At 38.0% G+C, this 72,089-nt stretch overlaps 2 protein-coding genes across 2 annotated transcripts; both read left to right on the top strand.

Moving 5' to 3' along the window:
- Positions 1 to 34,938: 34,938 nt before the first annotated feature.
- On the top strand, positions 34,939 to 49,553 carry LOC141406818 (uncharacterized). Its single transcript, XM_073992871.1, has 5 exons — positions 34,939 to 35,043; positions 35,104 to 35,236; positions 35,295 to 35,533; positions 49,049 to 49,252; positions 49,324 to 49,553. Exons 1-5 carry the CDS (start codon positions 34,997 to 34,999, stop codon positions 49,523 to 49,525), a joined length of 825 nt encoding a protein of 274 aa, XP_073848972.1. The 5' UTR covers positions 34,939 to 34,996; the 3' UTR covers positions 49,526 to 49,553.
- An 8,188-nt stretch (positions 49,554 to 57,741) lies between these two features.
- LOC141406482 (uncharacterized) lies at positions 57,742 to 59,194 on the top strand. Its single transcript, XM_073991992.1, has 4 exons — positions 57,742 to 58,034; positions 58,100 to 58,338; positions 58,656 to 58,859; positions 58,927 to 59,194. The coding sequence occupies exons 1-4, from the start codon at positions 57,795 to 57,797 to the stop codon at positions 59,135 to 59,137; spliced, it is 894 nt and encodes a 297-aa protein (XP_073848093.1). The 5' UTR covers positions 57,742 to 57,794; the 3' UTR covers positions 59,138 to 59,194.
- The last annotated feature ends 12,895 nt before the right edge of the window (positions 59,195 to 72,089 follow it).

Raw genomic sequence — 72,089 nt, 5'->3', positions numbered from 1 at the left:
AAACGATGCGGTTACACATCGTGTCAGGATATCAATTGAAATTGATGACGCGGTCGGTGGTTGCTGTCAGGTTTAAATGTTGTTTCCGTTGTTTTAAAATGCATCTTTATGACATAGATTTGCCAAACTGCAATGAATATTGACAGCTTCCAAATGCATGCATGTATGTGTGTATGTATCTAAATGTGCTAGTAGTGGCTGTGTGTTGAATGACGCTTAGATTGTGGTTCTTTAGATTAGTTTATAACAGAGTAAAACATTAATCAGGAGTCGTTGAAATACCTAACATGGTGAGATAATCGTATTCTATACGAACTGAACCGTTACTAAAGCTATGTAAAGATGTCCACGGAGGCATGGGGTCGATTTCCCGCCTGTCTCCAGTACCGACAATTTTAGAGGCACTATTCCTCCCTATGATGATAAATTGTTTCCCAGTTGCCCAACATCTGGGGTCCGGAATGTGCCCAGTGCAAACCAGATCAGGTTGTGCGACCAAAAAGTTATGGTGTTTCCGAAATAAGAAGTAGAAGACTTGTAGAGTAAAACAGGGAGTTCCCCAAGGCTTAATATACCTATGTTAAATTCCATACCCTCCAGACGGCATAGCGTTCGTAATGTATGCGGACGAGTGATCTTGGCATCGAGCTTAAATTAGGAATATGAAAACAACATCAGAAACAGGAATAAGTCGCTGGCCAGCAGTATTGGGGTGCTGACAAAGAAACCTTGTTGACCTCTACTTACTTAGATGGCCGCACTGATTATCTATTTTACATCTGCAATTTTGGGCTTTCGAAGGCGGTTTTATAGTCGGCAAATATATGGAATGTGTCGATTTATTGTTCATGGGGTTTCTCTAGGGTTTGGCGTAGTGCGAAGATTTGGTATACGCTCTACAGCACTTTGTATGCGATGGGTAGGATACTTATTCATCTGCAATTGGCTCAAAACGTCTTGTCTTTTTTCTTGTGTACGGGACATTGTAAGCCGAGGTTCGCTTTCTGCCAAATTTCGCTAATTAATACTCCTTATAAGCATTTCGCCATCGGTCTTGAACAGCTCGGCGGACAGCCTATCAGCTCCTGCTACTTTATTGTTCTACTTTATGTTGCTGTCATGATCTCGCTTTGGCTAGGTGGTAGACATTCAACGTCGTCGTTTGCGATTTGTTATGATTTTCACCGTCGCCCATATCCGGTACTAAGAACTTCATGAAATGCTCCTTTCTGATCCTCCATAAAATTTTGGACTTCATTATGACTCCAGAACATCGCGAGTTTCTCACGCTCATGTTTTTCTCGTTCTTTCTTCTGAGTATATGCTTCTCCTCTTCTTCCGATATTTTTCTTTAGAGCTTCGTGTTGCTTCTGAATGCAGGGTTGCTGTGAATGCCGTGCTCTTCTCTTCAGTCGGTTTACAACACTCCCGGTCGCACCATATATTTTTAGGCGGTGGTTTCTGATACCAAAGAAAAAATTGTGCGGCAGTTTGAAGAGAGTGGCCCATCCTTTGCCACTGCGCTTCCACATTATTTGGTACAAGGAGTGTCGTCTTCCAGGCGTGGGTCAGTTGTGTTTGAAGCTACTTGTCATCCAGCTCCCGACCTGCCGCAACATTAAGATGAGTGCGTACCTTGGCTTATACAAGGAAAGGTTCCGAATCGAGTTTCGCTTCTCAAATCGATAGGACATTTAACACACTGGAAGAGTGTCCTCCGTCTATCACAATATGATCGACCTGTTTTTTGGTTGTCCCATCTGGGGATGCTCACCACCATGTTTTTTGCCGCGACAAAATCGATCAGCCTCATTTCGTTGTCAGTAAAAGAACTGTCAAAATGACTCTCTCGATTCGCTCTATTTTGCTGGCTTTTTGTGTTAACAGACGACTTCCAGCAACAATTGGTACAAATTGTTACAAGTTTTAGGGTAACCAGACAGATCTAATGTCAGCATTGTACTTACCAAGTACATCCGCCAGTGCGTAACCTGCATCTACTCTGTACAGAGTCCGTATATTCCAGGTGCAGATTTGTAGATGATGGTGCAACTTTAGAGAGTATTGTTTTTATACCCTCCACCATAATATGGAGGATATAATTAAATTTGCCATTCCGTTTGTAACACATCGAAATATTCATCGGAGACCCTATAAAGTATGGTTTCTTGATCAGGGCAACATTCTAAGCCAATATAATCATGTCTGCATGTCAGTCCGTCTGTTGAAATCAAGATACAGCTCGCAATTTTTAAGATAGAGTTTCCTAATTTGGTATGGAATTTTCTATTACTTCTAGGATGTTTGGTATTGCAACTGGGATATATCGGTCCACGTTTTGATATAGCTCCCATAGAACGATACCACCCGATTTTCGGTATTTTGAAGGTTTTAGGTTCATTATCACACCGAAATGGCTGAAATTTGGTACTTAGTCTTCGTCGGTGGTATAAAACTTTCTCTCAGAAATTTGTCGGTATTGGTCCACGCCTTCATATAGCATCCATAGAATGGTACCTCCCCATTTTCAGGATTTTCAAGGTTTTAGCATTAAGATCCCACCGAAATAACTGAAATTTGCTATTTAGAAAAACAAATCCCTCTAAAGTTGACGACCCCCGCAAACGTTTTAAGGACCATGATCTGCGAGTCTGCACCTGGAATGTTCGCACACTTTATAGAGAAGGTGCAGTTTACGCATTGACAGATGTACTTGAAAAGTACAAGGCCGACATTACTGTCATACAGGAAATACGATGGAATGGGAAAGGCGTCACAACAACACCTAAAGGTGACGCACTGTATTATAGCTGCCATGACATAAAGCATGAGTTTGGTTGCGGATTTGTAGTTAGTCGGAGGTTAAAACACCTGGTCTCCAGCTTCACACCCGCGAATGAAAGACTTGCTACAATTCCAATAAAAGCAAAATTCTTCAACATCAGCTTTATTTGCGCTCATGCTCCCACTGAAGACAAGGGCGAACAGACCAAAGATATATTTTATGAGCGCTTAGAAGAAACATATGACCGTTGTCATGCCCATGACATTAAAATTATTCTAGGCGATTTTAATGCCAAAATTGTAAAGGAAAATATCTTTGGCCTAACAGTCGGAAAATTCAGTGCCCACAATGAAACATCTGGCAATGGCATGAGGCTGATAGACTTCGCAGCTGCAAAAAACATGGTAGTTATCAGCACCAGATTTAAACATCTCGACATCCATAAGGGCATCTGGCTGTCTCCAGATCAGAAAACAAGAAATCAAATTGATCACGATTGATCACTAGCGTGTTGAATGTGCGCTCGTTCCGAGGAGCAAACATAGATTCGGACCACTACCTAGTTGCAGCAAAGGTACGCATCCGGTTTAACGTAGCAAACAAAGTACGAACAGACACAACACGAAAGTTAGACATCAGTAAGCTGCAATCACAACAAATAGCCACAGCATATTCCACTCAACTAGCCCAATTGCTTAATCAAAGCACTCCTCATCCCGATAACATATCAGCGCAATTGCAAAGCATTGCCCACTCCATGCAAACAGCCGCAAAATCCATACTTGGATACCTGAGACCTCCACCAAGGAATCCATGGTATAATCAGGAGTGTCGTGCTGCCACCGAAGAGAAAAATGCGGCATATAAGGCTACTTTACAATCCGTAGCAACGTGTAGGAAAAAACGTGAGGGAAAAGGAGAGAGGGGAAACGTCTTTTCCACAGGAAAGAGATGGAAAAGCGGGAGTGTGAAAAAATCGAGATGTACACGAGCCAGAATGAAGTCCGAAATTTCTACTAAAGATTGAAGCATCAAACTGATGGCTTTGGCACAGGCACAGGCACCTCCTCCTGTAGAGACCAGCAACGTAATTTGCTCAGGATATGGAAAGAGCATTTTTCAAACCTGTTGGTATCCAATAGCAGCGAAGACGACGAAGATACCACAGATCCAATCCCAGAAGATGGTATTGAATGTACACCGCCCAGCCAAGATGAGGTAAAGACAGCAATAAACCCGCTGAAGAATAATAAGGCAGCAGGAGCCGATGGCTTACCAGCCGAGCTGTTCAAAACCGGAGGCGACACGCTGATAAGGTGTATTCATCAGCTAGTTAGCACCATCTGGCAGGAAGAAAGAGTACCCGACGATTGGAACCAGAGTATCCGGTGCCCCGTCCATAAGAAAGGACTGTATGCTCTAACTATAGGGGCATAAGGCTACTCCCGATTGCCTACAAGATCGTGTCAGGGATATTGTGCGAACGACTAAAGCCTATGGTCAACGAGATAATTGGACCATACCAATGCGGCTCTAGACCTGGCAAGTCCACCATTGACCAGATATTTACCCTGCGGCAAATCCTGGAGAAGACCCAAAAGATGCAGATCGACACCTACCACCTTTTTGTCGATTATAAAGCAGCTTTCGACAGCCCACTACGTTCAAAGGTATTCCAGGCCATGTCTGAATTTGGTATCGCCCCAAAGCTCATTCGGCTTTGTAAAATGAGTTTAACTGACACGAGGTGCTCAGTTAAAATAGGAAAGAACCTCTCCGAAGAGTTTGGTACCAAAAGAGGTTTCAGACAAAGAGACAGCCTCTCGTGTGATCTCTTCAACATCCTGCTGGAAAAGGTTATTCGAGAGGCAAACGTCAAAAGAAGTGGCACAATCTACACCAATAGCCACATGTTACTTGCTTATGCTGATGATATAGACATCATGGGACGATCAGTAAAAGAAGTAACCGATACCTTTATGAAGGTCGAAGGAGAATCTGCTAAGGTGGGTCTGGCGGTAAACGGCGGGAAGACTAAGTTGATGGTGTCGACGCGCAATGCGTCCATAGAGATCGGGCCAACTGTTGACGTTGGTTGCTATAATTTTGAGGTAGTAAAAGGCTTCGTCTACCTCGGCACCGCCGTAAACACAACTAACGACATCAGTTGTGAAATAAAACGAAGAATTGTATTGGCTTAAGTAAGCAGTTTAAAAACAAAGTCAAACAAAAATTACGCTTTACAAAACACTAATACTACTTTGGCTTAAGTAAGCAGTTTAAAAACAAAGTCAAACAAAAATTACGCTTTACAAAACACTAATACTACCCGTGCTGATGTATGGTTCCGAAGCCTGGGTACTTGCGCAAGCAGATAAGGTAGTGCTTGGCGTGTTTAAGGGAAAAATTCTTCGAAAGATCTACGGACCAATCTGCGTTGACGGTGAATATCGACGCCGCATGAACCATGAGCTGTATCTGCTATACAACGACATCAATATAGTTAAACGTATTGAGATGCAACGATTGCGTTGGCTAGGCCATATCATAAGAATGAGCGATGATGAACCCGCTAAAAAGTTGTATAAATATGAGCCGCTTGGCGGTGCACGCAGAATTGGTAGGCCAAAGAATAGATGGCGCAAACAAGTGGATGAAGAGATGACAAGGCGCGGTATTCTAGAAAGAGAAGCAATAGACAGAGAGAAATTCAGATCTTTTCTTAGTTCGGCCTGTAGAACAAATGTTCTGTAATGGGCCAGCTAAGTAAGTAAGTAAGAAGGTTGTGGTCACAATAATCCAACGAAATGGCTGAACTTTGGAATTTGGTCTTCATTTGGGATATTAAACGTTCCACATGAAATTCGTCGGTATAGGTCCATCCCTTATATATCCCTCATAGAATGGCACCTCCCGATTTTCGGAAATTTCAAGGTTGTGACCTCAATACTCCTCAGAAATGGCTGAAAGTTGGTATTTAGTCTTCGTTGGGGGTATACAACTACAACAGGTCCACGCCTTAGTATAGCCCCCATAAAACGGTACCTCCCTATTTCCGGTATATTGAAGGTTGTGGCCTCAATATTCCACCGAAATGGCTAAAATTTGGTATTTGGTCTTCGTTTGGGGTATTAAACGTTCTATATGAAATTTGTTGGTACAGGTCCACGCCTTAGTATAGCTCCCACAGAACGGTACCTCCCTATTTCCGGTATTTTAAAAGTTGTGGCCTCAATATTGCACCGAAATGGCTGTAATTTGGTATTTGGCCTTCATTTGGGGTATTAAAAGTTCAATAAGAAATTTGTTGGTGCAGGGCCACGCCTTAGTATAGCCCCCATAGAACAGTACCTCTCTATTTCCGGTATTTTTAAAGTTATGGCCTCAATATTGCACCGAAACGGCTGAAATTGGGTATTTGGTCTTCATTTGGGGTATTAAACGTTCTATAAGAAATTTGTTGGTACAGGTCCACGCCTTAGTACAGCACCCATAGAACGGTACCTCCCTATTTCCGGTATTTAGAAGGTTGTGGCCTCAATATTCCACCGAAATGGCTGAAATTTGGTATATGGTCTTCATTTGGGGTATTAAACGTTTTATATGAAATTTGTTGGTATAGGTCCACGCCTTAGTATAGCCCCCTTAGAACGGTACCTCCCTATTTCTGGTATTTTGAAAGTTGTGGCCTCAATAAAGCACCGAAATGGCTGAAATTTGGTATTTGATCTTGATTTGGGGTATTAAACGTTCTATGTGAAATTTGTTGGTGCAGGTCCACGCCTTAGTATAGACCCCATAGAACGGTACCTCCGTATTTCCGGTATTTCGAAGGTTGTGGCCTCAATATTCCACCGAAGTGGCTGAAATTTAGTATATGGTCTTCATTTGGGGTATTAAACGTTTTATATGAAATTTGTTGGTACAGGTCCACGCCTTAGTATAGCCCCCTTAGAACGGTACCTCTCTATTTCCGGTATTTTGATAGTTGTGGCCTCAATGTAGCACCGAAATGGCTGAAATTTTGTATTTGATCTTCATTTGGGGTATTAAACGTTCTATATGAAATTTGTTGGTACAGGTCCACGCCTTAGTATAGCCCCCATAGAGCGTTACCTCCCTATTTCCGGAATTTTGAAAGTTCTGGCCTCAATATTGCACCGAAATGGCTGAAATTTTGTATTTAGTCTTCCATGGGGTTATCAAATATTCCACAAGAGAATTATCAGTATAGGTCCGCGGGTTGCTATATCCCCCATAGAAGCGTATCTTTTGATTTTCTTGGGATCATAAATCTCCCACTTCACCACTTGTTGACCTCTGGTCTATGGTAAACTGTCCGGCGCCAGTGTGGTATGCATGTGTTAGTTGTGAAGAATATACAAACCTGCCAGAACACCTTGAGGAGGACTGCAACAGAGTGCCTCCAAGAAACCAGTAGACCGTTTTAATGAGGATGCGAATATTTTATTGGTTCGGCACAACGAAATGATGTAGTACGTGCTTGGGTGTTAACACCGCGAGCATCATTCGGACAGGCTTATCCCATCCAGGTATGTTAGGAGAGGTTCATAATCTAGAGAGAGATGTCCAAAAGTGCAAACGGGGACCTCTCGATGAACGAGCCTATCAAACTGATGCAGTTGCACTGACTGTTTAAATGTATAGTGCGAATGCAGTACTCGGACGGTAAAACCGCCTCAATTCGTAGTGCCCTTAATTATTTTTGCCACTATTTTTGATGCCTGACCCACAAAACACCTACAGTTTTGTAAGAAAACTATTTATGTAAATGAATTTATAAATATCAAAGGGAAAGTATTTGCGATATAAATGTCTCATGTCTCTATGTCTTATGCCGTAAATTATCTATTTATCACCACCGTGCATGTTGTGTGTGGGCAGTGTGCTTTGTGTCCAATGCATTTTAGGCCTTAGGCGGGGAATTAGGCAATGTGTGTCCGTCATCTTCACTTTAGAATATTTAGTTATAAGAAAATATTTTCTTTTTTAAAAATATTGAGTTCCCATCGAACAACGAAACGCGCAACTTCTACACGTCTCGTTGTAATTTGTCGCGCGAATACAACTGATTTGGTGCTATCTACGACATATCGGATATTCTTTTGGAATGTTCCCAGCAACAATTAAGATCAATGTTGGATATTCTCAAAGAATGCTTACCGCGTCGCATACAACAATATAATTTCATTTATAGTTATCTCTATCATTATGGGCGAATAAATGGAAATAGGGAAAATTTGAAATCTCAGTGTTGGAATTTAAGATTATACACACATCGATATGGGAGACTGGAAAATTGTACGCTGCTTAGTTTAAATGGATGTGGTGTAAGAAATTTTAGATTATCTTTTGTGGATGAATTTTAATTAATTATTTTTTTTTGTAGGATTACATTGTACTCTGTTTTACTCTAGAAGAATCTCAAAAGGAAATGAGGCAATGTCTAACGGAAACTTATTTAATTAATTGGAACACAAAACAAATGAATTTGGTATGTGATGAAAGTATTTTACGTATGGCCAGAGAAATTACTTGCCAAAAATTGGCCGTACCTTGGAAATGTTATTCATTGGAAAATATCATGTATATAACGAAGGGAAAAATTGCCAGCCTCCAAATTGATGAGTAAGTAAAATATTAATAAAGTAATTTTATAATTTTTGCTGATTCTGAAACTACAATGTTCATGGAAAAATCAAAAAAAAAAAAACAAAAAAATCGCCGGAGCGCTTTTTAAATAAATCGCGATTCAAATTGACATTTTTAGGGGTTTTTTAGGTTTTTACTATTTTGCTTGGAACTCTCAAGTCCTATCGGGATAATACTAATGAAAATGTTGTAGCTATGAAAATTCTCTACAAGATTGACCTTCTTGATAGTCTCGTATGTTTTACCGTTTTTGAGATATAGAAGTTCAAATTGGGACAATGCACTCACTGTATCGTCTCCTTATAAAACAGTGTCATGACTACAATTTCCCAACTTAAACTTATCAAAATGGTACAACCTATCTCAAAAATGGTACAACCTAGAAATATAATATGAATCTTGTAGAGAATTTTCACAGCTAAAACATTTTTTATAGTCCCATTCGGATAGGACTTGCGTGTTTCAAGCAAAATCCAGAAGACCTGAGAAAAAAATCTGAATGATTGATCTGAACTTCTATATATCAAAAACGGTAAAAACTACGAAAATATAATGCAGGTCAATCTTGTAGAGAATTTTCACGGTTTCTTAGCAAAATCGTGAAAACTAGGGTGTCCAAAAAACCGGTTTTTCCAAACAAAACGGTTTTCGGTTAACCGAAATTTTCAATTTTTTCAAAAACCGGTTATCGGCTTTCAAAAATTTTCAAAACCGGTTAACCGGTTTAAACCGGTTTTGTTAAATAGGTACAAATTTGCTCATAATTAATATATATTTGATTAAAAATGTGCGGCAAGGGGTAAATTAAGTATAACGATTTCGTTATTATATAATTATCTCATAATATCCTTGTTATTTGACAATAAACCTCGAAGTGGGGACAGCAAAATTAAGACCGAAATTCTGCCCTAAGGATAGTAAAAGCCCTTACAAATATAAAATTGTCTACCAAAGTGTGTAAGTTGGCATTTTATTAAGTTCGGATTCTTCATCTTGCTTTGCCAACCTCAAATTATCGTGAAATGCCTGAAAATTCGGCGGTCATTTGAATAATGACTAAGTTGGACCAGTTCCAAGATGTATAAGTAACTTCATACAAACTGGCGTGTGATATCACGTATACGCAGATTTTTCATACAAATGGTGTGTACCATTGGAACTGCGTAGTGAACTAAATTGGCACAACTCTACATTTTACACAAAATATTTTTCAAATTTAAAGGTATCAGACATTTAAAACTTTGCCGTACCTTGTGTTAGTTAAGTTTAGTTTACCTTCAAGAATACAATTGTAATGAAATATTAAAAATATTACTATTTTTTTAAAACCGGTTAACCGACACAAATAACCGGTTTTTACGGTTAACCGAAAATGACGTTTTTGGCGAAAACCGGTTTCGGTTTTGTAACTCAAAACCGGGTAACCGGTTAACCGGTTTCGGTTTTGGACACCCTAGTGAAAACCTAAAAAAAAATAAAAATGTGAACTTTGACCTTGATTTATTTAAAAATCCCTCCCACGATTTTTTTCTTGTTTGCAAAATCCGCAAAAACTTCCCAGGTGTAAGCGGTTTTCACTTAAAGTTAGTTAAGGCGCACCATGTAAGGTAGCGATACAGTCAATGCATTGTTCCAATTTGAACTTCTATATCTCAATAACGGTAAAACGTACGAAATTATCATTAAGATCAATCTTGTAGAGAATTTTCATAGCTACAACATTCTCATTAGTCCCATTTCGATAGGAATTGCGGTTTCCAAGCAAAATTGTGAAAACCTAAAAAAACCTGTAAAAATGTCAACTTGAATCGCGATTTATTTCAAAATCGCTCCGGCAATTTTTTTTGTTTTTTGATTTTTCTCATCTATGAACATTATACTTTCAGAATCCGCAAAAACTTCCCAGGTGTAAGCACCTTCCATTTAAAGTTGCTTCAAGAGCACCGTGTTATATATCTGCTTACAGTGACTTAAAACAAGTAAGAAAGTATCAGTCAGCTGAGCCGACAGAGATATACCCTCAGCCACGTACCCGAAAAAAAAAGTTAACACAATACGTCTGTAGGTTTTTTAGATGTTGGGAAAATTTTCCAGAATGGAAAGGGCCGCAAAAAACTACATGTTGCAACAAAATTCAGAATGATCCAAGACGAGTGCATTTTTTCCAAACTTTGGGTAGGATGTACCCATAGGAGTGATCCGATGTAGTACATATTCGGACCTAATACAAATCTGTAGGAAATATTTTTTTCTTTATTAGTCTATGGATATTTTCCTTACAGACTATATAATTAAATATGTTGTACTTAATTTTCTGAATTTAAATATATTACAATTTTACTTTTCAATTTACAAAGTTTGAGCTAAATCGATTTCTCTCTTAAAGGGTTATTTTACACATTAGCCAGTTTAGGTGGTGCCGGTAGGATTTTCTGGACCTTTTTGGGTCATTATCTTAGGAAGTATGGACTTTCCCACGAAAAAATTATAACGTCGTAACAGGGGCCGCAAGTGCAACCTGCTGCGTCACAAATTAATAAGATCAGAGAGGAGTTGTTAAACTATACTTTTTCACAAATTTTGTGTGGGAGGAACTCAAATGAGTGGACCGATATAGTCCATATTAGGACTCGATCTATGCCTGAAAGTAATGTTACCAATAGCAAAGTTTGGCCAAATTCGGTTATTCCCTCCTAGAGTTATCATGCCCACAATCTTGGCGAACAATTTTGAACCTTTGTGGGGGAGGTACCGGAAGGAGTGGACCGATATGGTCTATCTTCGAATTTAAACTAAGTTTGGACAAAATATTGAAAGACCCAAAATTTTAACCAATCATGTTGATCCGTTCGAGAGTTATCGTGCACTCCAACTACGACACATGGTATTATATGGGTTGTTTGCAGTTTTCGTGCTGATTTCTGAGGATATATGGACTTGCTCCTGAAAAAAATTATATCGTCGTAATGGGGGTAGTGAATACAAGTGGCTGCAACAAAAACCAAAGCGATTCGAGAGCAGGCCTTAAACTGCACTTAAGCAAAATTTTGTGTGGGAGGTACCCGAAAGAGTGAACCAATAGGGTGCATATTGGAACCACATCTATGTCTGGTAGAAATGCACGATGTGCAAAGTATGGACTAATTCGGTTACTCCCTTCAAGAGTTATCGTGCGGACAATTTTTCCGAAGATTTATGAACTTTTGTGGGGGAGGTACCTGAAGGAGTGGACCGATATGGCCCATCTTCGAACTTAAATCAAATCTGGACAAAATATTTCGATACCCAAAATTTGAACCGAATCGATTGATCCGTTCGAGAGTTACCGTGCGCACCAGCCACCCAGACAGACGGACAGACAGACAGACGGACGGACATTGCTAGATCGACTCAAAATTGTCTGAAACGGATATCGTACAAACATACTTGGGGTCTAAAACCATTATTTCGATGAGGCACATTTTTGGCCGTATCAAAGTGTAAATACCCTCTTTAGCCTAAAGGCTGAGGGTATAAAAATTGCCCATAATTCTGGTAAATTCAAATTTTAAAAACACTTTGTGCGTGAGGTTTTTTCGCCGAATCATCTTATAATTAAGATTTTATGTAATCTTATGTATAAACTCATCACACTAATGCTACAGGGATATGAGGTTGTTAGAAAGTCACAACCCTAGTGAACATATATGTATATACAAACGGTTTTTATACCCTCCAACATAGTATGGAGGGTATATTAAGTTTGTTTTCCGTTTGTAACGCATTGAAACAATTATTTGCGACCCTATAAAGTATATACATATATCTTTGACCAGGGTAAAATTCTGCGTCGATATATGTGTGTCCGTCCGCCCTTCTGTGGTGATCACTCTAATATCCACAAAAATGGAGAAAGGGAAATGCGTTTTGGTATAGACCCCATGTAGCAGTACCGCCTGATTTCAAGTTTTTTTAACTTTTTAATTCATATATAGCCACATTTTCAATTTGACAATTAGGGGTCCTAACAAACTTATTTTCCAAAAATTATGTGCATAGGTCCATGTTTTGGTATAACCCCATATAACTTTACTCTCGATTTTTTGGTATTTTGAGGACTTTAGCTAAAATTTTTAACCGAACTAGATTTTTGGTATTTTGAGGATTGTAGATACAATTTTTAACTGTAATTTGACATTTGAGGTTCTCAGTTGCCATGACACTTATCCACCAATAATCGTCAATATAGGCCCATAATTTGGTTTAGCCAACATTTGTTCCATAGACCGAACTAAGAAAAGATCTCCATTCCTCTCTGTTTTTCGCTTGACTTTTTGGAATACCGCGCCTTTCCATTTCATCATCCACTTGTGTGCTCCATCGAAGCTTAGGCCTGCCGATTCTGCGTGCACCGCCATGTGGCATGTATTCATACGCCTTTTTAGCGGGTTCATCATCGCTCATTCTAATGATATGGCCTAGCCAACGCAATCGATGCATCTCGATACGTTTAACTATATGCATGTCTTTGTATAGCTTATATAGCTCGTGGTTCATACGACGTCGATATTCACCGTCAACGCAGATTGGTCCGTAGATCTTTCGAAGAATTTTCCTCTCAAACACACCAAGCACTGCCTTATCTGCTTGCGCAAGTACCCATGCTTCGGAGCCATACATGTAATGAACCTTCGAAAAGGATGGTTTTGAATTATGATTTTGAAATCTTCATGAGATAATACAGTAAATAGAATGGATAAGGACATGGGGAGTTCTTGCATGCTAGCAAAACAGTCGGCTGGGTCCTTTCGGGTCCTTTCCTTTCTATCCACAGGTTGCTATCACAATAATAAAAAAAACTCCCTTTTATTTGCATATGCTACAAAAAGTATAATTTAGTTTTAATGAATAATTCTGAAATTTCTAGCCGTCAACAAAAAAAAAAAAAAAAAATGTCTAAGCTTAAAATCCCCAGATGTTAACGACCTGATGAACTCTAAAAAACATTGTATTGGTTATAAACTGTGTCAAATTATGGCTGTTCCCTGATGTTGTTGGAAGAGCCTCGCCTCATTACCCTACCCTAACCAATGTCCTTTGGCCACTTATTACTTCAGGACCCCATACGGAACTTATATTACCTCCTTATTCCATTTGTGTCGTCCTTATGGAGAACTCTTAATTAATGTTTTTAGCACATCATATTTATTTCATTCATCAATTCAATATAATCCATTTCTTCTTATATATAACATGTATCTTGTGTAAACTGAATCTCATATCAACTGGGAAATAATATTCTTAGAATAGGAGACCAATTATATTCTGAACTTAATACTTATTTAACCGCAAGTAGGGTAAGGTTTGTAAAAAAAAGGTGAAAACTAAATTTTAATAATCAAAACAAAATTGCAAAAGATGCCATTAGTAGCATAGACATAATATCAGGTTATGAATGGCAAAGTAGAAACAAAGATAAGCAAAATAGAAACATACTGCAAATCAGTGTTTCTATGCCCATTAATTGATCATCATTTGATAATCAAAACAAAGAAACACAAGAGTATTTGCTAATTCGTTTTGGAGTATATTTCTAATTCACTCAAATTTGTTAATGAGAATGTTAACTCTAAAACAGATCAATAGCTCAGACACAGAAACAGATCAAATACGAATTAAGAGTAATTTGATCTCTTTCTTTGCAATATCTATGTAGGTAATTGATATGTATAGTTGTTTGTTTTTTTAAAGACTTACCAACACTGAACGTTGATCATTGAAGAGGCCTTTCCAACATCAGCTCCAGAGGTAAAAATGTAGCTAAAACGCTGTAATACGCTGAGCTTATTGAATATGCTACCTTCTTTTAAGCGTGGTCAATTCACAAAAGTTTAGGGCGATTAAAGTAAATCAATATACACTTATAACATTTTTGCCTGTTCAATAAGAAGCAAAGTTCTGAATATGATGGTGATACAAATGTCTATGAGACTTTTGGGAAATATTGAATTCTTTGGATTTTTTTGTAAATGAAAATAATTAATATTGATATTCCTAATTACACTTGTTAACGACTTTTTCTCATGCCTGCATGTCTAATATTATTATTGCCGGTTTTGCATAGACTTTTTAAGACACTGTTTAAATTCGACTCACTGATCTTATTCACAACTTTCTTTCTTAATTGCCACAGAACACTTAGCAGGAATTAATTTTATACTTAGAATTAATTATAAAAATTCGCACTCCACGTGTCTGATTCAAGTGTCGGATTCAACTGATTTCTATTGTAATATGAAGAGTAATGAAGATCAGTTGTTTGATTCTGTCAGGGTTTTTTGATTGCGTTTTGTCTTTGCAAGAGTACAGTAATGCGTGACAAAGAAATTGCAAAAGATGACCTTATGTGTGTGTGCTTGCCCTTAATAATGTTGAGTAGTTTAGGCAAATAGTTTGATTGTTAGTTTGTTAATCAAGCTCTATGGACATCTGTAGAGGGGAGGGACAAGGCAGAAGAGAATAACTTATGTCTTTTATCGGACTGCATTAATATGATGTAATGAATTTTTGATTTGTTGTTTGTAGCTTCACTAGATGATATTTTGGATATTTCTTTTTACGTCTCTCTGTGGGCTCCAGGGAAAGGGGGTAAACCCCTCAGTGTGTTAATTCTCCTTTATCACGAGTCTCGTAACTGTCCAAAATGGGGAGTAGGTGTTCGGTTCGAGTTAGCAATTGTATTTACCCATGTTGGGTATTTGCGACCAAGTGTGACAATTAAAATTTTGGAACTACGAAGATGTTTGCGCCTGGTGGGACAAAAAATGACTATAATACGAGCTTTCGTCATGTTAGAACAAATTAACTATTACCTTGTAGGATTCTGTATCTTTATGAGGAATTTAATATTATGGCCTCCTTTCAGATAAATAAGATGAATTAAGTTGATGGATAATAACTTCAGTTAATTAAAACTTCTTAAAATTTGACTTCAGAATTTAAATATTTATACAGATTACTGAGATTTTTATGATTAACACACTTGCCACTTTTGCGTCTTATCTGTGAGGCTATTAAAAATCAAAGAGGAAGTTGGTCAAGCTTGTCAAAAGTAGAAAGTCTCCAGTTAAACATACTCATCTCTAAAGCGATATCAAAAAATGTCATGACTGCAATTTCCCAACTTAAACTTACTTACTTAGCTGGCCCATTACAGAACATTTGTTGCATAGGCCGAACTAAGAAAAGATCTCCATTTCTCTCTATTTGTTGCTTTGCACTCTGGAATACCGCGCCTTTTCATCTCATCATCCACTTGTTTGCGCCATCTATTCCTTGGCCTGCCAATTCTGCGTGCGCCTTTTTAGCGGGTTCATCATCGCTCATTCTTATGATATGGCCTAGCCAACGCAATCGCTGCATCTCGATACGTTTAACAATATTGATGTCGTTGTATAGCAGATACAGCTCGTGGTTCATACGACGTCGATATTTACCGTCAACGCAGATTGGTCCGTAGATCTTTCCATACATCAGCACGGGTAGTATCAGCGTTTTGTATAGTGTTATTTTTGTTTGACGAGATGTGGCTTTGTTTTTAAATTGCTTACTTAATCCATAGTAGCATCTGTTGGCCAATACAATTCTTCTTCTTATTTCACAACTGATGTTGTTTGTTGTGTTTATGACAGTGCCGAGGTAGACGAAGTCTTTAACTACCTCAAAATTGTAGGTACCAACTTCTACGGTTGGTCCGAGCTCTATGGACGCTTTGCGCGTCGACACCATCAATTTGGTCTTTTCGCCGTTTACCGCCAGACCCACTTTCGCAGATTCTGCTTCGACCTTCCTAAAGGTATCAGTTACTTCCTTTACTGATCGTCCCATGATGTCTATGTCATCAGCATAGGCAAGTAACATGTGGCTATTTGTGTAAATTGTGCAATTTCTTTTGACATTTGCATCTCGTATTACCTTTTCCAGCAAAATGTTGAATAGGTCACACGAAAGGCTGTCTCCTTGTCTGAAACCTCTTTTGGTACAAAATTCTTCGGAGAGGTTCTTTCCAATTTTAACTGAGGACCTAGTATCAGTTAGAGTCATCTTACAAAGCCGGATGAGCTTTGCGGGAATACCAAATTCAGACATTGCATGGAATACCTTTGATCGGAGGGGACTGTCGAATGCTGCTTTATAATCGACAAAAAGATGAAATGTGTCGATCTGCATCTCTTGGGTCTTCTCTAGGATTTGCCGCAGGGTAAATATCTGGTCAATGGTGGACTTGCCAGGTCTAAAGCCACATTGGTATGGTCCAATTATCTCGTTGACCATAGGCTATATTCGTTCGCACAGTATCCCTGACACTATCTTATAGGCAATAGGGAGTAGACTTATGCCCCTATAGTTGGAGCATACAGTCTTATCTCCTTTTTTGTGGACGGGACATAGGATGCTCAGGTTCCAATCGTCGGGTACGCGTTCTTCCTGCCAGATGGTGCTAACTAGCTGATGCATACACCTTATCAGCGCGTCGCCTCCGGTTTTAAACAGCTCGGCTGGTAAGCCATCGGCTCCTGCTGCTTTATTATTCTTCAGCCGGCTGATTGCTGTTTTTACCTCATCTTGGCCGGGTGGTATACATTCTATACCATCTTCTGGGATTGGATCTGCGGTATCATCGTCTTCGCCACTATTGGATACCAGCAGATTGGAGAAATGTTCCATCCATATCCTGAGCACGCTATCTGTATCTGTTACCAGATTACCTTGCTGGTCTCTACAGGAGGATGTGCCTGTACCAAAGCCATCTGTTTGATGTTTCACTCTTTGGTAGAATTTTCGGACTTCATTCTGGCCCCTGTACATCTCGATTTTTTCACACTCCCGCTTTTCCATTTCTCTCTTTTTCTTGCGGAAAAGACGTTTCTCTTCTCTCCTTTTCTCCCGATATCTCTCTCGTGCGCTACGCGTTGCTACTGATTGTAAAGTAGCTCTATATGCCGCATTTTTATCTTCGGTAGCAGCACGGCACTCCTGGTCATACCATGAATTCCTTTGTGGAGGTCTCTGGAATCCAAGTATGGATTTTGCGGCTGTTTGCATGGAGTGGGCAATATTTTGCCATTGTGTTGTTACGTTATCGGGACAAGGAGTGCTCGCGTTAAGCAATTGGGCTAGTTGAGTGGAATATGCTGTGGCTATCTGCTGTGTTTGCAGCCTATCGATGTCCAACTTCCGCGTTGTGTCTGTTCGCGCTTTATTTGCAACGTTTAGACGGGTACGTACCTTTGCTGCAACAAGGTAGTGGTCCGAATCAATGTTTGCGCATCGGAACGATCGTACATCCAACACGCTGGATGAATGTCTTCCATCTACCACAACATGATCAATTTGATTACTTGTTCTTTGATCTGGGGACAGCCAGGTGCCCTTTTGAATATCGAGATGATTAAATCTGGTACTGCTAACTACCATGTTTTTTGCAGCTGCAAAGTCTATCAGCCTCATACCATTGTCAGATGTTTCACTGTGGAGACTGAATTTCCCGACTGTTGGGCCAAAGATATTCCCCTTTCCAATTTTGGCATTAAAATCGCCTAGAATGATTTTAATGACATGGGCAGGGCAACGGTCATATGTTTCTTCTAAGCGCTCGTAAAATATATCTTTGGCCTGTTCGTCCTTTTCTTCAGTGGGAGCATGAGCGCAAATAAAGCTGATGTTGAAGCATTTAGCTTTTATTCGAATTGCAGCAAGTCTTTCATTCACTGGGGTGAAGCTGGATACCAGATGTTTTAGTCTCCGACTAACTACGAATCCGCAACCAAACTCATGCTTTACGTCATGGCAGCTATAATACAGTGCGTCACCTTTAGGTGTTGTTGTGACGCCTTTCCCAATCCATCGTATTTCCTGTATGGCAGTAATATCGGCCTTGTACTTTTCAAGTACGTCTGCCAATGCGAAGACTGCACCTTCTCTATAAAGAGTGCGAACATTCCAGGTGCAGATTCGCAGATCATGGTCCTTAAAACGTTTGCGGGGTTCGTCAACTTTAGAGGGGTTTGTTTTTCTTTTCTTTCGTTTTTTCATAGTAGGCTGTTTTTTTCTAGGGGAGGGTTACTAACCCGTAATTTAACATTTAAAATTCTCAGTGGCCAAGAAACTTCTCTACCAAAAATCGTCAATATAGGTCCATGTTTTGGTATTTTGAGGACTTTAGCTAAAACTTTTAACCGAACTAGATGTAATTTGACATTTAACGTTCTCAGTGGCAAAGAAACTTCTTCATTAAAAATCGTCAGCATAGGTTCTTGTTTCGGTATAGTCCCCATATAACAGTACCTTCCGATTTTCGGTGTTTTCGAGGATTTTAGATACAATTTATAACCGAACTAGCTGCAGTTTGACATTTGAGGTTCTCAGTGGTTATGAAACTTCTCCACCATAAATCATCAACATTGTTCCAGGTTTTAGTATAGGGTCCATATAGTGGAACCTCCAGATTAGGTAAAATGTTTAAACGAACTAGCTGTAATTTGACATTTGAGGTTCTCAGTGGCCAAGCAACTTCTTCACTTAAAATCGTCAGCATAGGTTCTTGTTTTGGTATAGTCCTTTTGAAACAGTACCTCTCGATTTTCGGTATTTGAGGATTTTAGCTACAATTTTTAACAGAACTAGATGTAATCTGACAGTAAGGGTTCTCTTCTTCTTCACTAAAAGTCGTCAAAATCGGTCCATGTTTTGGAATAGCTTTCATATAATGGTACCTCCCGATTTAAGTTATTTCCAGGCTTTTAAGTAAATTTTCTGACCGAATTAGCTGTCATCTGACATTTGAGTTTCTCGGTGGTCACGAAACTTCTTCACTAAACATAGGTCCATGTTTTGGTATAGCTTCGTTATTTTGAGGGTCTTAGCTGCATTGTTTGACAGAACTACCCGTAATTTGACTTTTGAGTTTCCCTGCAGTTATAAAACTTTTCCACCAAAAATGTTAAAGATAGGTTCACACCTTGATATGAACACATTTTTTAGATTAGATAATTTAGCCATTTGGGGTGTTTGTGGTCGAAAATTTGTTCCACCGAAAAATGTGAAAAGAAACTAATTATTCCATTTTAATTGAGACTATTTTATGGTGGAGGGTATACAAAGTTCGGCCCGGCTAAACTTAACGACTTTTTTTTTTGGCTATAAAGAATTAAAATTGTAATGACATTAACATTTTATTTATTTTTTGTTTAGATTCCTTTTTACAATGCCCTCGGAAAGACGTAAAGGTTATGGTAAATTAATTATGAAATTGGAACTTCAACGTTTATTAAAAATTCACAATTTGGATTTATTTACAATGGTTAATGTTTCAAATGAACAATCGTTAAATTTACATCATAAGCTGGGTTTTGAGATCGCAAGTCGTATAGTTTGGCTTGAAAAACCACAATAAAAATATTGAAATATATTTTGTAAAAAATCGTTTGAATACCTAGGGAGGTAACCTAACCGTTTGTGTTCTATACGGAAGTTATAGTTGCTGTTTTATTCCGATGAAAGTGCATATGGATAACCTCAACCTTAGGTTCTTCAGTAAACGGGCATTTTGAGAGTGTGGCTACCTCTTGTATGTCGCTCGGTGGTTAAATCTCCTGGCTTCTTCTGGCCCTGCATACTTTGTAATAATATGCCCTTAGTCTTTGTCCAAATGGCCGAGGGGAGATCGTCGGGTCCCATCACAAGTAGAGTTGCTGTTGTTGTAGGAGCATATATATCTACGTAGAAGCATATATTTGATGCTGGGGTGGCTGCCGCTGGCCGAAACACTATGGTTTTGAGTCAATCTGGTACGAAAGAACCCGCTGCTGTAGGATTCCCACATGTAGACCGAACTAGACCACCCATCTCAACACGTGCAAAGTCTGGTTTTGGTTGTCAAAGACTTGGCTTAAGTAAGGGATCTCATCCTTCCTCACGAGCTTTAATTTGTCACCTAACTAAGGAGTTGTTATTTTGCTACTTATCTCCCAGAGAACTGCAGAGTTTGCATGCGGGTCCAAGAGGAACAGTAAAAGGTTCCCCTTTAGTTCACTGCTATTGATTGTCATTGGTCCACGACCTTGTACGATAATGGTCTAAATATTGTCTGTCCGACCCCTACTCCTACTTGTTTCAACCACCACCACATAATGCAGTTCGTCCTTGTATCGCCTTTTGACTATTTTTTTTGCCGCAAGTTGATAACGAGGCCTCCCCTGGTCCCTTACAGAATCCCCAGACTTTTCAGAAGATTCAGGAGCCGGGATCATCTTTTTTATGTCATAGCTTCATTTTTTTGTCCCCTGGAAATTCGAAGTTTTCTTAATCAAATAAAAAATAATAAATTCTTCTCTGCCTCGTTTACATGATAATTGTCGGCATAAATCTCTTATAGCTTCCGGTTCGTACTTACTTACTTAGTTGGCCTTTTACAGAACGTTTATCCTATAAGCCGAACTATGAAAAAATTTCCATTCCTCTCTGATTGTTGCTTTGCTTTTTGGAAAACCGCGTCTTTCTATCTCTTCTTCCACTTGCTTCCGTGAACAGTATTTATACGCCTTGTTAGCGGGTTCATCATCGCTCATTCGTATGATATGGATTAGCCAACATTTACCTGTACTGATGTCGTTGTATAGCAGATACAGCTCGCGGTTCATTAGACGTCGATATTCACCGTCAACGCCGATTGGCCCTTAGATCTTTCGAAGAATTTTTCTCTCAAACACACCAAGCATTGCCTTATGTGGGTAATATCAGAAGCCAAAGTAGCATCTGTTGGTCAATACAATTCTTCTTATTTCACAGCTGATGTTGTTTGTTGTGTTTATGGAGGTGCAAAGGTAGACGAAGTCGAAGACTGCTTTATAATCGACAAAAAGGTGTTAGGTGAAGATCTTCATCTCTTGGGTCCTTTTCAGGGTTTGCCGCAGGGTAATAACTGGTCAATGGTCAGGTCTAAAGCCGCATTGGTACGGTCCAATTATTTCGTTGACCATAGACTTTATTCGGTCGAACAATATCCCTGACACTATCTTGTAGTCATTAAGGAGAACACTTATGCCCCTATAATTAGAGCATACAGTCTTATCTCCCTCCTTGTGGACAGGGCACAGGGTGCACAGGATCCAATCATCGGGTACGCGTTCTTCCTGTCAGATGGTGCTAACTAGCTGATGAATACATCTTATCAGCGTGTCGCTTCCGGTTTTGAACAGCTCGGCTGGTAAGCCATCGGCTCCTGCCGCCGCTCTTCAGCTGGTTTATTGCTGTCTTTAAATCATCTTGGCTGGGGGGAATACATTCAATACCTTTTTCAGGAGGATGTGCCTGTACCAAAGCCATCAGTTTGATGTTTCACGCTTTGGTAAAATTTTTGCACATCATTTTTTCTTCCGATACCTTTCTCGTACACCACGCGTTGCTACTGATTGTAGAGTAGCCATATATGCCGCATTTACCTCTTCGGTGGCAGCACGACACTCCTGGTCATACCATGGATTCCTTGGTGGAGGTCTCTGGTAGACAAGTATGGATTTTGCGGCTGTTTGTATGGAGTGAACAATACTTTGTCATTGTGCTGATATGTTATCGGGAGTGCTTTGATTAAGCAATTGGGCCAGTTGAGTGAAATATGCTGTGGCTATTTGTTGTGATTGCAGCTTATCGATGTCTAACTTTCGTGTTGTGTCTGTTCGTAATTTATTTGCTACATTTAACCGGGTACGTACCCCTGCTGCAACAAGGTGGTGGTCCGAGTCTATGTTTGCTCCTCGGAACGAATGTGCATTCAACACGATCGATGAATATCTTCCATCTATCACAACGTGATCAATTTGATTTCTTGTTTTCTGATCTGGAGCCATTCAGGTGCCCTTATGAATTGGAGATGCTTAAATCTGGTGCTGCTAACTACCATGTTTTTTCCGCTTCACGTCTATTAGTTTCATACCATTATCAGATGTTTCACTTTGCAGATTGAGGCTGAATTCCGAAACGTCATTTGCTTTGTATTCGTGCGTAAAACTAGGGGTTCTTAGGTCGAGTTCAACACTAGAGTAATTTTATGAAATTGCATTAGTGGGGAAATCGATCTAAAAACGAATACAAATCATCTGACGTTCCGGAAGTCAGCCTGCATTTCCCGACTGTTGGGCCTAATATAATCTCCTTTATAATTTTGGCATTAAAATCATCGGAAAAGGTCGTAAGTCCCTTTCAATAAATTTTTCAGGAGGAAGAAAAAACATTACAGCGCTTTCTGTATTAAAGATTTTATTATGGTGGTAACGGCAGTATTTTTCGTTTATTTATTCCGCTTCAATACCTGTACTTTGTTTGATAAAATTCCGTCGCGTTTGGGAGATAATTGGATGTCTTTGGACTTACGACCTTTTCCTTGTGCAGTTTTGTATTTTTGTAGGGACTTACGACCTTTTCCCACAATTTACGGACGTTTTTAAAATAAAATAATTATACTTAACAAAACAATGTGGAAAGGGTATTATAAGCTTGTTTTGTCCAATATTCGTGTAACATCGCGAAGAATTCGTCGTAGACCCCCTCCCCTTGCCATTTTTTCATATCTTGACGAGATAAAGCGATCTAGCTATGTGTGTCCGTCCATCCATTAACAATTGTAATAAAACTCCAGGCCTCAATTTTGGACCGATCGTCACGAAATTTTGTGGAGAGGTCGGGTTCCGACCAGAAGTGACCCCATTAGATGTTGGTTATGTTGGAAAGGTGTGAAATGGACCAAACCCACAATTTTTACCCGACTTTGTAGCTGTCCTGTAGATCGCAGTAATATTCCGATCGAAGCGAAATTTTAAGAATGATTTGAGTATAAGGCAAAGAATAAGCTTGCAATTTAACATGTTGATGAGATAATTACACTGTGATACAAATGTGGACAAAATACGCTTTTTTGCAAAAGTTATCAAAGTATCGGTCAGAAAATTAATTTGTGAGGCAACGGTTGTTGAATCTCCGACCCTAAGTACTTATTCCATGTAATTTTTGGATTATGCACAGGGATGTCCCTTGGTGGAAGTAGGCTATATATTTTGTTGAATTTCGTTCGAGCGGGTAACACCTGTGCCGTATTTTTTAAATGCGCTATATATAGCATTTCCAGATTAAATGAGACCTTTTCCAAATTAAATGAAACCTTTTCCAAATTAAACGAAACCTTTTCCAAATTAAATGAAACCTTTTCCAACGGAAATGAAACCTTTTCCAGATGAAATGAAACCTTTTCCAGCTGAAATGAAACCTTTTCCAATTGAAATGAAACCTTTTCCATTTGAAATGAAACTTTTTCCAAATCAAATGAAACCTTTATTTTTTATTATATGGAACTTGAAACTAATATTGATTTTTATTGTTTAAATTAAAATGCTAACATAAATTGATGTAATTAAATCAAATATAGTTGTATATGTATGCTTTTCGTGGATAAACCTTACAGTGGTGGGATTTTGTAACTCATTTTTACCTTTACCGACAAAAATCGGTAAAATTAAATCGCAAAATTATTATTGAAAATTTTCAATAAAAGTTGGCATCACTGTTGCTATCGGTAAAGGTTAGCGACTACTTTTTATTCATTGTTAACTTGCCGAAAAAAATCGTTAATTACCGAAATTATGGGCATTTTAATTTTAACTAGTTTTGTCGGTAAGGTCAACAATGTGTTACAGAATCTCACTACAGGTATCATTGTTTTTTTCGACTCTTTTTGAGCTCTTATTTCATAATTTTAACTTTATTTTTATCAATAAACGAAAAACAAACACTGAAATTCTTTATGGTTTTGTTAATATCGATCTGGAAATGAAAAATATATAAATTGACTATGTTAACATAATACTTTTCTTAGGTAGTCAGTCCCTTCAGTTTTCTGCTCGGGAAACTTTCAATACAATGGCCAATTCGAACAATCTTCCTGATTTTTCTGTTGAATGCTGCGCTCTATAGCCTCAATGACGGATCGCGAAGTTCAGTTGTAGCGCAGCATTTTATTTTTGAAAATGCATTCTAAATCCGTTGAACTTTTGGAATATGGCTGCAGGAATTTAAGTTGATATCTGTTTATATGTAATAAAGTTCTTATGTTATTCTTCTTACGAATTTACTGATTATCCATTATCAGAAACGAATTTTCTATTTCTAAGTCTGGTGTAATCTTCCCCAAAATACCTTCTATAAATTGTTTGAATTTGTCTGCATACACTCTTAAACTTGAAATTATATTACGGTACACAAAACCCCCGATTTTATTTACTGCAATTAGAGTTACATATCGATCTTATAAAGTAGGCAGCACAATCTGAAGATTAAATCAACTATTCTTCTAAAAATATTAAATGTTCCCTTTGTTGAAGTATCAATTTTGGAAAACTCCGAGCCTGTTTTTTTTAACTGCGACGTTTTAGGCTTGTTCTATTTCGACTGAGGCTGTTTTTGAAATAATTTTCAATTTCCGTATTTCATTTTTAAGGTTTGGAAAACACAGTTTTTTTATTATTAAGACTGAAGTAAAAACTATGAAATAATAACTCAAAAAACAAAAAAAAAAAAAAAAAAATAAAATAAAAAACAATGATACTTGTAACGCTTATTCACAAATTCATTCCTATATAACTATATTTGTTATAATAACATCAATTGATGTTATTATTTTATTTTAAAACAATAAAAATCAATATCACTTTATTGTTCATTATAATAAAAAATAAAGGTTTCATTTAATTTGGAAAAAGTTTCATTTCAAATGGAAAAGGTTTCATTTCAATTGGAAAAGGTTTCATTTCAATTGGAAAGGGTTTCATTTCCGTTGGAAATGGTTTCATTTAATTTGGAAAAGGTTTCGTTTAATTTGGAAAAGGTTTCATTTAATTTGGAAAAAGTTTCATTTAAATTGGAAAAGGTTTCATTTAATCTGGAAATGCTATATATAAAACCTACGAACGATTCCGTTTCCCCAATCTTGGGTACATATTTTAGCAATAAGACCCGACCAGAGTAAAATTCTAAGTCGGTAAAACCATAACCGTCCGTCTTTTGAAATTAAGATACAGCTCGCAATTTTTAAGATAGATCTTCGTGATTTGGTATAGAAGTTTCTCTTACTTCTAGGATGTTTGGTATTGACGCCTTCAAATAGCCCCATAGAACGGTACCTCCCGATTTCCGATATTTTGAAGGTTAGCCACATTCCTATACGAAAGGAAACTAATTGAAGTAAAATTCAATACAACTCATGGTGCAGGGTATAACAAGTTCGGCCTGGCCGAATTTAACGACGTTCTTACTTGTTATTGATATTCACTTGCATATCCCAACTAATTTGCGATGTAAAAAAAAAAATTAATTGACATAAGAAAAGGTAACATAAACTGTTTCAAGGGCCAGAAACGTGGCCCGGTTCGGCTAATATTTAATATAAAACATGACACGTTGCACTTACGACCTTGTATTTTTGCCTTACGACCTTTTCCTTCAATTAAATTTCATGATTAATTCCGTTATATACGTGGTTTCTTAGCTACATTGTAATCCCAAATAGTGTCCTTTTTTGTCTTCCCACGTATTTCTGCCCCAACTCACTGCATCTTTTGTTTTTGCCTGCAAACCATGTAGAATCTTCAGCATGTAATGTCTTCCTGCGTTTAGGAAGTTTATCATCAGAGCTTTGAAAACCATAGGGAACTAGACCCATGACACCATCGTCTAATTCCATTCCAAATTCATACTGCTCTTTGTTAGCAAAAATCATGATGCCTTCTTAGATTAATAACATTTCAATCAATTATTATTTTAGAACCATTTAATATTATAAACATTGCACTTACCCGTCCGTTAGAAGGTATTACTTTATTAAATTCAGAATACCGACTAATCTCGTTATGTGAATAAATGTCCCTAGAGAAACCACAAATAACCAATAAAGTTAAGTAAGATATACGACAGTAAAAACAGTAAAATTTTTTTTTTTTTTTACAAAATTTTCAATATATGAGCTATTTGAACACATACAGCATCCCAATTCGTATCAATGAAAAGGTCAGAAGTCCATCTTTCATAATCAGTTCGCTTATAGGGGAAAATAGATTTCAAATGTAAATTTTCGTTGCAAAATAGAAATTATCATATTTTTGTTCAAAAGTTTGGTCCACAGACTCCGCCAAATATCATCCGATTATTATCGAATGGTGTATGCTAGTTCTTTACATTGTACCCCAACCATGGATGACGTTAAACATTATATCTGAACTACATTAGCTGTAGTATTCTTTTAAAGTATACATTTTCCTGTGGACTTACGACCTTTTCGTACTCAAATTTGTACGTTTTGTGGACTTACGACCTTTTCCGACAATGGTAAAACATATAGAAAAACGCGACATACTACCACTTTCTTTGTATCATACGACGTGTTTAGACCTGTACTATCACCCTGTAACAAAAACGCGATTTCCAAAAAAAGTGGACTTACGACCTTTTCCGACGGAGCATACGATATGTTTCTTCTAAGCGCTCGTAAAATATACCTTTGTTCTGTTCGTCCTTGTCTTGGTAGCATGAGGGCAAATATGAGGCGAAATGTGGCAAGTCGTTCATTCACTGGGGACCAAATATTTTAACCTCCGACCAACTACAAATCCCCAACCAAACTCATGCTTTATGTCATGGTGGCTTTAATATAATGCGTCATCTTGGCTGGGCTGTATAAATTCAGTACTATCTTCTGGGATTGGATCTGTGGTATCTTCGTCGTCTTGGCTGCAGTTTCGAAAAAGGCTCTTTCCATATCCTGAGCATAATATCTGTATCAATTACAAAATTACGTTGCCGGTCCCTGTAGGGGGATTTGCCTGTACCAAAGCCATTAGTTTGATGTTTCACTCTTTAAGAAGAAGTTTTGGACTACATTCTGGTTCCTGTACATCTCGATTTTTTCACACTGCCGCTTTTCCATTTTTATCTTTTTCCTGAAAAAAAAAACGTTTCTCTTCTCTCCTTTTCTCCCGATACCTCGCTCGTGCGCTACGCGTTGCTACTGATTGTAGACCAGCCCTGCTTAGAACGTAAAATGTTTCACCATCAATTCTCTTTCGGTTTTTGTTGAAACAGAAATAAGTGAATATTTTTGTCGATTTCTTGTTTAAGTTGTTTATTGTGTAACCACACGCAGAGAAAAAATATTGTTGGAACAATCATATTCTAAGAACAAAATAGTGTATTTTAAAATTCTTAAAATATGTATTGTTGGCGCAACAATATATTTTGTGTCATCATGTTTCCTAATAAAAAATATATGGTTGAAACAACAATATATATTTTCAGATTTTTAAGATACACTATTTTGTTCTTAGAATATGATTGTTCCAACAATATCTCTTCTCTGTGTGCAGGGGAGGATACTGAGCGCAAAAATGGATGAAACGTCGAAAGAAACTCCCAAAAATCGTTCTTTCCTTATTTCTCTTATGTGGTGTTTTATTCTCTTTCGTGTGAAAAAAACACCGTTTTGAGCAGCCATGTTGTAGAGTAACCCATATGCACTTGACCAAAAATCATGAAAATTTGAAATGTTTTGTAGCGTTACGTAAAGCTATTTTAAAGGGTTTGTTAGTTGATTTTTTATGAAATATTGAAACAAAGTATATGAATTCAGAATAATTTAAGGTACAATTTTAATATTTTAAAGAGTATCAAATATAAGTCCTCGTATATTTAGAATTGAAAATAAACTATATGAAAGTTTTTAATCATATAGGTCCATGGTATGGTATATTCCAGATTTTAACAACCGCAGAGAATTGCAATTCTTTTTGCTATCACAAGATGTTCAGTATTTCGAAGATCTTAGATTAGATTTTGGGATTCCTTTTAATCCAATCCCTATATAACTCTATTCGCTAGTAGGACGAATTAAGTTATACACGGGTTTAATGTGCTGGAGGGAATAATAGCTCGAAAAAGAAGAATAACTCGAATCCGCGTGCAGCTTGGACTTCTATCGATAGCCTAAGAATAAAATATTATTTTATGTCATAAAAATGCCATATTTGCTTCGTTACTAAAAGTGATAGAGTCTGTGCAAGACAATTAAAATCTTCAAACAATTAAAAACGGACGATACAGACTACGACTCATATACTCCAAATCCTTCTCGCAGTACTGTATGAGACTACAAAACTCATGTTTGGGCTGTGCCAAAGCACGGCCGAACAAATACCTCAGAAACCAATATAAGAAAACAATCGGCAAACTTGGACAAAAAAAAAATTCTAATAAAATATCGGAGCTTTTGGGATATTTATCTTAACTATTGTGGACGTTCCGAATAAATACAAAGCGCTAATGTGTTAATTTTCTACGGAGAAGGTACCTGTAGAAATGGAGCGACATACATAGTAAATTTTGGAAATGGAGCTTATCCTTTCAATAGTTACACCGCCACAAGCCATTTTAATTGGTCACCGCAGTATTTTGAGCTTTGTCAGGAAGCGTGGACTTGCCACGAAAAAGTAAACAAGACTACAGACAACAAAAGGAAATGCCCAAAGGATCCTCGGACATTCTTTAAACTGCACTTATGTTGAACTTTTGTGAGGGATATAAATGAAGATGTTGTCCAAACATATTTTCTTGGAACTGGGGAAGGAGTGGACCGATATAACCCATATTAGGTTCAATCTCAGTCAAGGAAGAAATGTTGCGATGTGCACAGTTTAGATAGAATCGATTACTCTCTTCGAGAGATATAGCACGCACAATTTTAGCGAACATTTTGTAACTTTTATGGCGGAGGTACCGATATGACTAAACTTAAAATATTACGAGATCCAAAACTTTGACCAAATCAGCGCTCCATCCTGCCAGACAAACAGACAGACGGATTGTGCTAAAGGCCCTAAAGGCTGAGGGTACAATTATACAGTGCAACACTAAAAATGCAAACAACTTCTAATAGAAATTTTTCGTTTCGACTTTTCAAATCCGGTTTGAATTTAATGGCTTCATCTAAACCAGTATGAAACGACCTTTTTCGCATTATTGGTTTTCCAGTCTTTAGCAATATTGTAGCCCGACCTCAGGCAACAGAACTTATATGTCATACAAAAAAATCGATTAAATATAGAAAAGTTTGCACCATTTCTGAAATTCTAGTCAAAAGCTGCGAAACCATTGGGAGCTGAACCATGTTATCTTTACAGGAAATTTTCCAAAATATGTAAAAATATTTTCTTCGTTCCCTTATCTTTAAGTTTGCCCTTTTTAGCAAAACAAAATTCGAATTGGCTTCCGAGATATAGCCCCAATTTTTTTCGAAAAATGTTATATTTAGCAATTTTTAGATAAGGACATAAAACCTTAGATGGACCTGACAAAACAATACCCAACTAGTGTTTTTGTCGTTTGCGTTTGTACTTTCATAAAATGCTTGTTAGAAGTTGTTTGCACACGACTACCTTAACAATGTTGGACAGTGTTATACTACGTTGATGATAGGGAAAAAAAAGTCAAGTAGATTAGCTAAATATAAGACATTTTAACAGTTTTTGACGCAAACAAATTCATTTTACGCCATTATTTTCTTCTACTGTTTAGCAACAAATTTCTCCAAAATAGAATAACAACATTTTGGTGAATCCAGTGTGACAAATTTCTAATTGGCTTTAAGAAATAGTCCACGCAAAACACTTCATACATTTTGTCCAATAGACATTTTTCCATGCACATCCATTGAGTGTAATGCCTCGAGACCTCTATATAGCTCGAATATGATATAACAAACATGGAGTATATCGTCACCATAAATGCCCGAAGACGTAACCCACAAATGCAAAACTTTACAGGAGAAACAAGTGAGAAAAGGCTATAGTCGGTACTGGGCCGACTATGTGATACCCTACACCACTATCTCTGTGCATAATCTTTTCACTCGAAAACATTTCTTTTAGGGAGATACGAAAGTTTTCAACTTTCTGGCGTTTATACCAAATGACTTAAGGCGAACTGAACCAAAATAATATTTAATTGTATATTTGACTGCTATCGACATCACCATCAATAAGCTTCTATCTCTCTGAGAAAATTTCGTGATGATCCGATCAAAATTCCGACCTGAACACACTGGTCGAAACCACTGATCTAGCGGCGCAAAAGTCAAAAAATCTTACTATAAAATTGCGAAATATTTTCCATTGTATCGATTACAGACACTTTGCAGACAAAGATTTTGTTTTTTAATTTTTGTTGTTGTAAATATTCACTCAGTTATTCACTATCAAATACAAGAGTTTTTGTTGCATCAGATTTTAAAAACTTGTTGCAAAAAAATTAACTTCATATTTGTTTAAATGTTAAATAAATTCGTAATGAAAATGGACAAGATATAATTTTAATTAATAGCAGAGGGTGTGATTTAAATTATAAAAATTAGTTTGGGTCTGGAGGTACTTAGTTATATAGCAATAAATTTTCAAAAAATTCAATTTTTTAGAGTTTTATGGGTTGTACGCGCTTGTTCCATAGAGTGCATCTTGTAAACTTGGCCGAACTTAAGTCCGATTATTTTTTGGGGAATGAAATTGGACTCTCTGGATACTGAATAACCACATTCGGGCTGCAAATATTTGCAAATCTTTTAATGACTGCACTTTAAAAAAAGGGATTTTGCATGAAATTCATACAAATTTAGCTGTGCATTTGTATGGGAGCTAAATCAAAATTTGGACCTATCTTGAAAAATGTTTGCAAGGAGGAGTTCTACCCCCGGAGACACTATAATACCATATTATAGCTAAATATGTTACTAAATATGGGATAACAAGTAAATATTCATCGAATCGGGGGTACCATAAAAGGGGCTACATCGAAACATAAATCCGTATTGAAAATGTTTTGCAAGAAGATTTTATACGCAGTTAGAACACGGAATGCAAAATTACTGCCAAGTTGAATTAAAAATGTGGTCATGATATTCAAAATACCTTGAATTGGGAGGTACGGTTACATGGAGGCTATATCAAAACGTGCACCTATGTTAATAATTTTTGGTGGAAATATTTTGTGACCACTAGGAACCCTAAGTACCAAATTACACCTAATTTGCTACGAAAATGTGGCTTAAATCCTCAAAATACCGAACATCGGAATGTACCGTTATATGGGGGCTATACCAAAACATTGGCCGATATTGTTCATATTTGGCCCATTATTACAAGCTGAGTTTGTGCAAAATTTCAGTGGCGTATCTCAATTCGTTTGCAAGCTATGAATTTCGCGCCGCTAGATCAGTGCTTTCGACCACCGTGCTGTAGTGTGATTGCAGAAAAAGTGGAAAAAAGGGATGCATTACCGACTATTGCGATATCTCTATTATTTGACCACCTACGCTAACCTACTTAGCATAATTTTAAAGATGGGATTTTCTAGTTTCTTAGTCAGGCTTTGCTTTTAGAAGGTCCCCAACCATAGGTGTGATATCCGTCATTATTATTAAAATCGCAAAAATGAAAAGTTGGGTTCTATTAGCAACTATTGCGATATCTTCGTTGTGTGACCGCCTACGGCAACCTACGTTACATCGTTTCATAGGTGATATTTTCCACTTTCATTGCCAAGTTTTGCTTTTTATATACCCCTTATAGACGCTGAGATATTTGCTTTGGAATAAAATGTAGACTTTTTCTCCAAATAACTTTTTTGCTCATTCCGACCCCTAATTACTATCCGACCGTCACCAAAATCAATAGGCTTCTTCCTCTCCGGGACCCCCATTAACACTCAAAATTTCGTGACGATCCGATCAAAATTGCGAACTATAGCGTGATTTCCAAAAAATGGAAAAATGGGATGTATTACCGACTATTGCGATATCTCCGTTAGTTGGTCACCTACGCCGACTTGGTTGCATCTTTGTAAAGATGGGATCTTCTACTTTCATAGTCAGGCTTTGCTTTTGGAAAGTCCTCAACGAAAGCTGTGATATTCGTCATTATAATTAAAATAGCAAGAATGAAAATTAGGGTTTTATTTGCGACTATTACTTACTTTACATCGTTAGAAAGGTGATATTTTCTACTTTCATCGTCAGGTATTGCTACTGGTATATCCCATATAGAAGCTGAGATATTCGCTTTGGAAAAAAAACATTGTCTTTTTATCCAAATAAGTTTTCTGAACATTACGACCCCTAAATATTATTCGACCAAAATAAATAGGCATCTTCACGCCGACCTAGTTTGCATCATTGTAAAGATGAGATCTTCTACTTTCATAGTCAGGCTTTGCTTTTGGAAAGTCCTTAACCAAAGCTGTGATATTCGTCATTATAACTAAAATCGCAAGAATGAAAATTAGGGTTTTATTTGCGACTATTGTAATATCTCCGTTGTTTAATCACCTACGAGAACTTACTTTACATCGTTAGAAAGGTGATATTTTCTACTTTTATTGTCAGGTCTTGCTTTTGGTATACCCCATATAGAAGCTGAGATATTAGCTTTGGAAAAAAAACGTTGTCTTTTTATCCACATAAGTTTTTTGCCCATTCCGACCCCTGAAAATTATCCGACCATCACCAAAATCAATAGGCTTCTTCCCCTCTGGGACCCTCATCAAGACCCAAAATTTCGTGACGAGCCGATTAAAATTGCGACCTGTAGCGTGATTACAAGGTTAAGATGGACAGACGGACAGACGGACGGACGGACGCACTGACGGACGGACACACATAGCCAGATCGACTCAGCTCGTCGAGACATTCATTTTGGTATATATAAGTATGGGTCTACGACCATTATTTCGATGCGTTACAAACTTTTTGGCCAAAACCAACTTATAATACCCTCCCCACATAGTGGTGTTGGGTATAACAAAAAACGTTAAAAAATGAAAAATTGTTTTATAGAATATCAATCTTATGAGGGGGAATATTTGGGGTATTATCAATCATCTACGAATGGAAGTAAGTAATGAACCTAAACCCGCGAAAAAAATTGGTTTTGAGATCCTTCATTACTACAAAATGCAATGTTATCCCATTTTCCGAAATGCCATTTCTTGAATAGGATCGTTATTTTTGAACGTAGTATCAGATTCCATCAAAAAACGAATTTCGATCTTCATGTTGGTTACGTCTTTGGGCATTTATGGTGACGATATTAATTACGGAATTCGTATTTAAATAATAAAATAAAAAAATGCAAGTGAAAAAGGAAGCCGACGACGACTTGCATTATTCATTGATCATCAAGCTCGATTCCAATGAGAAATTCATTAAAAATTAATAGCCTAAAAAAAGGCAAAATTTTCAAATAAAAAAAATGCACAGTTTCTGAACAGAAACTTCAGAAAAATATAAGTTTTCATATAACTTTTTTTTTAACTTTCTTGATCAGGTGTAGTAATCAACTGTTCCAATCATATGGCATATCATAGGAACATTGTTTACAAATAAGTATACTGGGACATAAAATCGATGAAATTATAAATAAACTTGACTTTTTATTTTTTGAAATTTTGCCTGTTAGGGCGAAGATCATTTTTAATGATTTTTATTAATTTTCTCGTTTAGAGTTAAGCTTGATGATCGAAGTTTTTTTTTTGCAAGTGAAACATATGAAAAAATATTGCCACGGCGTGTTAGCGTTTAAAGCCAAACTCATAACTTCAAAGGCTGCGCAAAAAAGCGTTTGTCATGAAGAAATACAATTCAACGGCCAAATATCCGTGGTTGTATAAAACACACATTTGAATTTGAAAAACTAAAAGTTCTAGGACAGAGAAGCCATCCCACAGTCGATACGTCTGAAGAGCTGCTCAACTAACAGCGAAACCAGATCACGTAATTTGGTGACTGTGTGGGTTCGAGTTCTTTGGCTTTCCTTTTTCACTTGCAACCAATTTTCGATCATCAAGCTTAACTCTAAACGAGGAAATTAATAAAAAATTTGACTTTTGTTTACATTGTCGACTTTTATAAAAACAAGTCTTTGATTAGCACTCTGGAAACCAAAAAACTATCCAGGCAGCTTTTTAGTGCCGAATACATCGATATATCTAGTGTTAGTGGCGTTCATATGCACCAGCGAAATATATTGATAGTCAGGTTCTTAACCATACACTTAACTATTTACCATCGTACTTTTCCGTTCCACTTTCGGATGGTTTAATCATAATTTTGGCATTTGTCAGTCGATAACAGACTTCTCACCCCGTTTAGTGCAATATATACATATAGCTTTCCATTACATATTATCAAGGGTTTTGTGCAAACAATTAAATTCATATAAAATGTTGCGATAGCTTATCTCACTCAATAGGTACTTTCTAATGTTTAAACTTTCACTGCAGTTTATATTGAACTTGTGGAAGCCATAAACAAAGGCTATTCAACAATAAAATATGTAGTATTTTTTGCTAAATTACTTTGTTAGGCGTTAGTTGAATCGGTGTCGTCGGTGAAGTGAATACAATTGATTTGGTGCAATCAACATGTCGGATATTCTATTGGAATGTTCTCAACAACAACTAAGATCAATGTTGAGTATACTTAAGTCTTGTTTGCCGCGTAGCATACAACAATATAATTTCATTTATAGTTATCTTCATCATTATGGGCGAATAAATGGAAATAGGGAAAATTTGAAATCGCAATGTTGGAATTTAAGATTATACACACATCGATATGGAAGACTGGAAAATTGTACGCTGCTTAGTTTAAATGGATGTGGTGTAAGAAATGTTAGATTATCTATTGTGGATGAATTTTAATTAATTATTTTTTTGGTAGGATTACATTGTACTCTGTTTTACTCTAGAAGAATCTCAAAATGAACTGAGGCAATGTCTAACGGAAACTAATTTAATTAATTGGAACACAAAACAAATGAATTTGGTATGTGATGAAAGTATTTTACGAATGGCGAGAGAAATTACTTGCCAAAAATTGGCCGTACCTTGGAAATGTTATTCATTGGAAAATATCATGTATATAACGAAGGAAAAAATTGCCAGCCTCCAAGTTGATGAGTAAGCAAAACATTAATAAAGTCATTTTATAATTAAGAGATATGATAATTTATTGATAGATCTGATAAACATATATATGATAAAAACCAAAAAGGTTTTACAATCGATGAATTTTAGTTTCACCCTTTCAGAATTCGCGAACTGTTGACATATTCTATATAATAAGATTAGGCTTTTCCTTTACTGGGATTGCCTACTCTTTCATAATAATAATTGTTCTACAAACATACCATAAGGGACAAGGGAGACTTCTCGCATATTAGTGAGTGCACTCCGATTCAGAAATACTCAGGAAATATCGCCAACATTACTGAGGGGTATTTTGCCACCGCAGATTTTTTGAGTGCAAGGCGGGTGTGCATTAAGGTTATGACTTTTCGACATTTTTTCTCAAAAATGATTTCCTATTAATCATTAAAATAACGTTTATACTATTGAAATATAAAAAAGTTCACGCACTAATCGATTTAAAAAAAATATAGGAAATGAAAAAAAAAATCAAAACTTATTTCCTATTGCACGAATGAATAAACTAACTAAAATAACGTGTATTATATTCAAATAAGGTCACGCCCAAACCACTTTGAACAAATTTTAATTTTTTTCTTTGTTAGAAAATTGTATCTATGAAAAAGCGTTTACGAAATTTTTATGATTCTTAGAAGTAAAGAAAATTAGTGAGAAACGAATGTTACGTCAGTTGGGTTATTTCATGTGGTCCTAATGTTTATTTTCAACTACACTATGCAACAAAATGGAGGTGAAAGTCTGGGGAAGAGATAATTCCTTTTGGGGATGGATGTTCTTGGTCAGTATATTAAGAACCTCGAAGGACAGATCCGCCGTGAGTCGAACTTTCGAGTTATGACGTGATGAATATTTTGCTGGAGACCCTATAAGCCCTCAGGAATTAGAGTTATATCTTTGTTAGCTGTTGCTTTAGCTTATTTTTGAGATTACATGTCAAATCGAACGAGGATTATTTTCGTAGAACATTTCGTTCTTCTAACTTGGTTCCTTCAATGTCCTTTTGTCCTTTATTTCAAGAAGTGCATTGAAAGTACCACAAGATTACGTTTTTCAGCTTCGAAATGTTCTGCAAAAATGTCGCTCAGAACATTTTAGGTACGGCTCTCATTGACAACTAACCGATTTTATTGCGTTTTCGTGGTCGTTTTGTGCATTTATCCTGTTTTTGTTCAGAAAAAAAACTATATTTTGTTTTTTGTCACGGTGCACAATTTTAAATGGAAGGTGCTTACACCTTGGAAGTTTTTGCGGATTCTGAAACTACAATGTTTATAGATGAGAATAATCAAAAAACAAAAAAAATCGCCGAAGCACTTTTTAAAAAAATCGCGATTTAAGTTGACATTTTTAAGGGTTGTTTAGGTTTTCACGATTTTGTTTAGAAACCGCATGGGGCTTAAGAAAATGTTGTAGCTATGAAAATTCTCTACAAGATCGAAGTTTATGGTATTTACGTAGTTTTTACCATTTTTGAGTTATAGAAGTTCAAATTGGGACAATGCACTGACTGTATCGCCCCCTTACAAAACAATGTCATGAAGCAGGGTTTCGGAGTCGAGCCATTTTTCCTTCGACTCCGACTCCGACTCCAGGCCAGTTTTTTTTCACGAGTCCGACTCCGACTCCGACTCCGGAGTCGACTCCGAGCGTAATTTCCTATACCACTAAAAATTAATAAAATTTGCTAAATTTTTCAACTTTTCCTATACTAGGACCCTATATGCTTATCTGTTCTTTTCTCTAAGACAATTTGTAATGCAATGCGATGTAAAATTGATGTTCCGTATTGAATCTGCTGTATCTTATATCAAAAAGAACAAAAACAACAGAAAGAATTTAGAAAGTTTCAGTAGATTTTGCCGAAATATATGAAATATACGAAATATAAACAAAAACAAGTAGAACTGACGAGTTTGATTAAAATTTTTTTGTACGGACGGGTCACATATCTTTTTCGTTTTATTTTGTCGAAATATGAAGATGGGTATGCCAACAGTAATTTGTTACTTACAGATTTTACGAAAGCGATAATTTTTTGCTGACTCATTTTAAAGTACATGTAGAATAGAATATGTCGAACGGATAAAAATTAGCTGAGATATGAGCGTTAGAAAGAGAAAATTCATTGTGATTTGTATGTAACATCGAAGTTTGAAACACGGTTTTCTCAAAATAGCATTTTGGGATTATTATACGTATAAAACAAGTAAAAACGGTGTTAAGTTCGGCCGGGCCGAACTTGTTATACCCTCCACCACAAGTTGTATTGAAATAAAATTAGTTTCCTTTCGTGTATGAAGAAGACTTAATACTAAATTTCAGCAATTTCGGTAAAACAATGTGAGGCACCATTCTATATGGGCTATTTCAAAACGTCGATCTATACCGACAAATTTCTGACGGAAAGTTTTTAGGCTCAAAGAAGACTTAATACCAAATTTCCTATATTTCGGAAAGAGAATGTGACTAAAACTTAAAAAATACCGAAAATCAAGAAGTACGCTTCTAATACTCTTCTGGAATATTTTATAACTCTTGGAAGACGAAATAACGAATTTCAGCCATTTCGGTTGGATATTGACGTCACAATCTTCAGTATTACAAAAATCGGGAGGTAACGTTCTATGGGGGCTATATCGAAACGTGGGGCAATATGAATGCGTGGACCTGTACAGACATATTTCTGACGAACATTTTTATATCACATTGAAGACTAAATACCAAATTTCAGCCATTTTGGTGGAATATTGAAGACACAACCTTCAAAATATGAAAAATCGGGAGGTACCTTTCCATGGGGGCTATATGAAGGCGTGGACCTATGCCGACAAATTTAATGGGGAGTTTGAGTACCCCCAACGAAGTCTAAATACCAAATTTCAGCCATTTCGGTGTGATAATGAAGCTAAAACCTTCAAAATACCGAAAATCGGGAGGTACGGTTCTATGGGGACTATATGAAGGTGTAGACCGATACCGACAAAATTCTGGGGGAAAGTTTTATACCCTTAAAGAAGACTACGTACCAAATTTCAGCCATTTTTAGGAAAGCTAAGGGAAAGTTTTATACCCCGAAAGAAGACTACGTACCAAATTTCAGCCATTTTGGTAGGATAATGAAGCTAAAACCTTAAAAATACCGAAAATCGGGAGGTACCGTTCTATGGGGGCTATATCAAAACGTGGACCGATATATCCCATTTTCAATACCAACCATCCTGCAAGTAATAAAAACTTCTGAACAAAATTTGGCTTTCTATTTTTAAAATTGCGAGCTGTATCTTGATTTCAACAGACAGACGGACGGACTGACGGACGGACGGACGGACGGACAGACGGACATGGTCAAATCGACATAGAATTTTATGCTGATCAATAATATATATACTTTATAGGGTCTCCGACGAATATTTCGATGTGTTACAAACGGAATGACAAATTTAATTATACCCTCCATATGGTGGAGGGTATAAAGAATGTACTTAAGCAAGAGACTTTTTAAAAAAAATGTTGACGGATTTATGGCGAAAAAACTCTCAACTTTTTTAGGTAAAATTGAAATGTTGACTTCTACAGTTCACATTTTTTTAAATGCATATTTTTTAATACGTTTCGCTTAAGTACACGATTATTATGTTCTTAATGATCCCACAAAAACATTTGCTGATCGGTTTATTCGTTTTCGAGCTACAGTGGTCACCGCAAACTGCTTTAGTAAAAACAGTGTTTCGTAGGTGGCCATTTGTCAGAAAACTGTGCAATATTTTTCAACAAAAAAAAAAAAAATCTGAAAGTAGCTCAAGGTATTATAAATCAGATGAAAACAATATCTTTTGGAAAAAATTGGTAGATTACTTGTAAAAATTCATGAAAAATTTCATTTTTCGTGCACAATAAGTGACCATAACCCCTTAATTGTGGACAAAATAAACTTATAATACTTTTTCCACATTATATTGTGAAGTATAAATATGTGAGATCTAAAACTAGTATTCCAGAGTGTATATGGCGAATAACAAAATTCCTTTACAAATCCATTTGAAAAAAATTAAAAATTTTTTTGCGAGCACATCTACGATTTTTGGTATAGAGGTAAAGGAAAAAAATCCGGTTTCAAATGTGCTCGCGTTCACGAAATTGGACAATGCGCGCAAAAGTTATAGCGGTTTTTATTCTCATATAAAGAAAAATATTTAAAAATATATTTTTTGTTGTTATGAGAAAATGTATGCATAAATCGTTAACAGCATTCCATATCTATTCGTAGATGTTTAAATAGTTATTAAATTTATTATTATTTTCTCGGAAAATCAACAAATAATAAAACAATTTTGAAGTACATCCAAATTATCCTGTCCCAGAATCCGTACAAACGCTCAAAAAATAAATTAAAGAATATATGCGGAATCTAGACAATGCGTAGAAAAATATTATACCAAATTTATAGAGAGTGGGTACATAAATTGCATATTATAGCAACAACAAAAGAGAAAAACTTATTGTTGTAAAATATTGTTGCAAATATTTTTTTGGTTTGATTCTAAAAATTAGAAAAAAATATTTGGGAGTTCTCCAACTATTTTGCTAAAATCCCATAGAATAATGAATGTATACTGTTATAACTTCATCAACAAATATGGTTTACCTTCGCGAGATTTTAACGATTACTGTGATAACTTATAAGGGTAGGAAATTAAGAGTAATATTGAAATTACAATCATTCAATTAATATTAAAATTAAAAAGCTCGTTATTCGCGAATTAGTTAAAGTCGGTTGATGCGCATCCATCTTTGGATACAGCGAATCAATCTCTTTCAAAATTTATGCATATTTCGATGTTTCACTCAGGGGCCATTGTGTCCCGCCAGTTGCATCATACACTGCAAAAAACCTTAAAGTTGGTAAAAGTCGCGCAATGTGCATACGATTTTGATGCGCATCCGGTTTCATCAGTGCCTATCAAAAATACGTCAAAATATACCAATTTTAATTAGATTCTTCAAGAACCGCGGATGTGCCTCCACATTCAATTTTTTGTGAAAGACCCATATTACTCGCGTATCTCTTTTCTTTTATGACACGCGTTTTTGCAAATATTATAATCGCCAGTAAAGGATTCCATTTATGTAAAAAATTTTAAAGAAAATCGCGGTTTAGTACGCGGATTTGTCAAAATATATTTTTGCTGATTTTCCGATTTTCAAGGTATTCATATCCGCGGGTTTAGTAGATGGATTCGATCGCGGAAGGCTTCATTAGAACCGTCGCGTAAAAAAACTAAATTCACGCGGGTTTCAAAGGAAATGGAATGACAGTTGTAAATTTTACACCCAAAAAATAGGTTTTGTAAGAAAATTCACGCATCAAATTTTGGCATTTCGACTCCAATTACTAGGATGCTGTAAGGAGCACACTCATGAGATATGCATCAAACGAAGTAAAATCACTAGTTCTGTAATAGTGTTAAGAGTTTAGAATATTATCTTCTTGCGCGTCCAGATTATTAAAAAAATAGAAAAAACCCCGAAATTCCGGCTTCAAAATGTCAGCATCAATTTTAGGTGGATGCAGTGGATATATCGAAAAATCATACACTACAATCTTGTTGCCCATGGAGTATTCTGTGATTCTTTCTTTGGGGATAGGTCTATAAAATGTAAGGTTAAGCCAGAAATCGTATGGGAACATAAAAAAACTTGTTGGCTTCAACCCATTTTTACTCATTTTTCTCCATTGATGCCAACACAGCGTCCACGAAAATTAATTTTAATGGTCGACATTATGGGATCCCTCCTAAAACACTTCATTTTAAAGAATTGTAGTCATACTTTATAGAATATGTTAACAGCTTGCGAATTCTGATAGGGTGAAACTCGGATTCATCGATTGCAAAACATTTTTGTTATTTGCCATATACGTTTTGTCATAAATGTGATGTTATATTAAGAAATCGATTCATATTGAAAGATGCAATTATAATTCTATTGTCATGGAACATTACTAAATATAATAAATCCTTTGCTTACAAGTTTACTCATAGATTTCCTATAAAATTAATAAACGATTTATCAAAATTTTAATAAAGTTAATCTCTCTATCATAAAAAAATAAAAACTCTTTTGATAAATGTAGAAAAAAACATTTTTCCCGGAGTCGGAGTCGAGCTTTTTTTCACGACTCCAGACTCCGACTCCGACTCCAGCAAAATTTGCTAGACTCCGACTCCAGACTCCGACTCCGAATCCCTGTCATGAAGGGTGCGCCTTAACTAACTTTTGATGAAAACCGCTTACACAGGGAGAGTTCTTGAGAATTCTGAAACATCAGTGGTCATAGATGAGAAAAATTCAAAAACAAGAAAAAATCGCTGTAGTGATTTTTAAATAAATCGCGGTCAAAATTCACATTTTTAGGTGGTTTTTTGGTTTTCACGATTTTACTTGGAAACCGCAAGTCCAATCGAAATGGAGCTAAAAAAAATGTGGAGCTGTGAAAATTCTCTATATGGTTTCGCGATTTTGCTTGAATACGGTAAGTCTTATCGATATGGGACCTGAGAAAATCTTAAAGCTGTGAAAATTCTCTACAAGACTGGCTTAAGTAACTTATCCTAAGTTGTAACATTTTTATACCCTACACCACTATGTGGGGAGGGTATTATAAGTTGGTTTTGCCCAAAAAGTTTGTAACGCATCGAAATAATGGTCGTAGACCCATACTTATATATACCAAAATGAATGTCTCGACGAGCTGAGTCTATCTGGCTATGTGTGTCCGTCCGTCAGTCCGTCCGTCCGACCGTCCCTCTGTCCATCTAAACATTGTAATCACGCTACAGGTCGCAATTTTGATCGGATCGTTACGAAATTTTTGTGATGGTCGGATAGTATTCAGGGGTCGTAATGGGCAAAAAACTTATGTGGATAAAAAGACAACGTTTTTTTCCAAAGCGAATATCTCAGCTCCTATTTGGGGTATACCAAAAGCAAGACCTGACAATAAAAGTAGAAAATATCACCTTTCCAATGATGTAAAGTAAGTTCTCGTAGGTGATCAAACAACGAAGATATTACAATAGTCGCAAATAAAACCAAAATTTTCATTCTTGCTATTTTAATTATAATGACAAATATCACAGCTTTGGTTGGGGACTTTTCAAAAGCAAAGTAGACTATGAAAGTAGAAGTTCGCATCTTTACAATGATGCAAACTAGGTCGGCTTAGGTGACCAAATAACGGAGATATAGTCGGTAATACATCCCATTTTTTCCATGTTTTGGAAAGCACGCTACAGGTCGCAATTTTGATCGGATCGTCACGAAATTTTGGGTGTTGAGGAGGGTCCCGGGGGGGGGGAAGAAGCCTATTGATTTTGGTGATGGTCGGATAATATTTAGGGGTCGGAATGAGCAAAAAAGTTATATGGAGAAAAAGTCTACATTTTATTCCAAAGCAAATATCTCAGCGTCTATAAGAGGTATATAAAAAGCATCGGATCGTCACGAAATTTTGGTGGTTATTGGGGGTCCTACAGAGGAAGAAGTCTATTGATTTTGGTGATGGTCGGATAATATTCAGGGGTCGGAATGGGCAAAAAAGTTATTTGGAGAAAAAGTCAACGTTTTATTTCAAAGCGAATATCTCCGCTTCTATAAGGGGTATATCAAAAACAAAACCTGCTAACGAAAGTAGAAATATCACATTTGCAACGATGTAGCGTATGTTGTCGTAGGTGGTCAAATAACGAAGATATCACAATAGCCGCTTATAGAACACAACTTTTCATTTTTGCGATTTTAATAATAATGACGAATATCATAGCTTTGGTTGAGGACCTTCCAAAAGCAAAGTCTGACTATGAAAGTAGAAAATCCCACCTTTACAATGATGTAAAGCAGGTTGGTAATACATCCCATTTTTTAATTGTTTTGTAATCACGCTACACGTCGCAATTTTGATTGGATCGTCACGAAGTTTTGGGTGTTAATGGGGGTCCCACAGAGGAAAAAACCTATTGATTTTGGTAATGGTCGGAAATTATTCAGGGTTGGGAATTTGAAAAAAAAAATTATTTAGAGAAAATGCCAACGTTTTATTTCAAAGCGAATATCTCTCTTCTGTAAGAGGTATATCAAAAGCAAAACCTGCCAAGAAAAGTAGAAAATATCACCTTTACAACGATGTGAAGTAGGTTGTCATAGGTGGTCAAACAACAGAGATATCGCAATAGTCGGTAATGCATCCCTTTTTTCATTTTTTGTGCGATCACAATGCTGGACGGATTTTTGATCGGATCCTCGAGAAATTTTTGGGGTTAATGGGGGTCTCACAGAGAAAGAAGCCTATTGATGGTTGGCGTACATCCCACTGTTGCATTTTTTATTTAAGTTGTACTGACGATGTACTTAAATGCGTTTCAACAAAATTGACCTGTATTAATGAAGACATTCAAAGCAAAGGCACTAAGCTATCCCAATTTTAATATTTTGAATTTTACCAGTGAAAAGCTTATGCACGGGAGTAGTAGTGTAGGGTATCACATAGTGGGTCCCGACCCGACTATAGCCTTGGTTCACTTGTTTTAGATATGTAAGTTTAAGTTGGTCATTTGCAGTCATGATATTGTTTTATAAGAGGGCGATACAGAATTGAATTAAATTTGAATTGTCCCAATTTGAACTTCTATATCTCAAAAACGGTAAAACAGCTACAACATTCTCTTTAGTCCCATTTCGATAGGACTTGCAGTTTCCAAGCAAAATCGTGAAAACCTAAAAAACCCGTAAAAATGTCAACTTGCGATTTATTTAAAAAAGCGCTTCGTCGATTTTTTTTTGTTTTTTGATTTTTCTCATCTATGAACATTGTACTTTCAGAATCCGCAAAAACTTCACAGGTGTAAGCACCTTCCATTTAAAGTTGCTTCAAGAGCACCGTGGGGTATATTATGTTTGTTTTTCCATTTGTAACGCATTGAAACAATCATATGCGACCCTATAAAGTACATCCTTGATAAGGGTAAAATTTTGAGTCGATCTTTGCATGACCGTCTCCCCGTCTGTGGTGATCACTCTAATATCCACAAAAATGGAGAAAGCGAAAATGCGTTTGTTTTTTTCGGCCGGGCCGAACTTTTTATACCCTCCACCACGAACTGTTTTGAAGTGAATAGGAACAATTAGTTTTATTTCGTTTATGAGAGTACTAAACTCTTTTTTTATTGCAGGAGTAGTAAATATATCTCAACTAATAATACTCCCTTCAAAACAATTAATATGGGGCGACATTTTTGTTCTTTTTCAAAACATGGACCAACATTTACAATTTTCCGAATTGAGTGAAATACATAAAATTGGGCAAAACCGACTAGACCTAAAAGTGGATATTCTGGATTTGGATAGTTAACAGCATCGGAGCGCCGTTCTATGGAGGCTGTATAAAACGTTAACCTGTACCTATAAATTTCTGGAGGAAAGTTTCGTAACTCCAGCAAAGACTAAATACCAAATTTCAGTTCTTCCATTGCATATTGTCACTAAAACTTTCAAAATACCGAAAATTGGGAGGGATCTTTCTATAGGGGGGTAAATAAAAACATAGAACAATAACGGAAATTTTCAGGTGGGAAGTTTTATACCACCAACGGAGATTAAATATTAAGTTTCATCCGTTTCGATGGGATATTGATGACACAACCTTAAAATACCGAAAATCGGAAAGTACACTTCTACGGGGTTATTTGAAGAAAAAGGCTTATACTGAGAATTCTCTTCTGCAATATTTTATATACACATGGCAACTTAAATACTAAATTTCTGTCATATCGGTGGTATATTGAGGCCACAACCCCCCCCAAAACATGCACGTATACCGAAAAATGTCTAAAGGAAATTTTTGTAGCCCAGAAAAAGACTAAATACCAAATTACAGCTACTTCGGTGAAATAATGAGGCTACAAAATTCAAATTACCGATAATCCGGAGGTACCGTTCTTTCAAAACGTTGACCTGGACCGACAAATTTCTCAGAGAAATTTTTGTAGCCTGGAAAAACACTAAATACCAAATTTCAGCCACTTCGGTGGAATAATTAGGCTATAATTGGTGGCTGAAACCTTCAAAGTACCGAAAATCGGGCGGTGTCGTTCTATGGGAGCTATATGAAGACGTTGACCTATACCGACTAATTTCAGGTGGAAAGTTTTATACCCACAACGAAGACTATGTTCCAAATTTTAGCCATTTCGGTGTTATAATGAGGCTAAACCCTTCAAAACACCGAAAATTGGGATGTACCGTTCAATGGGGTGTACATTAAAGCGTGGACCGATACAGATAAATTTCTGGGAGAAAGGTTTTCATCCCAAAAGAGGACGAAATATCAAATTTGATAGTATAGTATAGCTAAAACCTTCAAAAATACCAAAAATTGGAAGAAATTGTCCTATGGGGACTATATTATACCCCAATTGAAGACTAACCACCAAATTTCAGCAATTTCGGTGGAATAGTAAGACCACAACCTTCAAAATACCGAAAATCGGAGGTACCGTTCTATGGGGGCTATATGAAGGCGTAGACCTATACCGACAAATTTCATATGGAATGTTTTATACCCCAAATGAAGACTAACCACCAAATGTCAGCCATTTCGGTAGAATTTGAGGTCACAACCTTCAAAATACCGAAAATCGGGAGGTACCGTCCTATGGAGGCTATATGAAGGCGTGGACCTATACCTACAAATTTCCGGGGGAAAGTTTTATACCCCCAACAAACACTAAATACCAAATTTCAGCCATTTCGCTGCGATAATGAGGCTAAACTACCGAAAATCAGGAGATATCGTCCTATGGGGTTGATATCAAAACCTGGACCTATATAAACATTTTACGGTAGAAATATTTCTTAGCCTCTGGAAACGCAAAATGCAAAGTTACAACCGATTCAGTGGTCAAATGGGACTAATATATTCAAAATATCTTAAAATGACGCGTACTCTATATGGGGCCTTATATGGGGGCTATACCAAAACGTGGACCTCTATAAACAAACTTTGTTAGAAAGGTTTTTTAGCCTCTGGAGACAAAAAATACCAAATTACAACCAATTCGGTGCTCAAATGGGACTAATACATTCAAAATATCTTAAAATGACGCGTACTATATACATATGAGGCCTTATATGGGGGCTATACCAAAACGTGGACCTATATAACCCTGCGTTTACAAATGACAGGACAGTTGACTTCATGTATTGATTGTCAAAATCCCACAACTTGCCTGTGTGACGTAGGCGTCCAGACAACTGCGAAAACAGTTGTAAAATTATGAATGCAAATCAGCGATTTCTTTTTTTTTCCGCTTACATATTTTGTTTCGTACATATTCTTTTGTTTTCAGCATATTTGAATTATCATCTCACTTCTTTTTCACAAAAATGTCAAAAATTTGTCAACCCGGCTGTCTGTGAAAAACTGATAGACAGCTGAGAGACAAACGACAAATGTATGCATGTGTTAGTAAATCAGAGTTGTATTTGAAGACAAACTGTCTGGTGTAAACGCCTAGTAAACAAAATTTGGTAGAAATATTTGTTAGCCTCTGGAGACACAAAATACCAAATTACAACCACTTCGGTCATGGTAGAACAAGAAAAGGTAACAGCAATACCCAGCTGACTGAACTGGGCTATAATGTTAGTGCCAAATTCCTTACGACATTTGTTATATTTATTTCTATGTTCGATGTATATTAGGGATATATATTTTTTGAAGAAAAAATATATTCATCAGAAAAAAACTATTTCCCATAAAGACCTCTTCATATAAATGACATGTATCCTCCTCCAAGTCCGAACGACGTGCCGCGCACTAAAACACCGCTTATAGTGGCGGTACAACATTTGTTAATATGGTGTGGTATTTTGATACGTTTGAAAAAATAAAGCCCTAATAAACATGTGTTTTTTGATTTCAAAAACAAGACATTGAAACAGCTTCTCCTTTTTCAATGAATTTCCAGCGACCTCAAACCTATTCGCAAGAACTCTACTTTTTGCGAGAAATGATGCATTTAGTGGAATGATATGGAAACATTCAAATTGAAAATCTAACGAGTTTTCATTCATGTTTTCCAAAATATTCCATCAAATGTGAAAAAATATTAGTTTTTTAAATTCCAATAATTTATAGACATTTCCTTATTTTGTTTACATTTATATTTGACACTAACGTTCCAAACAAAAACAAATTCCTATGTGGTTGTTGTTGAGTTGTATTTGTTGTAGTACTTACTTTAGCTGGTTTGTTCTACCGTGCAATTCGGTGGTCAAATGGGACAAATGTCTTAAAATTTCCTTAAAACGACGACGCGTCACGCGTCACTTTGTATGGGGGCTATACAAAAACGTGGGCCTACATAGCCCGCTTTCAATACCAAAAGTCATACGTATAATAGAATTTCCCAAAATTTCATCCACCTACTTCAATCCGTTCGGACGCTAGAGTGATTTCCACAGACGGACAGACGGACGGACATGACTATATCGATGTAGAATTGCACGCTGATCAAGAATAGATATAGTTTGTGGGGTCTACAATGATTATTTCGAGTAGTTACAAACGTAGTGACAAACTTAATATACCCCCATCCTATGGTGGAGGGTATAAAAATGCACGCAGTATACAATAAGATGCGCTCTTTTAATGCAACCTAAGAACGTAATTACGACTCTATCAGATAACACCTACGATTCCTTATTGCTATCGAGATATCTAAAGTTGATGCTGCTAATCGGAATGTTTTTATCGTTATCATGTCTATTGATATCGGATATTTCACTGTGGAGCCTAAATTATGGGTCGGAAAACAAGAAAGAGGAGCTGGTGGGCTGGTGATACACAGGAACAATGATAAGTTTTTCGTTTTGCCCCGGACATCGGAGAAAGTAGAAGTTATAAGAGTACAGCAAAGAGAACCCTGGTCCTTGGAGAGGGAATAATTGGAGCGTACATGGCGAAATTGAGAGGTCAAAAACACACTTCGTTATCTCAAGGGAAATTCTAATCTCATTTTATACAAACGACCTCTTACCACATTTTTATCATTCTCAAGTGGGCTGTATTTAACCATTATCAAGCCTAAGGCTTCATAATGATCATCATAATTTTTTTAACGTTTTTCGTATATTTTACTCCCAAAAATTAAAATTTGGTGCACTGGGCCCCTCCGGAATGGTGTCGAGATATATATTTATGTCTAGCTATATCCTTGATGTCAACAATAAAAACGGAACTTTGATAAAGCTGACTTTTCATGAAAAAAAATTTTAAAAATTGATCAATCTATCTTTTGTTAGAAAATCAGTCTGTTCGCAACCTGAACAGTAACAGATGGCGCCGTTTAATTTTTGTCTGTCTATAATTGATATTCTTTCTGAATTACTCTGAAAGCTGTTTTCTTTATTCCTCTTTTTATTTCTCAGAAAACTTCCAGACGATTTATATGTTGGGCCATTGGATGCGGAAAAACACGCGAACATCATCAACCATCATTGGTTGTACAAATCTGAACATTCCTTGGGTTTAGTGCGGCAATCGATTGAATTCAATGGAGGTCTGGGACTATTTCGTCGCGGTGGTGATCAGCCACTTTGTTGGATATTGGAAAATGAATTTATGGCACCAGGGTAATGAGTTTTTTCGGCTATAAAGAATTAACATTGTAAAGACATTAACATTTTATTTATTTTTTGTTTAGATTCCTTTTTACAATGCCATCGGAGAGACGTAAAGGTTATGGAAAATTAATTATGAAATTGGAACTTCAACGTTTATTAAAAATTCACAATTTGGATTTATTTACAATGGTTAATGTTTCAAATGAACAGTCATTAAATTTACATCACAAGCTGGGGTTTGAGATCGCAAGTCGTATTGTTTGGCTTGAAAAGCCACAATAAAAATAATGAAATACATTTTGTAAAAAAATCATTAATGATCGTTTGAATACATAGGGAGATAACCGAACCGTTCGTGTTCTATACCGAAATTGTAGGTGCTGTTTTACTCCGATGAAGGTGTATGTGGATAACCTCAATCTTAGGTTCTCCAGTAAACGGGCATTTTGAGAGTGTGGCTCCCTCTTGTATGTCGCTCTGTGGTTAAATCTCCTGGCTTCTTCTGGCCCTGCATACTTTGTAATAATATGCCCTTAGTCTTTGTCCAAATGGCCGAGGAGAGATCGTCGGGTCCCATCACAAGTAGAGTTGCTGCTGTTGTAGGAGCGTATATACCTACGTAGAAGCATATGTTTGATGCTGGGGTGGCTGCCGCTGGCCGAAACACTATGGTTTTTGAGTCAATATGGTACGAAAGAACCCGCTGCCGTGGTATTTCCACATGTAGACCGAACTAGACCACCCATTTCAACACGTGCAAAGCCGGGATCATCTTTTTTATGTCATAGCTTCATTTTTTTGTCCCCTGGAAATTCGAAGTTTTCTTAATCAAATAAAAAATAATAGATTTTTCTCTGCCTCGTTTACACGATAATTGTCGGCATCTCTTATAGCTTCCGGTTCGTACTTACTTACTTAGTTGGCCTTTTACAGAACGTTTATCCTATAAGCCGAACTATGAAAAAATTTCCATTCCTCTCTGATTGTTGCTTTGCTTTCGTCTTTCTATATCTTCTTCCACTTGTTTACTCCATCGAAGCCTTGCAGTTCTGCGTGTTCCGTGAACAGTATTTATACGCTCGCGGTTCATATTCTCCGATATTCTCCGTCAACGCAGATTGGCCCGTAGATCTTTCTAAGATTTTTTCTCTCAAACACACCAAGCACTACCTTGTGTGGTTGCGCAAGCACCCAGGCTTCGGAACCATACATCAGCACGGGTAGTATCAGTGTTTCGTAAAGCGTTGTTTTTGTTTGACGAGATGTGGCGTTGTTTTACTGAAGCCAATTGTTGACCAATTCTTCTTCTTATTCAAACGAAGTTTTTTACTACCTTAAAATTATAGGAACCAACTTCCACTGTTGGTCCTAGCTCTATGGACGCATTGCGCGTCGACACCATCAACTTTGTCTTTTCGGCGTTTACCACCAGACCCACTTTTGCTGACTCTCCTTCGACCATCATAAAGGTTTCAGTTACTTCCTTTACTGATCGTCCCATGATGTCAATGTCATCAGCATAATAAAGTAAAATGTGGCTGTTGCTGTATATTGTGCATCTTCTTTTGACATTTGCATCTTGTATAACCTATTCCAGCAGGATGTTGAACAGGTCACACTAAAGACTGTCTCCTTGTCTGAAACCTCTTTTGGTACTGCATTGTTCGGAGAGGTTATTTCCTATTTTATCTGAGATCCTAGCATAAGTTTAAGTCATCTTACAAAGCCGAATGAGCATTGCGGGAATACCAAATTCAGACATGGCTTGGAATACCTTTGGGCGTGGGGGCTGTCGAAGGCTGCCTTATAATCGACAAAAAGGTGGTAGGTGTCGATCTGCATCTCTTGGGTCTTCTCCAGGATTTGCCGCAGGGTAAATATCTGGTCAATGGTGTATTTGTCAGGTCTAAAGCCGTATTGGTATGGTCCAATTATTTTATTGACCATAAGCTTTAGTCGTTCGCATAATATCCCTGACACTATCTTGTAGGCAATAGGGAGAAAACTTATGCCTCCATAGTTAGAGCATACAATCTTGTCTCCTTTCTTGTGGACGGGACACAGGATGCTCAGGTTCCAATCATCAGGTACGCGCTCTTCCTGCCAGATGGTACTAACTAGCTGATGAATACACCTTATTAGCGTGTCGGATCCGTTTTTGAACAGCTCGACTGGTAAGCCATCAGTCCTGCAGCCCTATTATTCTACTGATTGTAAAGTAGCCCTATATGCCGCATTTTCTTTTCGGTGGGAGCACGACACTCCTGGTCATACCATGGGTTCTTTAGCGGATGTCTCTGGTATGGATTTTGCGGCTGCTTGTATGGAGTGGACAATTAGCCACATTCCTAGAACTGGAGATAGACCCAGGGCCAGATTAAACAGAACAAGTAAGAACGGCGTTAAGTTCGGCCAGGCCGTACCTGTTATACCCTCCACCACGAGTTGTATTGAAGTAAAATTGAACAATTAGCGGAAAGTTTTTAGACTCAAATAAGACTAAATACTAAACTTCCGATATTTCGGTAAGATAATGTGGCTTAAACCTAAAAATACCGAGAATCAAGAGGTACCCTTCTATGGGGAAATATAAAGACGTGGACCTATACTTATAATTCCCTTTCGGAATATTTTATAACCCCATGGTAGACTAAATTACACATTTCAGTCATTTCAGTGTTCTATGGGGGCTATATCGAAACGTGGACCTATCCCGAAAAATTTCAGTCGGAAAGGTTGTTCCTCCAACGTAGACTAAATACGAAATCTCAGCCATTTCGATGGGTTGTTGTGGCCACAAACTTCAACATACCAAAAATCGGGAGGTACCGCTCTAAATACCGAGACTAAATACCAAATTTCAGCCATTTCGGTAGAATATTGAAGCCACAATCTTCAAAATAGCGAAAATTGGGAGGTACCATTCTATGGGAGCAACATGATATTAAGTCGTTTACTTATACCGACAAATTTCTGGGGGAAAATTGTATACCCTCAACGAAGACCATATGCCAAATTTCAGCCATTTCGGTGCAATATTGGGGCCACAACCTTCAAAATGCCAAAAAAACGGGAGGTACCGATTTATGGGGGATATATGAAAGCGTGAACCTATACCACAATGGCAAAGTTCATTGTGCTGATATGTTATCGGGAGTGCTTTGATTAAGCAATTGGGCCAGTTGAGTGGAATATGATGTGGCTATCTGTTGTGATTGCAGCTTACGGATGCCTAACTTTCGTCTACTGATGTTTCACTCTTTGGTAGAACATTTGGACTTCATTCTGGTTCCTGTACATTTCGATTTTTTCACACTACCACTCTTCCATTACTCTCTTTTTCCTGCGAAAAAAAACGTTTCTCTTTTCTCCTTTTATCCCGATACCACTCTCGTGCGCTACGCGTTGCTACTTATTGTAGAGCAGCCCTGCTCAGAACGTAAAATGTTTCACCATCAATTCTCTTTTGGTTTTTGTTGAAACAGAAATAATTGAATATTTTTGTCGATTTTTTGTTTTAATTGTTAATTGTGTAATCAGGGGAATCGTGTTTGAGGATACTGAGTGCAAAAATGGATGAAACGTCGAAAGAAACTCCCAAAAATCTGTCTTTCCTAATTTCTCTTAAACCGTATTTTATTGTCTCTCGTGTGAAAAAGCACCGTTTTGAGCAGACATGTTGTTAATTAGCCCATATGACGCATTTTTCTCTTCGGTAGCAGCACGACATACCATGGATTCCTTGGTGCAGGTCTCTGGTATCCAAGTATGGATTTTGCGGCCGGTTCATACGAAGTCGTAATTTTCCGCTTGCTCCACAGATTTCGAAGAATTTGACCCTACATTACTTCAAGTATGTATCTTCTAGTTTATATTTGCTCTGTTCCTTTACGTGCAAGAATCTTAAAATTTTACCACTTTTTACTCGAAAATCGTTCCTTTATTTCAGACACCATACAATTCATGTGGGGGCAGTTTACAACTTTTTCTACTTTTGCCGTTTTTTTTTTTCAAAAGTAAAGGAACTGACATAGGAAAGACCAAATTCCTCAACTAACAAAAACTTCAGTATTCGTCAGAGGATGGGGCAGCAAGTTCGAGACTGAACGCATGCTCGAAGTCTTTGGTCGTCAAAACAAGGACTTGGACGTGAAGAGATGGGAGGTCTTCCACAGGGAGGAGCAGGAGGACGGAACTCTCCTTGTGGTCGGAATTGACCATCTCTCCATGGCTAGTCTGACAAAGACTAAGGGCAGGGCTTTCTACATCTCCAACGCTGTCCGCTTCAAAGCAAGAACGGCGGTAATCGGCGAAAGCGAGGAAGCCAAACAAACTAGCGAAGAGGTTTTACCTCCCAGCAACAATGAAAAGGGAATCGATGCCGTAATCACCGACTTTTAAGAAGCCCGTTTACTGGAGGACCAATGATTGAGGTTATGCAGATAAACCTCCATCGGAGCGAAACGGCAACCATGGCCCTGATGGAGAAAATCAATACAGGTAAAATCCATATTGGCTTGATCCAGAAACCTTGGACTATTCAGAACAAGGTCTCTGGACTAAACCATATAAAATACCAACTGTTTTATGCAAATACGGGGTCTCGACCGAGAACCTGTATAATATGTCACAAAAACTTAAGTTTTCTTTTCTCTCCAGAGTTGTCAACATCGGACGCAACTGTGCTGAAGCTGGGGAATGGCAATATATACCTTGCGTCAGTATATTTACCGTTCGACTCGCCGACACTACCACCTACGGTTGGTGAGGAAAGCAAAACAAACAGGTAACGAAGTACTAGTAGGTAGCGATGCTAACTCACACCACATTGCGTGGGGTAGTACTAATACTAACAAAAGGGGTCAAGCCCTTTTAGATTTCTTGAATACTAACGACCTAATAACCCTTAACATAGGTAATAAAGCCACCTTTGTTAACAAGATTAGGGAAGAGGTATTAGATATAACAATATGTTCCGGAAATCTTATAAAGGAGGTGCAGAATTGGAGGGTCTCGGAAGAGCATTCCTTCTCGGATCATCGTTATATAAGATTTGAACTAACACGGCCACCGCAGAATCCTATAAGTTTCCGAAATAAATCCAAAACCAATTGGATAAAATTTGGGAAACTAATAAAAGATAGGCTAGGGCACGATAGATATGAATGCCTAAGCACGGAAGATATAGACAGAAGTGTCAACATTATAACGGAGGTCTTAGTAAAGTCATTCGAAGAAAGTTGTCCCCTTCGAGAGAGGAAATCTGCCTACGAAAAACCCTGGATGACAGGAGAAATTCGTAACAAAGGCAAAGAGGTCCGAAGGCTTTACAACAGAGCTCGACGAAAGAAATTAGCTGTATTCTGGGACAACTATCACACAAAACTTAAAGAATACAACAAAATGACTAGAACAGCAAACCGCAATTCCTGGAAACTTAGACAGCGTAAATGATGTATCCAAAATAAAAAAGTTTCTATCGAAAACCCATACACAAACCGAGATCATGGTGAATGATATGGGAAATAAGATGGAAACAATCGAGGACACGCTGGGGCTTTTGATGAATACACATTTCCCGCCGAACACTGCGACGCACGCAGGTGTGCCGGTAATGAGGGAATGTGATACAGAGGAAGCACCAACAATTGATGAAGCGATGGTAAAGGATGCCATCAAGAGCTTCAAACCCTTCAAAGCAGCGGGGCCGGATGAGATATTTCCGGCCTTACTCCAGAAAGAGATGGACTACATTGCGCCCAAACTATCTGGAATTTTTAACGCATGCTTAAAACTTGCGTATACTCCTAAAGCCTGGCAGGAGGCGAGGGTAGTATTTATCCCCAAACCTGGGAAGGCTAGTTACGCAATTCTAAGTCTTATCGTCCGATAAGCCTAACATCCAAGGAATAGATGGATAAGCTGCGGGCTACTTGACGTAAAAATAAAGGACAAAGTTGGTCAGGGTACGCCACAGGGGGGGAATTTATCCCCACTCCTATGGGTCACTACCATAAATAGCCTATTAAGGACTTTAACCGATGAGGGATTTGACCCAGTCTGTTATGCAGACGACGTTATAATACTTCTGAGCGGTAAGAATCCAAACTTGCTATGCAGAAGAGCTGAATCAGCCCTAAAACTAGCGTACAACTGGGCTAGACCAAGAGGTCTTAATGTAAACCCGGAAAAAACGGAAATATGTCTGTTTACTAGGAAAACAAAACTGGGACACTTTGAAGAACCAGTTTTCCTAAACAAGACGATCAATATTTCCAATAAAGTCAAATATCTGGGAGTAATTCTGGATAGGAAACTTAAATGGAAGGACCATATTCAAGAAAGAGCCAACAAAGCTCATAGATGTTGGTCAACCTGTAGAAGGGCTATAGGCGCCAAGTGGGGTCTTAATCCTAAGATGACACACTGGCTATACAAAAGCGTAGTTAGACCTATTCTAACATACGCTTCAGTAGTCTGGTGGACAGCTATGGATAAAAAGTGTAATATTAAAATACTACAGAAAGTCCAATGAATGTGCTGTCTAAGTGTAAGCGGCGCAATGAGGACAACATCAACGAGGGCATTAGAAACTATTCTATATATACACCCAATAGAAATCCAGATAAGGTATGAAGCGGCTGTCGCAGCTATTCGACTTAAAGCGATGGACGAGTGGATCAGTAAGGACCACGTAACATACCATCAAAACATTCTACAGGTAACAACGGGAGATAACATTGTATCGGACCGTATACCTGAAACATTTGTAGCTGCCTCATGCGAGGCATTAATTCCAGACAGAGACTCGTGGATCGGCGGAAATCTAGCACAAATGCCGACTGGAAACTGTTGCTATACAGACGGCTCAATGCTAGGTGGGAGAACGGGACTGGGTCTCTTTATTGAAGAACCAGAGACCGAAATATCAAGCGGAGATCCGAGCGATCACAGAATGTCTGAACTGGCTTAATGCCAACACGAGGACAACTACTGTAAACGTCCTTACGGACAGTAAAACTGCAATCAAAGCATTAACATCCAAGACAGTAAAATCACAAACAGTCTTGGATTGTATAAATTCGATCAACAGCTATACTCAGCATGGCACGGTGTGTATAATATAGGTACCGGGACTTGCGGGGAATAGAGGTAATGAGAATTAGCAACCGTAAACTTAGCGAACGCAAAGCCACTAAACGCGTCTCGGCTAGAGTTAAAAAATTGGGCAAAAAATGCCCACTTATCCCTATGGAATAGAGAGGAATTAGGGAAAACCACAAAAATCCTATTGGGAGACCCAAATGAGAAAAAAACTAAAAACCTATTACTGCTAGGTAAAGCAGAGTTGAGTAGACTTACAGGTGTTCTTACAGGTCACCTGGGTTTACAAGCTCATCTGCAAAAAATTAATTGTGCAGACAACAGCATATGCAGGGCATGCGGAGAGGATGATGAAACATTGGAGCATTTTCTCTATCAATGCCCCGCTTTCGCAAATATCAGATCCCAGTTTTTAGGGAACGACACAATACCTGATCTTAATCAGGTAATTGTAGACGACCTAAAACAATTACGGGATTTTGTTAAGGGAACAGAGTTCCTTAATTAATTTATAGTAGAGTCCCCTTCTTCAAAAAACTTAGACTAGAGCGCACAACAGGCCTACTTCATGGCTTATGTGTATGTCCACCAGGACATGTGGCGATTACTCGCCTCTCTTTTCAACCTAACCTAACCTAAAGGAACTGACCAATTATGGTGTGGTGTAATCAACTGTTATCGATTACTCTCATTATTTTTACTATCCTATTTTTAACTTTCTTGATCAGCAGATGTAATCAGCTGTTCCTATCATTTGACATATCCTAAAAACATTTGGTATGTTCCGGTACTGCAAGAATCTTCTATTTTTTCGATAACATAAGGGACAAAACTTTATCGTAGTAAAAATTAGTAGTTTCTTGCAGGTTCTGGAACAGAGCAGTTGTTTACAAATAAGAATAATAGGACATAAAAGCGATGTTTACACTGTTGACTTTTATAAAAACAAGTCTTTTATTTGCACTCTGAGTGCGCTGAAAGCAAAGAAACTATCCAGGCAGCTTTTTAGTGCCGGATACATCGATATACCTATCTAGTGTTAGTGGTGTTCATATGCGCCGGCGAAATATATTGATAGGCAGGTTCTTAACCATACACCTAACTATTTACCATCGTACTTTTCCGTTCCCCTTTTGGATGGTTTAATCTAAATTTTAGCATTTGTCACTCCGTCTAGTGCAATATATATAGCTTCCCATTACATATTATCAAGGGTTTTTGTGCACACAATTAAATTCATATAAAATGTTGCGATAGCTTATCTCACTCAATAGGTACTTTCTAATGTGTAAATTCTCACTGCAGTTGACATTGGATTTGTAAAAGCAATAAACAAAAGCAATTCAACAATAAAATATGTAGTATTTTTTTGCAAAATTACTTTGTTAGGCGTTAGTTGAATCGGTGTCGTCGGTGAAGTGAATACAATTGATTTGGTGCAATCAACATGTCGGATATTCTATTGGAATGTTCTCAACAACAACTGAGATCAATGTTGGGTACACTTAAGCTTTGTTTGCCGCGTCGCATACAACAACATAATTTCATTCATAGTTATTTCTATCATTATGAGAGAATTAATGCCAATAGAGATAAATTAAAATCAGAACGTTGGAATTTAAGGTTATACACACATCGGTATGGGAGGCTGGAAAATTGTACGCTGCTTAGTTTAAATGGATGTGGAGTAAGATGAGGAAATTTTCGATTATCTTATATGGATGAATTTTAAATAATTTATTATTTTTGTAGGATTACATTGTACAATGTTTTACACTACAAGAATCCCAAGAAGAACTGAAGCAATGTCTATTGGAAACTAATTTAATTAATTGGAACCCAAAAAGAATGTATTTGGTGTGTGATGAAAGTATTTTCCGTATGGTGAAAGAGATTGCTTGTCAAAAAATGCCCGTACCTTGGAAATGTGAATCAATTGAAAATATCATGTATATAACGAAGGAAAAAATTGCCGCTCTTCAGGTCAATGAGTAAGTACCATAGCATTAAAGGAATTTTATAATTGATAGATATGATAAAATTACAATTCGAGAGAACAGAAATATTTGTTAAGAAGGTTACTTAGAAAATCGTAAAGATAAAGCCGTCCCATGTAAACAGGGTAATAAATTCTCGACATATAAGGGCTGGTGTTGAATTTAGGACCTTATATGGACTAAATAATTTTTTTTAAATTGACAATTTTTTAGGAGAGTATTTCAAGATAAATATAGCCGACATTTCCTATGTTAGCTACTGCGTGGACGAACTGAACGTGGTTTTACTTCTTCCTCCTTTTATTTCCCAGAAAACTTCCCGATGATTTATATGTTGGTCCATTGGATGCGGAAAAACATGCGAAGACCATTAACGAACATTGGTCACACAAATATGAACATTCCTTGAGTTTAATTCGACAATCGATTGAATTCAATGGTGGTCTGGGACTATTTCGTAGCGGTGATGATCAACCACTTTGTTGGATGTTGGAAAATGAACTTCTTGCACCAGGGTAATTTATGTATTTTTTCCGGTTACAATAAAGAGCGAATGATTTAATTTCAATTATATATTTTTAGATTCCTATTTACGATGCCTTCGGAAAGACGTAAAGGCTATGGCGAATTAATTATGAAATTGGAACTTCAACGTTTACTAAAAATTCACAATTTAGATTTGTTTACATTTGTTATTGTCACCAATGAACCGTCGTTATATTTACATCGTAAACTGGGTTTTGAGATTGCATGCCGTATTGTTTGGATTGAAAAACCAGACGAAGAACAATGAAATGCATTTTGTAAAATAGGATAAATGAAAATTTAAATAAACTTATTTGTAGCAAAACTTTTATAAGCCTTAGAATCTAGAATATGCTTACACATTTGAAAATGAGCAATTAAAGCTTATATCGAAACCCCTATAAAAAGCACAAGTATAATGGAATATCGTAATATTCTGTCTGTGTGTCGATGTAAATATGCATTGTTTATGGTTGGGATGTCATGTCAGCCGAGAATTGATGTTCTTGACTAAATCGCTTGCTTTTACAAGATAAATATTTAGGTAGCATAGGTGAAATAAGATGACTCAGCCAGCCATGTTATTCCCGAAGCCTTGAAAGTAGTCATAGTGGTATTTTTATAAAAAAAATAGGAAATATGCGAGGAAGGAAGAATCTAACATAGGTTGATCGCTTTTAGAGCTCTCGGACAAGAGCTAATACACTTTGCTATTCCCTAGCATTTGTATAAGTTACGCAACTGACGAATAACGTCATGGTTTCTAGAAAAAGTAGATTACACGCTATATAAATAAAATGAATTATAAAACAAGTAAAAAAGTATCAGTCGGCTTTGCCGACAGAGACATACCCTCAGCATGTGTATATTGAAACAATTTTTTCCAAAAATACGTATATATTTAGGGGGTTTTAAAAATTTTGGGCGTTTGAACCGATGAAAATATTGATTAGGATTAAAGATCAAGTTTTGCTGAGGAGATACTAAAAGGAATGGATCGACATTGACCGTTATGGAAGTGGATCTCCAACCGCAACATATGGTGCCACAGGGGGTTTTTACATTCTTCGGGCTGTTTGCTCAAGAAGTATGGACTTGCCCCTAAAAAAACTTTTAACATCGTAAATGAGGCAGCGAATGCAAGTTGCTTCAACAAAAATCAAAGTGATTCGATATCAGGTCTTAAAGTGAACTTATCCGAAATTTTGTATGGGAGGTACTGGATAGAGTGGACAAATATAGTCCATATTTGAACCTTATCTATATCTGGTAGATATATTAGGATGTGTAAAGTATAGACCAATTCTGCCACTCCCTTCAAGAGTTACCGTACGAACAATTTTTCCGAACATTTTTGAACTTTTGTGGGGGAGGTACCTGAAGGAGTGGACCGATATGGCTTATCTTCAAACTTAAACTATATTTGGACAAAATATTACTAAGACCATATTTTGGAAAGAATCGGCAGATCCTTTCGAGAGTTATCGTGCGCTCCAACCACCTTACACGGTGTCATAGGGGTTTTTTGCAACTTTCATGCTATTTTCTCAGGAAGTATGGACTTGCCCCTGATGAAACTTGTACCGTTGTATGGAGGGCAGTGAATACAAGTTGCTAAAACAAAAATCAACGCGATTCGACAGATGGCCCTAAACTGAACTTTTCCGAAATTTTGTGTGGGAGGTACCCGAAGGAGTGGACCTATTGAGACCATATTGGAACCTCATATTACTCTGGTAGAAAGTTTACACTATACAAGGTATGGACCAAATCAGTCACTCCCTTCAAGAGTTATCGTGCGCCCAAACTTTCCGAACATTTTCGAACTTTTGTGGGGGAGGTACCGGAAGGGGTGGACCGATGTAGCTCATCTTCGAACTTAAACTAAGTTTGGGCAAAATATTACGAAAGCCAAAATTTGAACCGAATCGGTTCATCCGTTCGAGAGTTATCGTGCGCTCCAGCCAGCAGGACAGACAGACAGACAGACAGACGGACGGACATGGCTAGATCGACTCCAAATTGTCTGAAACACATTTCGTCCAAACATACTTGGGGTCTAAAACCATTATTTCGATGAGGCACATTTTCATCGTATCAAAGTGTATATACCCTCCTTAGCCTAAAGGCTGAGGGTATAAAAATTGAGGACATTGAGTTGTTTAGCCAAGTTTTAAACTTTTTACCTTAAACTATATGCGCGATTTTGAGTAATTTCTAGTTCAGAAATGTCAAGTCCAAATACCAAACATACCGCCAATCACAAGGCCGCAGTTTCTAATAATCGGTAAAATAACAAGTAAAAAAGTATCAGTTTTGCCGACAGAGATATACCCTCAGTCTATGTGAATTGAAGCTTTCATCTACGGACAGATCGAATGTATTTAGGGTCTTTTCAGAATTTCGTAGCCCTTTTTGGCATTTGATCTTGCCGACAAAAATGTGGATTAGGATTAAAGTTCAAAAGTGTTGCGGAAGGAGTACTTAAAGTAATGGACCGACATAGTCATTATGGAAGTGTATCTTATTTTGGGAGTCATATCTCTTAGATAGGTATCGCGCCCACTAGTCGTTTAAGTGGGTCATCGTTTAAGATTACCGTATGTTGTGTACCAGTAATACCCATCTTCGAACTGAAACTAAGTTTGGACAAAATATGACTAAGCCCAAATTTGGACCAAATCGATTGATCAGTTCGAGAGTTATTGAGCACTCCATCCACTACATATTGTGCCATATTGGATTTTTACGTCTTTCGGGCTGTTTTCTCAAGAAGTATGGACTTGCCTCTGAAAAAACGTTTACCGTCGTAATTAAGGCAGTAAATGCAAGTTGCTTCAACAAAAATCTAAGTGATTCGAGAGCAGGTCCATATTTGAACCTGATCTATATCTGGTGGATATATTTGGATGTGAAAGGAATGACCAAATCGGTGGCCCCCTGCGCACAAATTTTTCGAATATTCCTGAACTTTCGTGGGGGAGGTACTTGAAGGAGTGGACCGATAGTGCTTATCTTCGAACTAAGTTTAGACAAAATATTACGAAAGCCAAATTTTGGACCGAATCGGAAGATCCGTTCGAGAGTTATCGTACGATCCAACCACTACACATGGTGTCATAGGGGTTTTTTAAACCTTTCGGACTATTTTCTCAGGAAGTGTGGACTTGCTCCTGATGAAACTTGTACCGTCGTATGGCGGCAGTGAATACAAGTTGTTACAATAAAAATCAAAGCGATTCGAGAGCAGGTCCTAAACTAAACTCTTCCGAAATTTTCCATATTGTAACCTCATCTAAGTCTGGTAGAAATTTTACGATGTGCAAAGTATGGACTAAATCGGCTACTCCGTGCAGATTTTCCAAATATTTTCGAACTTTGGTGGGAAAGGTACCTGAAGGAGTGGCCCTTTATAACACATCTTCGAACTTGAACTAAGTTTAGACAAAATATTACGGGATCCAAATTTTGGAGTTGATTTAAAAGTTGACAACACTTGCGGTATCGGTATGGGTTAGCGAAAACTTTATTTTGATCGGTAACTTACCGACGAATTTCGTTAATATAGACAAATAACAATATCACTTCAGAATTTGGAAGAATATCATTGTTACGGTAATGCAGGAAACCAAGCACAATAAAAACTGAAGAAAGATCGCACCTGAAGTGGAGGTGAAGGAGTAGCTTTCCTATTGCTGATCTATACAAACCTTTATCGTTTGTGTCAAACTTCATTGACCTGTACATGGAATAAATGGGGATAGTAGTCAACTGCCGAATTGAAGATACTTAACTTATAAATCCCATTCTGATTAATTGCTTTACTCTAGATTATAGACCCAATATTTTCCCGTTTTTGGAAGGTCATAATCGCCTGGTTTCAGGGGTCCTTAATGTACTTCATTATGTCCTAGATTATGACTTTATCTCCTCTGAACGTCACACTTTCATCAATCGTGTGAATGTTAATTGACATAGTTTCAGAGATTTCAACATTCAACACTCCAGAGAACTTCCCGACCCTGATATTCGGTAACCCGGAAGTGAGACCAAATTTCCCAGCAGTGGTAAAGGGACTAGAAAATGAGCATGATGAGCTTCGTCGAGCAAATCCACTGGAAATTAACAGTTTGGTCGCTGAACACAAACGGAATAAATGACCTCTGAAGGTTCCAAAGCTCTAGGTACTACGGAATCTCCACTGTACTCTTGAAATAGGTGGATGCACCGGGAGTCGAGTATTTCACTAAAGTTCTCATTCTGTCGCTAGCAATCCACATCGTTCCCGAGGTCTGGAAAATGGGCAGGGTGGTCTCGCTACTGAAGCAAGGATGTCAGGAAAGGTGAGCCGTAAAGGCCAATTTCGCTTAGGCAAAGACCCTTGAAGCTTTAGTCTTCCCCAGCATCAGAAATAGCTATCCAGTTTCCGATCATCAGCATAGATTCCGAAAGACAACAGCGCTCCACGCCATCTCCATACATATTAGTCAGGACTCAACCAGAGCAAACAGTGTGACAGAACATTGACGCTTGACTTATTAAAAGCTTTTGATACTGTCAAGCATTCAACGCTGTTTGAGGACATCGAACAGACAACCCTCCGGCTAAGACTTAAACGTTGAATAATCAATTATATGTGTGGACGCCAGTCGTAGGCGGAATTCAGGAACAAGAAGTCCAAGTCCCGTAGAGTAAAACAGGGAGTTCCCCAAGGTAGGAAACTGTTTAACCTCTACCTCCCCTGTATTCCGCCCCCTCCAATCGGTATTGAAATCGTAACGTAGACGGACGATTGAACGACCTTGGCGACAGGTACCTTCCCCGATGTAATTTGTGAAAGGCTGAGATCTTATTTGGCTGATATTATCACCTTTTTCCACTCTGTTCACTACATGTACGGCAGGGGTGAGGACAGAATTTAATGTAATGGTCGATGGTAGCAGAATTCTGACAACCAACTACCTCAAGATTCCAGGGCTCGCATTCAACAGCATATTTATGTTGTTCGAACATGTCACAGCTATCTCCAACAAGCTGAGATGTAGGAACAAAATCCTTGAGTTATTTTCCGGCAGCACATTATGAAACCTTGTTGATCACATATTACGCGATAGGTTGGTCTAAGCTGAGCTATGCGGCGCCAGGTTCGCAAATATAAATGCAACACGATAGGGTTATATTAAAACCTATTAGAATGTCGCCTTAAGAACAGCAACAGGGTACCTCCTCATAACATATGTGAACCATCTGCGTACGTAGAATTTCCGCACGCCAATACGGTGTCATAAGGCACAATTTCACTTTGGGCATTGTGACTTCCTATCGATCGTTACAAAGCCCGACCGGCACCGTTATAAGGGCGCTATACCAAAACCTATCTTGATAATTCTTGGTGAAAAAGTTTCATGACCACTGGGAACCTCAAATGTCTAAATACCGCGAGTTCGTTCAAAATTGTGGCTAACATTCTTAAAATACCAAAAAATCGGGAGGGACCGTTATACGGGGGCTATATCAAACCATGGACCTATATTGCTAATTTTTGATGGAGAAGTTTCGTGACCACTGAGAACCTCAAATGTAAAATTTAAGCTAGTTCAGTTAAAATTGTGGCTAAAAACCTCAAAATACCGAAAATCGGGGGGTACCGTTAAGTGGGGGCTGTACCAAAACATGGACCTATATTAATAATTTTTGGTGGAAAGGTTTCGTGACTGCAGGGAATCTCTAAAGTCAAATTGTCGGTAGTTCAGTCAAAAATGTGGTTAAAATCCTGAAAATACCGAAAATCGGCAGGTACCGTTATATGGGCGCTATATCAAAACATGGACCTATCTTGATAGTTCTTGGTAGGGAAGTTTTGTGACCACAAAATACCGAAAATCGGGAGGTACTAACGGTACTATATCAAAACCTATCTTGATAATTCTTGGTGAAAAAGTTTCGTGACCACTGGGAACCTCAAATGTCTAAATACCGCGAGTTCGTTCAAAATTGTGGCTAACATTCTTAAAATACCAAAAAATCGGGAGGGACCGTTATACGGGGGCTAAATCAAACCATGGACCTACGTTGGCAATTTTTGATGGGGAAGTTTCGTAACCACTGAGAACCTCAAATGTCAGATTAAAGCTAGTTCAGCTAAAAATCCGAAAATCGGATGGTACCGGTGGGGGCTGTTCCAAAACATGTACCGATATTGGCAATTTTTGGTGTAAAGGTTTCGTGACTGCTGGGAATCTCAAATGTCAAATTGTCGGTAGCTCAGTCAAAATGTGGCTAAAATCCTGAAAATACCGAAAATCGGCCGGTACCGTCATATGGGCGCTATACCAAACCATGGATCTATGATAATAATTTTTGGTGGAAAAGTTTCCTGACCACTGAAAACCTCAAGTGAAAAATTAGAGCTAGTACGGTTAAAAATTGTGGCTACAATCCTCAAAAAAATGAAAATCGGGAGGTACCGTTATATGGGGGCTATATCAAACCATGGACTTATGTTGAAGAGTATTGCTGGAGAAGTTTCATGACCACTGGAAACCTCTAACGTCAAATTACAGGTAGTTCAGTAAAAAATGTAGCTAAAATCCTCAAAATACCGAAAATCGGAAGGTGACGTTATGTGGGGGCTATACCAAAACATAGACCTATTTTGACAATTTTTGGTGGAGATGTTTTGTGATCACCAGGAACCTTAAATGTTAAATTACAAGTAGTTCGGTGAAAAATTAAGCTAAACTCTTCAAAATACCCAAAATCGGGAAGTAACGTTATATGGGCGCTATACCAACGCATGGATCTAATTTGACATTTTTGGTGGAAAAGTTTCGTGACCATTAAAAACTCTAAATATAAAATAACAGCTCGTTCGGTTAAACATTGTGGCTAAAATCCTCAAAGAACCGAAAAACGGGAGGTACCGTTATATGGGGGCTATATCAAACCATGGACTTATTTTGACGAGTTTTAGTGGAGAAGTTTCGTGACCACTAGAAACCTCAAACGTCAAATTACAGGTAGTTCAGTCCAAAAATGTAGCTAAAATCCTCAAAATACCGAAAATCGGAAGATTGCGTTGTATCTGGGCTTTACCAAAGCATGGAGCTATGTTTGGCGGATTAGCTTTGAGGCCTATGGGAATCACAAACTTCAAATTAAGGGTTGTTCGGTCAAAAAAGTATCTAAAATTCTCAAAATACGAAGAATTGGGAGGTACCGTTATAACAAAAGGTAGGGTGATTACAACAGGCGGACATGGATTTGTCGACTCGGAATTTATTCTGGTCACGAATATACTTCATAGGTTCGCAAATATTTATTTCAATGCGTTACAAATGATAAAAAAACAAAGTTAATATACACTCTATACTGTGGTGGAGGGTATAATAAACACATAAAATATATCATATACTGTTACAACAACCAATATAGCGGGAAATATGCAAATATATTTAAATTGGAGCTTTGAATTTCTTAGTAAAATATCTAAAGATTGAAAATGTACACTATTGTGCGAGAATTTTAAATTTTTAAACAGTATTGTGTCTAAGTATGTACGAGGTTCCTTAAATGAATCGTTTATACCAATACTCTCTCACACACACACCCACAAATACATATTTTTCTCTTTGATTGACGCGTAAAATAAATCGCTTTGACTCGTTAGTATTTAAATTTCAATAATAAATAATAATATTGTGGCAGTGGGGTTTCATTTTGTTTCTTTTTGGTCCTGGTTTTGCTGTCTATTCAATGGTGGCTGTTTGGTTGTCTGTCTGTCCATCTCATTTGACATGCAAGTCAATGCACCAACTATCCACCCGGCCAACCAAGCGACCGACGAACCAGCAACACCTCACTATACAACCAACCATTATTATTAATATTCAATAGGATGACTATACGGTTGATGTGATTTATAATGCCTCAATGTTCCAACGACCGACCGAACAAAGCATGTGATTTTTGGTGTGAAATGATTTCGCCATCACAAAAGTGTAATGGAAATTTGAGATGAAAATGATGATGATGATGGCGATGCTGTTGCCGATGATAATAATGATAGTGTTGTTATGCGAGGACATATTCATGGAATCACTTTGTGGCTATGTGGAGATATGAAATGCAAATATTTTTCACCCGCTGTTTTATTGTTTTTCCTCCTTTCGTTTTTTGTAGATGTTTAATGGTAAAATACTGTAAAATATATTCTTAAATCGCATTATTTATTGTGAATTCATGATGCTCGGTAATATTTTACAACATCATAGAGAATTGCATTGCATGTGTGTTTGTATGTATGTTAATGTGAATTTATATGCACATTTATAATGTTGCACATCACAGCATAGCATATTTGAATAAATTCTCATAAAAGGAAATTTCGTTTATGTAAAGTGAGATTTTTATTTTCAACATAAAATTCAAATTGAGATATAAAATTCGAATTCGATAAATTTGAAAAAAAAGTAAAAAGTCATTAACTTCGGCCGGGCCGAACTTTTTATACCCACCACCATAAAATAGTCTCAAAAAAACGAAAATCGGGAGGTACTGTTATATGGGGGCTGTACCAAAACATGAATCTATTTGGACGATTTTCGGTGGAGAAGTTTCGTGGCCACTGAGAACCTTAAATGTCAAATTACAGCTAGTTCGGTGGTTGTTGTTGTTGTAACAGTGTTATTATTATGTTTGTATGTTCGTTCCTCTGTTCAATCTGGTTCTGGGTCTATCTCCAGTTTCAGGAAAGTGGCTGCTTCGATGGGATGTAACCAAAGATCCACTGGAGTTAGATGAGTAGGTTTGGCTGGGCAGTTGAAAAGGTGTTTTGTGTCGTGCGGGCCCATGCCGCATACTGGGTAGATGTCTTGCACGGCGCGGTCGATTTCCGCCCAATAATAATTTAGGCGACTGCAATATCCCGAGCGTAGTTGAGCCAAAACTACTCTAGTTTGTCGTGGTAGCTGACGCTCCTCAGCTGCAATAGATGGGGAATGTATTTCGACGACTTTATTCACACTATATTTGCTTATGGCCTTAGCAACTGGATCCGTGTGAATACTATTTAAACTTGCTTGATATGCCTGTTGATTTAGGGGTTCCCTCCTATATTGTTGGACCTCCCTCTCTAGAGCATGAATATCCTTCCTGATATGCCTGAATGTGTCGAGCCTAGCCAGAAGATGATGATTGGGATGGCTCTCACTGTAACACCCAAGCAAGTACTTCGTTGCAGCATCTCATTGTGTTGCTTTACTGGAAGAATCTTTGCCTCCTCATGTAGATAGTCTACTGAAGACTTGAGAAGGCACCCTGTTGCTCCTCTCAGGGCGGCATTTTGGCAGGTTTGAATCTTTTTCCAATTGGTATCATATGATCCCGGGGACCAACCTCGCGCCACATAGCTTACCACAGACCGAACTATCCCGTTATATGTGGTCAACAAGTTTTCTTTATCTGCACCCCAAGTGCTGCCGGCTAGGGACTTGAGGACCTTGTTCCTACTTTTCAGTTTGTCGCAGATAGCTGTGGCGTGCGCGCACATCTTGAAAGTAGTGTCGAATGTGACCCCTAACATTTTGGGGCAGTTTTTGGTCGGAATTCTGCTACCGTCGACCACGACATTCAATTCTCTTCCAAACAGCGCTGTCCATGTGGTGAACAGAGTGGCTGTTGATTTTGTGGCGGAAATCTGCATATTCATCGAATGGAAAAAGGTGGTAAGATCGGTTAAATAGTTGTTCAGTTTCTCACAGATGTCATCAGGATAGGTGCCTGACGCCAGGATCGTGCAATCATCCGCATACGTTACGATCTCGATGCCATCTGGAGGGGGCGGAATACAGGAGTGGTAGAGGTTAAACAGTTCCGGAGATATCACCCCACCTTGGGGAACTCCCTGTTTCACTCTACGGGGTATGGACTTCTTGTTCCTGAATTCCACGTACGACTGGCGCCCACACATATAATTGACTATCCACCGGAGGGCTGTCTGCTCGATGTCGTCAAACAGCGTGGAGTGCCTGACTGTATTAAAGGCTTTTGATAAGTCAAGCGCCACCATCACTGTTCTATCGCACGGCCGTCTCTGGTCGAGTCCTTGACAATATATGTGATAATGGCGTGCAGTGCAGTTGTCCTGCTGTGCTGCTTATGGAATCCATGCTGATGATCGGCAACTTGATAGCTATTTCTGATACTGGGGAGGACTAAGGCCTCAAGAGTCTTTGCTACGGGCGACAAAATCGAATTAGTCCTGTACGATTCACTTTTGCTGGCGTCCTTGTCGGGATTCCGTAGTAGGACCACCCTGCCCATTTTCCAGACTTCGGGAACCATGAGGGTGGATAGCGACAAGTTGAGAACTTTAGTGAGATACTCCACTCCTGGCTCATCCAGCTGCTTCAGCATTACCATGGAGATTCCATTAGGGCCCAACGCTTTGGATGATTTAGCGTTCCTGATGGCATTGGCAACATCATCCATTGTAAAATATGGTGTTACCTCCTCGGCAGGAAGAGATCTGATGTGACGTAATACTCTTCTCTTCGCCCTGTCACTCTCGGGGTGCTCGACAAACTGGACGTCCCCAAACGTGACTGAGGTCCTATCCTCCCTTCTTCCAGGGTTCGAGAGTGACTTAACCGTTGCCCACAATTCACCTAAGTATACCGGCTCCAATTTTGCAATTCTTCAGATGATTTAACCACTTGTTCGGCTTATGCTCGTCGACCAGCCTGTTAACTTCCAGTGTCAGCTCCCAGACTCTGGGTCCATTGGGGTTGGTTCGACGAAGCTCGTTACGCTCATTTACTAATCCCGTCGCCTCTGCTGGGAAGTTTGGTCTTACTTCGCGTATTCGACCAGCAGCGATATGGCGAGCGGCTGCAGCAGTGATGATGTCTAGGAACATCCTTTCCGCTACCCGAACATCAGAAGGATTGAAACCCAGCCAATCAGCTTTCTTATGATTGACGAATGTGCGGCATTCAGACGTAATGAAATCGGGTGGTCTGCTAATGGAGACAATTATGGGGAGATGGTCTGATCGAAGGGAAATGACGGGTTGCCAGGTAACGTCATTTGTCAGACCAGGTGACACGATGATTATGTCTGGCGAGCTGTGACACTCTCCTCTAATTCTGGTAGGGACGTCCTCATTGACCGTGCAAAACGTAGAGCAGTCAATCTACACAGCCAGCGCCTTTCTGGTCGTTTCCGAGAGTCGAATGCCACATCTAATGATGCGCATTAAAGTCCCCTAGGACCAGACGATTGTGACCTTCCAAAAGCGGGCTAATGTTAGGCACGTAATCTGAGATACAGCTATTTCTCGGCGGGATGTATACGTTCAGCAACTCTATCTCAGCATTTCCACACCTGACTGCTACCCCCATTCCATGTACGGGTCATTAGAGACAGGCTCAAGCGAGATAGGTCTGTATTGGACAGACTGGTGCAATAGGAAAGGTAATCCCCCACCTCCACTTCTGGTGCGATCCTTCCTTGGCACGTTGTAACCATCACAACGTTGTAAACTACAGTTGTTGTTGAGCTTGGTTTCTTGCACAACAGCGACCTTGATATTCCTCCGACTCATGAAATCTTCTATTTCCTCCATCTTACCTCGGAGTCCATTGCAACTAATTTGCAAAAAGGATGCATTTTCCGGGATTGGGACAACAACGGCTGGTGTTAAAGGCTGCATGTGCGGTTGTTGTCGAAGAGACTGCGAGAGAGTCTCATAATAAGACGACGAGGGAGTGTCGTAATCCAAAGACAACTCACTGGGGACTGTATCCACACAGCATGCAGCAACATAGTCCCTCACGTGGACAAGTCCAGAGCAACCCCTTAGATGCACCCACTCCTGACATATAAATATATTGGTACTGGGTTTTCCTCCGTCCCGGCAAAGACCAAAAGAATTCGGGGCGGGCATTCCGGGATATGCTGCTCCCAACACAGACAAACGAAACAAATACAAACATATGTACACTGAGGTGGCAGCTGCTGGCCGGGACGATGATGTTGTGTAGTTCCGGGTCAAGCCAGTACGAAAGAACCCGCTGCCGTGTGATTGATCTAGTTCGGTTGAAAATTTTAGCTAAAATCCTCAAAATACGGAAAATTGGAAGGTACCGTTATATGGGAACTATACCAAAACAAGAACCTATACTGAAGATTTTTAGTGAAGAGGTTTGGTGACAACTGAGATTTTCAAATGACAAATTACATCTAGTTCGGTTAAAAATTGTAGCTAAAATCCTCAAAATACCGAAAATCGGGAGGTACCGTTATATGGGGGCTATACCAAAACATGGACGTATGTTGAAGATTTTTGGTAAAGAAGTTTAGTGGGCACTAAGGGCTTTAAAATTCAAAGTACAGCTAGTTCGGTTAAAAATTGTGTCTAAAATCCTCCAAATATCGAAAATCGGGAGGTACGTTTATATGGGAGCTATACCAAAAAGTGGACCGATATAACTCATCTTCGAACTTGACCTGCCTATGGAAAAAAAGATAGTCGGCTGCCCAAATATAGCGTTTATAGCACAATTATTGCGGACGTTAGAGTGATTACAATAGTCGAATAGGCAGACATGGCTATATCGACTCGGAATTGTACCCAGATCATGAATATGCATATGTTGTACTTTATGGGGTAGCAAATGATTATTTCAATGCGTTACAATTGGAAAAAACAAACGTAATATGCCATCCATACTATGGTGGAAGGTATGAAAATGCTGCAACTTGGATTGGCTGCGCCCATACAGCATAAGGAGACAAAAGGATTCAGTGGGGTTAGCTAGGCAGCTAAACAAATGCAGTGTGTCGTGTGGTCCCAATCCACATGTAGGACATGTGTTGGGTATCGTGCCATCAATTAGGGCTGGCGTTCTTCTGCTGCGATGGATGGAGTATGGTCTCCGAGTAAGGCATTCACACCGCACCTTTGTACTGCCTGCACAACTGCATCAGCATGAATGTTATTCAGGCCTGCCTGAAAAGCTCCTTGATCTTAAGCTTCTCGTTTATACCTCTCCAGATTATGAAGATTTCTCCTGACGTACCTGAGTGTGGGAAGCTTGACCACTAGATTGTGGCAGGGATGCACACGGCGGTAACACCCAAGCAAACAACATCTTGTTGTGTTGATGAACTGTCAAAACCTTTGTCTGCTTATGAATATGCTCCACTGGTGTCATGAG

This window comes from Musca autumnalis, unplaced genomic scaffold (genome assembly GCF_047663935.1).
Source record: "Musca autumnalis isolate F117 unplaced genomic scaffold, ASM4766393v1 scaffold_5, whole genome shotgun sequence".
NCBI classification, from domain to species: domain Eukaryota; kingdom Metazoa; phylum Arthropoda; class Insecta; order Diptera; family Muscidae; genus Musca; species Musca autumnalis.
The sequence above is the reverse complement of the archived record's forward strand: the minus strand, read 5'-3'. Positions and strand labels throughout refer to the sequence as shown.

Coding starts and splice junctions, on each gene's coding strand:
- LOC141406818 (XM_073992871.1), top strand. CDS start 34,997: ATGTCGGATATTCTATTGGAATGTTCTCAACAACAACTAAGATCAAT. Junction 35,237..35,294: donor TTAGTTTAAATGGATGTGGT/GTAAGAAATGTT, acceptor TTTTTTTGGTAG/GATTACATTGTACTCTGTTT. Junction 49,253..49,323: donor AATGAATTTATGGCACCAGG/GTAATGAGTTTT, acceptor TTTTTTGTTTAG/ATTCCTTTTTACAATGCCAT.
- LOC141406482 (XM_073991992.1), top strand. CDS start 57,795: ATGTCGGATATTCTATTGGAATGTTCTCAACAACAACTGAGATCAATG. Junction 58,035..58,099: donor TTAGTTTAAATGGATGTGGA/GTAAGATGAGGA, acceptor TTATTTTTGTAG/GATTACATTGTACAATGTTT. Junction 58,860..58,926: donor AATGAACTTCTTGCACCAGG/GTAATTTATGTA, acceptor ATATATTTTTAG/ATTCCTATTTACGATGCCTT.